We start from the raw sequence: 72,089 nt of genomic DNA, 5'->3' as shown, positions 1-72,089 counted from the left end.
ATCACTGTAATAGAAACAGTGGTTTATTTATGAAGAAGATTAAAGAAGAAAATCTGGAACCGTTTACAAAAAGCAGTCGTGCACTTAGACAACACCATAAGACAATTCCGAGAAGGTAAGTGTGTTAGGATACTACATTATCCTTTGAATACATCTATTTGATTCTGCAGGCAATGTGCATTCATTTACAAGAAAATGCAAATGCCACAACTGTGTTATGTGAGAGAGCATTTAAAAGCTACCAAAATTCGAAATTAATCCTCAACTTCACATTAAATTTTATACAAAGGCAGTTAGCAAAATGACTGATAGAAGATGTAGTACCATACCTATTTCTCACTAATCTTAAACAATTATTTTAATCTATTTTCTATAATCGTGTGATTTTAAATTTTTCAGCTTTTCCTTTGGTAAAACCAAAACTTTTTTCTTATTAACTTTCTAAATAGTGTGGCACTCTTTCGTCAGTTCGTGCTTTTCTACAGCTTTTCTTTTGAACAATAAGGGGAAACATTTTGATGTACACCATGGTTTTTCTTTTGCTCCTTTTGTCTTACCCAATCTTTCTGCTATTGCTTCGATCATATCTTCCTTAAGATGTTTCTTTACGTGTCTACTGAAACTACATTACATCACTTACCTTAATTCTCTTTTACATTTTCTACATCAACGACACTAAAATGTCTTATTGATAAATGGGCATTGAGAAGATGCAAGAATGTCACACTACTTTCCTTGCCACAATTTTTTCTTCGGATATGTGTGAGTCTGCACTTTATAGGATAATGTGAAAACCCAATGGTAGCATTTAGCTTGCTCCTATTTGACAGCGACATGGATCTGCACTTAAATGTCCATCCAACGGTCCATTTATCACTACAGCTGACATATTCATCACGAGACATTTCAGCAACTATGCTGACATTAAATTTTTTATATATAGATTATTTTTCCATCTCTGTTGCACATTTTTAGAGGGTATGACTAGTTTTGATCACATTCGATTATCTTCAGATATATGTAGATTCATAAGCAAGCTGTTGTGTCTACATAGGAGCTATATATCAGTATTCTCATGTGTAGTTCTTGTATAGACACCATGAGTAACTCACACATCTACGTAAATCTCAAGATGATCGAGAGTAATCGAAACTGATTGGAGCATTTGGGTTTTTGGTGAAAGTAGCTATAGCAGATTAGCAATGGTGCTCTAACTGACAATGTTTCCTGCCACACTATTCACCTGAGGATCTTCGGTCCCTGGTGACGGACTTCGTCTCCTCTGCAGGTGTTTCATGGTCTAATAAATAATTGGTTTACAAATGAAAATTGGAGTAATCTGGCGAAATAAATATATAGAAATGAATATACAGAAATGAACACATAAATTTTGAGGTAGCCCTGTCACAAGTATTCATATATTGTTACACAAGGAATATAGGCACTGAGCGAACATACTTGCTGTAGGACAAACCCATCATGAGTATGAAGAGCAGCCCCCCAGAGAGAGCACAGAAATGAAATAGCAGGAATCACTATAGCCAGAGGAGGTAACCATGAGTCATGCTAACAGCAACAGGGGTCGGCCAAAGCAGCTAACTGCGCTACATGCTGGTCTGCAGAGTTAGTATCTTGCTGTACAGACGTAGCACTAACGCAGTCGCAACCATCATAGTTGCGGAGTGCTTCAGGAACATCTCGAGTAGTTCCCGGATGACTAAACCAATGCAGTTCCCAGGGCAATTGAAAGCACTAGCCGTTAAAAGGCGGTAACTGCCGTACACAGAACTTCGCGATGTTGCCTCCTCTAGAAATTGCAACGGAATGGGGCTGAAGAGCTGCTCTCCAGTTTATTCAAAGGCTCTGTCAATGCGGTAAAGTGCATCTCCGCGGTAGGCGAAAAGGTCCTCGTAGCCAATCTAACAGGGGTGAGAGGAGGAACCGTCCCTGCTGTTCTGGCCGCCTGGAGCTGTAGAGTTCCACCCCTCAGTTTGGGTACCCTGAACTGGCGAGAATTCTCAGAAGGCGGGAGAACGATCTGGAATAATGGCCAGAGCAGGAAGCTACAATTCGCCACGTTGGGCGTTTTCTATATTAATTAAATGGGGAATGCTAAAATTACCCTGTCCTCTATGTAGACAATACGTCGATACTGTCTATGGACTTGGGAAAATTAATTTAGTGGTATTATTTCAACGATCAAGTCTGATGAATTGTTAATTAATTATTCAACTGGTCTTAATAAGGTATCAGTTTATTCGGAATTTTATATGCAGTTAGAATCTGTGATCATAATTAAAGGAATAATTTTATTTCCCTCTCTTTCTTTGTCGTGAGGACTGGTCTGGACAGAAGCTGTGCCCTTGTAACATGCTTGACATAATCATACCGAACAAAATTTGCAACTTAGACGGAAAAATAACGATGTATATAAAAATTATAATAACCAGTTATCATTGACATGTCGAATGGCTTCTGAGAGATGGGCATTGTGAAGGAAGTCTGTAACTCATTCCAGGACACTGTCGCACAATCTGGTATCTGCACTTCCTCGCTTCCTCCCATCGCAGGGTAGATTACAGCACTGAAAACTTTTTACACTGCCATGATTCGAGCTGTATATCTTTGGGTCGTGTGGTACACCCGTCGCATTCATATAGCAGGTTATCAATCCCACCTACTGAAACAAACGTTTTAAATTCCTGTTGAATTCTGTTTCTTGCAGTGCTGAAAGTAGCAGAATTTGTATTCTGAAATATTTAGACCTGTTATCATTTTCATGTCACCCTATAATTCAGAAAATATGCGCTGTTTATCGTGTAGTTCTCATATCTTATCAGAAACTACATTCACAATACACAGTCTCACTGTAAATCATGGGTAAAAACTGGAGATATTTAATGTGACTGACGTAATAAAATTTCAACCCTTTTTTCAGATGTAGAGAAAGGAGGAAGAATGGCATGCTCCTCTGTTAATAGCTATCTGCTTTCTGCAGAATGATAAAAGACCAAAGTTAGGTTTAAGCATTAAAGCAGAACTCATTACTGGATCATATATGTGTCTCTCGGTAACACTATAGCAATTCATACAAAAAATGTAAAAAGAAGTGTTGCATTGCATCACAACATGGGGTAGTAGTATGCTGACAATTAATTATTTTCTGACCTACATATCATACATTGAAATCATACCTTAAATGTAATTCAGAAATTATCAAATTCAAAAAATCCATATCAACGATACAAAGGCATATTTATTTCGAACTTACGGTTTTATAAAATATTATTTCAGAAATGAGATGTAATGCTAATTAAAATCCTGAATAAATCCTGTTAAGCTTAATTATTAATAAAGTAACAGTCATTTTTTAAGTTTGTTGCAGAAATGGCTGTACTGCAGTCTGCATGAATCCACCCAGAACACAGGGTGCATCGATACCACAGTTCATCACAACGAAATTCTCACATGTCCAGTGTGATGTGTCTGCTGACTGGTTCATGAGAGTCAGCATCATCCAATTCATCACCATGACACAGATCAGCTTCGTTATCAGTTTCATCTGATAAACTGCTGTCTATGTTTCTTCTTATTTTGATGTTTTCATTTTAAAAGTTCCTTTTCTGCTGCTAGTTTAGTAGAATATTCCTTATTGTCCTTCCTTACTTTCGCTTCTTCCAAGTCCTTTTCCTTGGTTTCGACGTTAGAATTTTTGAATGTTGTTTAGGCCTTGATTTGCTTAACTCTAATCGGTTCGTTGACATGCCAGGTAATAGAGAAATGTCTAGAGTAGACATCACTGCTCCGCTGCAACAAGGTTCATTACCTGCGTATCTTCTTTCAACCGTCTAAATCTCCGTAGGTGATTCATTAATTAAAATAAAGACCTCTTCTGGAGACACATACGGATTGATCCTCTTTTTAAAGCCAGAAATAGGTTTATTAATGCCAGCGATCTTGATGTACGCTGCATCAGACAAAACATGGACGTCTGCTTTGCAGATCTTTTGATATGTATGACTTCTCATAAGCAGAGAAAATTCCATGTTTTAAACAGCCTTTAGTTGTCTGTAGAAAGCAACATCTAACGGCTGCAATCGATGGGGAGGGTGCGATGGGAAGGAGACCACCATAATGCCATTTCCTTTGCAGAAATTGTAGCGCATAAGGGACCTGTGGCAGAAATGACAATTCATAGTCAGACGGGTCGGATTTGCAAGTGAAGGTTGTGTCTGTTCTGCGAAATCTCAGCAATCTTAGAAACGATTCATCAGAGATCCGCCCTAACTCTGAACAGCAATAAATGCTTCCGACAGGTCCTCCACGTGTTAATGCGGTCGTCATTCCCACGTCGGGAAAAATAGCCGTGGGGGTATAAACATGCATATAGCAATTAGACAGTTATATTTCGGCCACGTTCCAAACTTGTAGCAGTTTACAATTGTTTCTGTCCTTTCGGATCGATGACTGGTGGAGGTTTCTGTACTGTCGACATTGTAGATCTCTAATGGTGGAGATCTGTACTTCCCAGTATTTGTCATAACGTTATCATAAAACAGTTGTATCTCTTGTTTATTAAATGCAATAATTCTGATCTAATTTGTTGGCTGTGGTTTTCGCACGTTAGCTTTGAACACCGACTAACAAATCCTTGTGCGCCCTTTCCCAGTCAATTTAGTTTCAGAGTTGAAACCACGTTTCAAATAGTTTCCTTCAATAAACTTGTAAGCAAATCGTCCTAGTTAAACTCACATCATAAAACAGTTTCGTCACTATGAGCAAATAAGCAACAAGTTCTTTTTCCTATTGTTCACTAAACACTGTTTTTGTACCCATTTTTGGACTAGCTGCAACACGCACCTTCAACCGTTTGCGAAGTTTAGCTACATGAATAGCAAGCTGTTGTCCAGCTTCCCTAATTTTGTTTGTGTTCGTAACGGCATCCATGGCTGCAGAAAATTATTTTTCTGTCCACTAAACTCCACAAGTTTTTCGGGCGTAATTCTGAACCTTCAGAAAATAAATTGATTCTCTTACCAAAAGGATCGTAAATTTCGAATATTTACTATTAAAAACAGTCTTGATCACGATTTATTTAACAAGGTGACCGGTTTCGACCACTACTGTGGTCATCTTCAGACCTATAAGTTGTATACAAAGCTCTAATTAGAGGGCTACATACATTAAACAAAATACATAAAGTTATAAAGCTATAAAACGTTGAATTACCATTGAGTAGGAACCTCTTTCTGTTGGAGAATCACTACTGGAGAAACCAGTGCACGTCTTACTATATATAATGGAGGCTCCACCCACTTCTGACTGCATGATGTCATTATTAACCAATGAGTTATAAGTCGAATTATAATTTAAAATTTGTTACTTAATTCTTGACAATGTTCTTTTAACTAAGAAATTTTAAATTGTAATTCGACTTATAACTCATTGGTTAATAATGACATCATGCAGTCAGAAGTGGGTGGAGCCTCCATTATATATAGTAAGACGTGCACTGGTTTCTCCAGTAGTGATTCTCCAACAGAAAGAGGTTCCTACTCAATGGTAATTCAACGTTTTATAGCTTTATAACTTTATGTATTTTGTTTAATGTATGTAGCCCTCTAATTAGAGCTTTGTATACAACTTATAGGTCTGAAGATGACCACAGTAGTGGTCGAAACCGGTCACCTTGTTAAATATATCGTGAACAAGACTGTTTTTAATAGTAATTATTTATAAGACATTGATCACTGCTGTTCCCGTAATGCATTCAAAAGTAATTTCGAATATTGGTTATCTTAAAAACTACCGTTAAAATCAAACAGTTGCCAGTTAAATGAGGGATAATGGTAAACCGCACGAAGCACCATGTCGCGAATTACGTGCCATTACCCCACGTTGTGTCATTTTCTTTTATTCTCACTGAATCGAAACGTGCAGCCAGAACATTATGACCACTGACCTACTATTGATATAAATGAGTCCAGGTGATAGCAGGGTCATCTGGCGAGGAATGACTGCTAGACAGATACACGCACGCTGCACGTAGTATCAGCGAGCGTGCTGTCTGTGTAGAATGGGGAAGACTTGCGGTCCATTAGAGTTTGACCGAGGGCAGACTAAGATGGTCAAGAGGTTCGGCGTGAGCATTTCGGAAACTTCACGACTTGTCTGGTGTTCGAGGAGTAATGTGGTGAGTGCCTTCAAGACATAGCGAAACCACTTCCAGATATGGTATTGTGTGGCCACCTCTCAGTACGGATGTCGGATGTCGTTGGCTGGGTAGACTGTTAAAACAGGACATGAGGCGAACTGTGGCGGAACTAATATCAGACTTTAATGCTGGACAGAGAACAGGTGTGTCTGAACACACAGTGCACCGAACAACCCTAACGATGAGCCTCCGCAGCCGACGACCCATACGTGTGCCAATGTTAACACCACGACATCGGCAACTACGGCTGAAATGGGCAGGAGACCATCGGCACTGGACGTCGACGCAATGTTACTGGGTTGCATGGTTTGATGAATCACGGTACCTACTTCATCCTTCTGATAGGAGGGTACGAATCTGATGTCTGGATACCTCTACTGCGGGACGAAGACAAGCTGGCTGCGGTTCCATTATGCTCTGGGGAACATTAACACGTGGGCATCCTTGGGGCCAGTGGAGCTGGTGCAAGACAACAGGACGACCGAGGAGTATCATACACTGGTTGCAGATCATGTACACCCCTTCATAAGGATCCTGTTTCCCCACAGTTTTCAACTTGATAATGCGCCATGTCACAAGGCCAAGAGTGTGATGGAGTGGTTCGAGGAACACAGCAGCGAGTTTCAGTTGACGTGCTCTCCCCCAGACTCGCCAGATCTGAACCAGATCGAAGGCGTCTGGGATGTGATTGAACGTGGCGTCAGAGCTCATGCCCCCCACCCCCCTTCCTCTCCGGAATTGGGTGACTTGTGTGTGCAGATGTGGTGTCAGCTCCCTCCAGCGACCTACAGAGGCCTCTTTGGTTCCATCCCTCATGCCACGACGCGTCGCCGCTGTTTTCCGTGCCAAAGTTGGACATACCGGCTATTAGGAAGGTGATTCAAAAATGGTTCAAATGGCTCTGAGCACTATGGGACTTTACATCTGAGGTCATCAGTCCCCTAGGACTTAGAACTAGTTAAACCTAACTAACCTAAGGACATCAAACACATCCATGCCCGAGGCAGGATTCGAACCTGCGACCCTAGCGGTCGCGCGGTTCTAGACTGAAGCGCCTAGAACCGCTCGAGGAAGGTGATCATACTGTTCTGGCTTATCAGTGTATAACCAAGCAAAGCAAGAATTTTGTAGCCCACAGTTCATAGAATATTATTAGGAGGCTGCGCAAGAGTAATACGTATTAAGAAAGGACCATGCTTCAAGATTTATTTTTCGTATTTACTTTAGTTCTTTGATAGACAAATTATAAAATAATGATGACAGAAAGTATAATTATCCTCCAAAGAAAAATGTGCGAGGTGAGTGACTGAACAGTTTCATCCTCTTGAGCTTCCAAAATTTCTTGATCATTCAACAAACGTGACATATTTGTAGCAGTATTATAGAAAATTGCGAAACCTAATGAATACACACAGGAAATTATGGCTATACTATCGTATTGGCTGAGCCATTCGCGACAGCAACTGTTGTGTTCGCTGACTTCTTTTTTTTTTTCGAAATAATTCTATAAATTTACAGCAGAAGACAGCACCAGTTAAGAGACAGGTAGCGAGACGTTCGTACATTGTTTCATGCGAAATGAGTCCATTTTTCGAGTGACAGTGGCTCTCATGTCGAGAAATTCGTAGCCCGACCTATACTCGGGAGCAATTTTTTTTTAACACTTAGTTATGGCCCGAGCTTTGCTCGGGCTTGGTCTCCAAAGCGTTAACGCCTGTATCCAGTGTTACACTTCGCTGTTCTTGTAGGGTGGGTTATCCTCGTCCAGACGACTGCGATCCATCAGACGTCTACGCAACGCCTGCTCGCATTACAAAGTGCTCTCAGCTTACCTGTTAGCGGTCAAGGCGCCGCTTCTTTCGGCCGTATCCGGTGTCTGCCCCAGGGTCCATCACACCATACTGCCGTGTTCCGTCACACTCACAAGGGATCGCTAACAAAGGCAGAGCGGCCGTCTTCTTCTCCTGTTTCCTTCTACTGGAGGAAGCCGACACGTAAGAGGCATTGGTCGCGTTAATAAGACGAAAGATACGTCAGAAAAGCGAAGTCAGCCTGTAAGCCTCGGATTACACATAAATATGTGCACTGAAACATGCTCTGTACAATTGCCCTCTTCTGCAGAAAGTTTAGTCCCCAGGAATGATTTGTAACGCTATCTGACCGTAATTTTAAAAGGATAGGAACATAATGAAGGATATGTATAACTTATTTTGTGCAACGAAAGAGTAGAGGACATAACTGAACGTCTGAATTAATTCTGTGACCCTACTTGTAAAAAATTCATAATCTGACTTCAAGGATGTGTAGGTAACCCACCTCATGTGTAGGTAACCCACCTCGTAAGCAAACTACGTGCAATGGGCGTGCGTGGCTCACTTTGTTAAACCTTTTTAAAATCTGAAATCTTAAGGCACAGTAGTCACACCGTACATAAGGTGGGAGGGGGGGAACTGGCAGCACTGAATCTCATGACTTAACTCTAACCTTAAAAACAAACAAAGAAATGTCAGAAGCGTTCCGCCGACTGCAGTTTTGAGAAATATGTATACAAATTACACTCCTGGAAATTGAAATAAGAACACTGTGAATTCATTGTCCCAGGAAGGGGAAACTTTATTGACACATTGCTGGGGTCAGATACATCACATGGTCACACTGACAGAACCACAGGCACATAGACACAGGCAACAGAGCATGCACAATGTCGGCACTAGTACAGTGTATATCCACCTTTCGCAGCAATGCAGGCTGCTATTCTCCCATGCAGACGATCGTAGAGATGCTGGATGTAGTCCTGTGGAACGGCTTGCCATGCCATTTCCACCTGGCGCCTCAGTTGGACCAGCGTTCGTGCTGGACGTGCAGACCGCGTGAGACGACGCTTCATCCAGTCCCAAACATGCTCAATGGGGGACAGATCCGGAGATCTTGCTGGCCAGGGTAGTTGACTTACACCTTCTAGAGCACGTTGGGTGGCACGGGATACATGCGGACGTGCATTGTCCTGTTGGAACAGCAAGTTCCCTTGCCGGTCTAGGAATGGTAGAACGATGGGTTCGATGACGGTTTTGATGTACCGTGCACTATTCAGTGTCCCCTCGACGATCACCAGTGGTGTACGGCCAGTGTAGGAGATCGCTCCCCACACCATGATGCCGGGTGTTGGCCCTGTGTGCCTCGGTCGTATGCAGTCCTGATTGTGGCGCTCACCTGCACGGCGCCAAACACGCATACGACCATCATTGGCACCAAGGCAGAAGCGACTCTCATCGCTGAAGACGACACGTCTCCATTCGTCCCTCCATTCACGCCTGTCGCGACACCACTGGAGGCGGGCTGCACGATGTTGGGGCGTGAGCGGAAGACGGCCTAACGGTGTGCGGGACCGTAGCCCAGCTTCATGGAGACGGTTGCGAATGGTCCTCGCCGATACCCCAGGAGCAACAGTGTCCCTAATTTGCTGGGAAGTGGCGGTGCGGTCCCCTACGGCACTGCGTAAGATCCTACGGTCTTGGCGTGCATCCGTGCGTCGCTGCGGTCCGGTCCCAGGTCGACGGGCACGTGCACCTTCCGCCGACCACTGGCGACAACATCGATGTACTGTGGAGACCTCACGCCCCACGTGTTGAGCAATTCGGCGGTACGTCCACCCGGCCTCCCGCATGCCCACTATACGCCCTCGCTCAAAGTCCGTCAACTGCACATACGGTTCACGTCCACGCTGTCGCGGCATGCTACCAGTGTTAAAGACTGCGATGGAGCTCCGTATGCCACGGCAAACTGGCTGACACTGACGGCGGCGGTGCACAAATGCTGCGCAGCTAGCGCCATTCGACGGCCAACACCGCGGTTCCTGGTTTGTCCGCTGTGCCGTGCGTGTGATCATTGCTTGTACAGCCCTCTCGCAGTGTCCGGAGCAAGTATGGTGGGTCTGACACACCGGTGTCAATGTGTTCTTTTTTCCATTTCCAGGAGTGTATAATAGTGGTTCACTTTGACTGACATTCCTGCTGAAGGCAGTGTACAAAGTGTTGCAGTTCGATGCAGGTTTCAAAGTGCGCATATAATCGTGAAAATACGAGAGGCGTTCAATAAGTAATACGACACTTTTTTTTTCTCTGCCAGTTTCGGTTGAAAATAGGCGGAAAATTGTTTTTGGACATCGTGGAATATTCGTGCTTCAGCTCCTATGGTTTCCTGAAGTTCCGACAGGTGGCGGTGCTATACGTGGCCTTCAAAATGACATCTGTAACGAAGGTACGCACCAAGCAGAGAGCTGTCGTAGAGTTTGTTTTGGTGGAAAAGCAGAACCTCACCGATATTCACAGGCACTTATAGAGTGTCTACGGAGACGTAGCAGTGAAAAAAAGCATGGCGATTCGTCGGGTGAGGCATCTGTCATCATCGCGCGAGGTCGCACAGACCTGTTCGACCTCCCGTGTTCCGGCCAACCGCTCACAGCTGTGACTCCTGCAATGCTGGAACATGCGGACACTCTCGGCGGACCACAATCAAACACCTCGCTGTACAACTGAACGTTTCTGTTGGTAGTGCTTACACACTCGTCCATCGGCTGGTGTAGGCCCTACTCAAACGTGTGAGCCCGCTGGCTTCCTCGCCGCCTAACAGAAGACTGTAAAGGCCATCGAACGACCATCTCTGCGGAATTGCTTGCGCGTTAAGAGGCTGATCGTGGCAATTTTTTGCCAAACATTGACACAGGCAAGGAGTCATGAGTTCATCGACTTCGAACCGGAGACAAAACGGCAATCCACGGAGTGGCGCAGTACGACCCCTCCTCCGAAGGAAGAGTTCAAAGCCGCACCCTCAGCCGGTAAAATGTCGACGTTCGTCTGGGAGTCTGAAAAAGCTATTTTGTTTTATTTACTCCCTCATGGTGAATCGATCAACTCGGAAGTGTATTGTTCTATCGTCAGGAAACTGAAGAAAAACGACCATCTCTGCGGAATTGCTTGCGCGTTAAGAGGCTGATCGTGGCAATTTTTTGCCAAACATTGACACAGGCAAGGGGTCATGGGTTCATCGACTTCGAACCGGAGACAAAACGGCAATCCACGGAGTGGCGCAGTACGACCCCTCCTCCGAAGGAAGAGTTCAAAGCCGCACCCTCAGCCGGTAAAATGACGACGTTCGTCTGGGAGTCTGAAAAAGCTATTTTGTTTTATTTACTCCCTCATGGTGAATCGATCAACTCGGAAGTGTATTGTTCTATCGTCAGGAAACTGAAGAAAAACGACCATCTCTGCGGAATTGCTTGCGCGTTAAGAGGCTGATCGTGGCAATTTTTTGCCAAACATTGACACAGGCAAGGAGTCATGGGTTCATCGACTTCGAACCGGAGACAAAACGGCAATCCACGGAGTGGCGCAGTACGACCCCTCCTCCGAAGGAAGAGTTCAAAGCCGCACCCTCAGCCGGTAAAATGACGACGTTCGTCTGGGAGTCTGAAAAAGCTATTTTGTTTTATTTACTCCCTCATGGTGAATCGATCAACTCGGAAGTGTATTGTTCTATCGTCAGGAAACTGAAGAAAAACGACCATCTCTGCGGAATTGCTTGCGCGTTAAGAGGCTGATCGTGGCAATTTTTTGCCAAACATTGACACAGGCAAGGGGTCATGGGTTCATCGACTTCGAACCGGAGACAAAACGGCAATCCACGGAGTGGCGCAGTACGACCCCTCCTCCGAAGGAAGAGTTCAAAGCCGCACCCTCAGCCGGTAAAATGACGACGTTCGTCTGGGAGTCTGAAAAAGCTATTTTGTTTTATTTACTCCCTCATGGTGAATCGATCAACTCGGAAGTGTATTGTTCTATCGTCAGGAAACTGAAGAAAAAAAAAATCACCTCCTTCGTCGCCATAAAAATGCAAACGAGCGTCTCTTTCTTCATCATAACGTAAGGCTACACACAAGTGCGCGCTACAGAGAAAGCTCAGAAAACTCCATTGGACTGTTCTTCCTTATCCATCCTACAGCCCGGATCTCGCGCCTTCCGACTTCCATCTACACTACTGGCCACTGAAATTGCTACACCACGAAGAAATGCAGATTGTAAGGTGTGTGCTTCGCCGGCGATGGGCGAAGCATGACAGAATCTCTGACCAGAGTGTAGTTTATTGTTAGTTGTTGCTTGTCGCGAGTCTGCGCTTGACTGCGCGAGTGGACAGTGCTAGTCTGCGCGAGTCGACAGTAGTAGTCAGTCGGATACGGTAGTAGTCGGTCGGCTTTAGTAGCGAGTGGACAGTAGTAGTCTGCGGGAGTCAGCATGCGTCGGCTGTGTGCTCTGCTCGCGACTCTGGTCAGGACTCTGGAGGATGAGTATTGTTGTAGAAGGTAAAGAAGCAGCCTTGCGCATATTTAATAATGTATGTTAATTGTAATTTAATTTGTTCAGAAAAAATGCCCCAATAATATTTTTTTATAAAGTAACTCTTTTAAAGAAAAGTATTCATTTCAATTTAAAGAATTTTTCCAATGCATTATCATTGCTTCCAAGAATAAAAAAAAAAAAAAAAAAAAAATATACGCCAGCATTGCACGAAGCTGTGTCGATAAATAAGAGCAGAAATAGTTGCAGTTTTTATTGAGGTAAGAATGTTTGCTTTTGTTATTCAGAATACAGGGCCGAAGGTCAGCGCTGCTGTCCTTATAAAATTTACCAGATATTATTATTTCTGTTGAGAGGTTACATTTGGTTCACGGTTCATTATTTAATTAATATTATTGTGTGGTTCACGGTCAATTATCATTCCTTAATTTTTGTGGGGAGGTTACGCTTGGCCCCATTTCCATTTTCATTTAACAAAATTACGTGTGGAGAGGTTACACTTGGCGACATCCGGCCAGGATCGTATTTCTTTTGGAATCTTCTGATAAGTAGTCATATATCTGCTCTTATTTACTTAAATGTAATTAGCATTTGGCGTAACGCATTTACTAATTTGTCACTCTTTCTTCCACAGATCATCGGCAATTTGTTGCTCTTTGTTGTAATAGCGTTTGTTGCATTTTGCATTGTCCTTGTTTTATTTGTGCTTAATTCTGATTTGTGTAAAAATGCCGCGAAAAACTGTTAATAGTACATCGCGATGTACAATGAGTGAAATAGGCAACTCAAATAATTTGACCAATAGTACTTGCGACATGCAGTATAATTATGACAATCCTCCATTTACAGACAATCAGTGCGTACCGACCACTAGTAATGATTTTAATGCTAATGATGAGCAAACAAATTCATTTGTGTCCTTTGTTAATTTAACGACAATTGATGACGCGGGGATGTCTGTTACAATGAACGCTGCCCAGCTTGACACACCCGGTTTGCAAAATTTACGTAATGAACAGACAAATTTTTCTAACGAAAATGAACAGTGTAATCAGAGTACGACAGATTTATTTGATTCCGGTGTAGTGACTAACAGTGCACATCCGATTGGCAAACATTTTCAAGAATCACAAAATGACCGAATGGTTACACAAAACGTGACAATTGCAGGTATTCCATCAACCAGCACAGAGAATAGAGTAGGTAAGGTTACTTTGGATCAAATTATGGCAGTATTCCTACAACATAGTGCATATTTCGAACAACTTAAGGAATCGTACAAACAACGTAATGAAAATTTCAAACAACAAATTAATGAAAGTTTCAAACAGCGGAATGAAATGCTAGACAACCATTTCAAACAACTTAATGAAAGTTTCGACAACCATTTCAAACAACTTAATGAAAGTTTCGACAACCATTTCAAACAACTTAATGAAAGTTTCGACAACCATTTCAAACGGTCGAACGAAAAACACGACAACCTTAACGAACAGAACAAACAACTTAGTGAACAGATTACAGCCGTTACCGTGCAACGTGATGATACTAAAGAACAATTACGTGACGAAATTAAGACTTGTGCTACGAACAATAGTGAAGAAACTTGATCTGTTGCTCAAGAATTAGGTAATAGACATGCAGGCACAACAGAATCATTTGGAGACGAAATTAGTGCGGTCACTGAACAATGTTCTGAAAATGCAACACAGATACGCGATGAGTTTAATTTAAAGTCACCAGAACTTTCACACACTCTGGATACGGAAGTCAATAAGAAATGTGAACAACAGAACAACCAAATTGAGGAACATATTAAAGTAACAGAAATGCAAAATGTTATAGCCTCTAATAAGGCACAGCATACGCCACATTCCGAACATTTCTCACACTCGTACAGCCAGTATAACTTAGGTAACTTACAGAGACTACGGGAGTTAAAATCCGAAAAGATACAAACAGATTCTTATGTAATCGTGAACATGTTCACACATTCAGTGACGATAACGTTGATTACGAGCAATTTTCATCCGTAAAAAAGTCTAAGGTATTTGAAAATGACAGAGCACAGGTACACGCTTTGAACCGTATATGACAATTTATTTTTGTACTTTCAATAGCATTGCCTGTAATGCAGAAACTACAATTAGCATGGATGCAGCAATTTGTTTTTGAATTTTCACCAGCATTGCCTGAAACGCAAAAGCCAAAGTTTATTTGCAGCGCGTAATTGACCTCAGGGGATTCATTACGCTTTAATGAGTATGTGCCGTAGCGTGCACAGGGCCCCGAGGCGTAGCAGTGCTGTTTCATCTTTAGTTTTCTGCACTGCTGCCTTCTCTTCTACTATCCTTTATATCTATCAAAACGGCTCTTCAACTATTGCTCTACCTAGTATTAAGAAACGTGTAAAGAAAACCCTATAAGACAAGTTTTACCGAAAGTGACAATTTTTCATTAGACACTCCAGAAATGACAACCACGATAATTTTAATAACAGACAAAATTTTAATCATGAGTATGTGTAAAATTATTAGCAACAGGAACCATATTTTGGTAACAGTAGAGGTTTTCCCCAACAACAGCAACGAAACCAACCGGTTAGCATACCTAACCAACAATGCAGTCTACAAGGTCAACCAAGCTTTAATGTTTCGCCGCGTGCACGTATAGTCTCAGCTCCAACAAATAGTAACGCACAGCAACAAGGGAATCAGTACGTACAGAAAACACACCATTTCAATTCCTATCGCAATGCACCGTATAGCAATGACTATCATGACAGACGTAAAAGTAATGAGCACAATTTTCAGCGTACATTTAATAACAGTAGGTCTTACCAACAGCAAAATCATCCGCAACAACATATTATCATGAATGAACCAGACAGTAGGTATCATCCAGAACGTAAGACGTCAGGAAGAAATAACAGAACAGTAGAAATAGTGGAAATGCCACAGCATCCTCCCGAAAATAATGACACGTCAGATGGAATTTGATTGACACGCAGAATCTTGTTCATGAAAACGATATTTGAAACATGCTTTGTTGAATGCACCACTTTTATCGCACCCAGATCTTACCAGAAATTTTTCCATTGCCACCGACAGTTCTAACACCGCTTTAGGCGTACATATTTTTCAGGAAATTGAAGAAAATGGTTGCACAGTGATTAAAAACATCGCTTTTGAAAGTAGAATTCTGTCACCTGCTGAACGAAATTATTCTGTTACAGAACTTGAAACATTTTGTGTTGTATGGGCTTTTACCAGATTTCGGCATTTCCTTTATGGAAGACATACCACCGTTTACACAGATAATAGAGCGATACAATTTTTACTTTCCGCTAAATATACACACGACAGATTAAGCAGATGGAAACTTTATCTACAGGAATTTAATTTTACAATTGTTCACATTCCCGGCACACAAATGCAGATGCATGTGTTGAAAGTAATTTCCTGCAATGGACCACAGTTTCGATCTGCTATATGGACACGTATGTTACGAGCTAGAAACATTTCTCCGATATATATATCCAGGTACCATGCTTCTTCGAACCCTTGTGAACGATTAATGAAAGAAATTGGTAAACTGTGTAGAATTTACTGCCATAAAAAAACATATTGATTGGGACACGCACATACTCTCATTCCTAGATGTAATTAATTCCATACCGAATGAATCTACTATGCTATCTCCGTCTGTTATACTGAAAAATGTTGAACCACCTAGCAAAATTAAAGAATTAGTAACATTTCCTACATCTCGTCGACTACGACACCATGAAATAATTGACATTGCGCTGAACAACATCAAACGTGCCGCAGAGCGCCGGAGAAGACAGCAAAAACAGGTTTGTATACGCCGTGACTTTCACATTGGACAGAAGATATTAGTACGTACACACTATTTATCCAACAAAGGAAAGAGCAGATGCAGTAAATTTGAGCTTCTATACGCAGGTCCATATCGAATTCGCAGCATTCCTCACCCCAATGTAGTACACGTCGAAACTTTGAACCATAAAAACCAAAGGGAACCACCACGTGTCGAACGTCACACCTTTTATTGAATGAACATAGTTTATGATTTATCACACTGTAATGCCATTTCCTAATTTTTTTTATGACCACTTATGCAATTATATTCACATGAACACCTGCTGATGATTGTCGTATTTTTTCTTGGCAAGTGCCCGGCAAGGTAAGGTTAGCAGGTCGCTCTTCTTGTCGTTACACACCAGACCGTGCATATTTTTCCAGATGAACTTACACATTTTATGACCACTTATGGAATTATATTTATATGACTACTTACTGATGATTGTCGTATTTTTTCTTGGCAAGTGCCCGGCAAGGTAAGGTTAGCAGGTCGCTTTTGCTGTCGTTACACATCAGACAGTGCATATTTTCCATTTTTTTATGTATGTCTGATTGTTTTTTCCTGTTTTGTTTGTATGCACTATGAAATAGTTAAGATATAACAAACACCAGTTGACTTTAACATTTTGCCTTATGATAGCTAAACATCATGACTATTTTACATTTTTTTTGCTGGTACATTGTGATACACTGTGTACATTTTTGCTTCTGAACACTGTTAATGTTTTTGACATATTACGTTTTCTGTCATGCTATGCCGTATGCTCAATTATGCTACTATAAACCAGTTTTTATCTAATGGGTATATGAATTAAATGCAACACAATAATCTTTGTTCATCATTTTCAGAAAGAAATAACGTGCAAACGAAATAAATTAAACAGAAATGGGAATTTCACCTTCGGAATGAACGAAAGAGGGTGCAATACCTCGTGATGAAGAGTAAATGGATCAGAATTAACAAGCATTAACAAGAATATACTATACACATCGTAGAATAGCAGTCTTAACTAATTTTTTCTTTCAGAATACGAGGCGATTGATGCAGGCTGTCAGACAGAACTACACATCTTAGTTTTAGTGATGAAATATGATAGAAATAAGGAATAGTTGTATAATGAATAATGAAGTGATTTTTTTTGCAGATGATAATGAATGGTGATGAATAATGATGAAGAATATGCTACTATGGATAATGAAGTTTATCTTTACAGGTGATGATAGTAATGGAGTTATGGTGATATGGATAATGAAGTTTTTCTTTGCAGATGAAAATAATGATGAAGTTTATATATTTGCTGTCAGTTAAGAGATGCTATGTAGTTATTTAAGTATTTGTTGCAGTTCGTTTTGACAGTATGTCTTATATCGCATGGTATGATGACTGAAGGTTTTGGAAAGGACAGCTAGAGAACATATATATTTTTATACACATTTCACTACCTGTTAATTCGAAGTTCACTACTTTTCAGCATAATATGCGTTTCTTCTTTCAGTTTCATAATCCGTTTTGTATATTTTGCAGGAGAAATTATTCATGAAATTAATGTGGTATAAATAGTTGTTTATTAAACCTATGTCGTTTATGAATGTGATCACATATACTCTACTTGTTTCATAACCTTGCTACAGCTGACTCATGACGAATGACGTTACACATCTTCATTTGCAGCAATAACTCAAAAGCAAACAAAGTAATTACCAGTCCCAAATAATGCTACTAGTTTAAGAGAGTTCTGAATAATACTGATCAGCTCTGAATAGTATGTCACTTCAATAATGACTTCTGAATAATACAAAAAAAATGCTTTGTAACTGGCCAATGAATGCCACTGTTTATTGTAATAAGATTACCTATGATGCCAATGATTACTATAATTAAGTGAATTATGTTAATACTATGCTATTCATTAGCTTCTGTTTTGAATGATAACTTCTGATGGTTTGTAACTGGGCAATGAGTGCCAATAATTACTATATTCAGATAATTTCATGAACATTATTCTGTAATACTACATACATGGTACAGAAATGTTCAATACCGGGGCGATGAGTGCCACCAATTACTCAAATCAGTTGTTAGACTAGTGTAATTCTCAATGAAGACTACTATGTGACTTAATGTCCTTCACGTTCTGACCTAATTACCAGAAATTACTGCAATATCCATTTGTCCTGTCTATCCTCATGATCATGGAGCACTATATTTGGTTTTTGCACTAATTCTACGTTGGTCTACTTTACAAGAACATGGTGTTGACACGACATGCTGTCCACCACCTTGAGCGATGGAGATGTTATTATGGTCCCACTGTTTGGTGTACCTAGTGTACTACCAAAATGATAACATGGAATATTATTACGACATTTCAGTGTCTTGGCTACACTGATTAATACTTCAAGGAAAAGAGCTTCAGATTGTCTCACTTGGTGTTGTGCTTCTGTATAAAGATATGGACTTTCAGTGCAGCTGCGTGCAACCTAAAGTGCTACAACCATGACGCAATCCTTCCCATTCCTTTCCTAATTCTTGTAAAATGATAAAGACATATACTGTGCTTGTGCACTTCCTTTCATTTGTTAATAAGATCAGTTGTCCTGAAAATACTAAAGACTTCTATAGTGCATGTGCACTTTATTTCACTCCTTGATATGTTTATTTGTTGTAAAAAAATGCTAGAGAGTTTTACAGTGCGTGTGCACTCTATGCCATTTGTTAATATGTTTTGTCTAGATGATAAACGGGTAATCATTGGACAGATATATTATACATGCGATTACATTTTCACGCAATTTGGGTGCATAGATCCTGAGAAATCAGTACCCAGAATAACCACCTCTGGTCGTAATAACGGCCTTGATACACCTGGGCATTGAGTCAATCAGAGCTTGGATGGCGCGTACAGCTGCCCATGCAGCTTCAACACGATACCACAGTTCATCAAGAGTAGTGACTGGCGTATTGTGACGAGCCAGTTGCTCGGCCACCATTCACCAGACGTTTTCAATTGGTGAGAGATCTGGAGAATGTGCTGGCCAGGGCAGCAGTCGAACATTTTTTGTATACAGAAAGGCCCGTACATGACATGCATCATGCGGTCGTGCATTATCCTGCTGAAATGTAGGGTTTCGCAGGGATCGAATGAAGGGTAGAGCCACGGGTCGTAACACATCTGAAATGTAACATGCACTGTTCAAAGTGCCGTCAATGCGAACAAGAGGTGACCGAGACGTGTATCCGATGGCACCCCATACCATCACGTCGGGTGATATGCGAGTATGGCGATGACGAATATACGCTTGCAATGTGCGTTCACCGCGATGTCGCCAAACACGGATGCGACCATCATGATGCTGTAAACAGAACCTGTATTCATCCGAAAAAATGACGTTTTGCCATTCGTGCGCCCAAGTTCGTCATTGAGTACAACATCGCAGGCGCTCCTGTCTGTGATGCAGCGTCAAGGGTAACCGCAGCCTGCTGGCCGTGGTGGCCGAGCGGTTCTAGGCGCTACAGTCTGGAACCGCGCGATCGCTACTGACGCAGGTTCGAATCCTGCTTCGGGCATGGATGTGTTTGATGTCCTTAGGTTAGTTAGGTTTAAGTAGTTCTAAGTTCTAAGGGACTGATGACCGCAGAAGTTAAGTCCGATAGTGCTCAGAGCCATTTGAACCATTTTAACCGCAGCCATGGTCTCCGAGCTGATAGTCCATGCTGCTGCAAACGTCGCCGAACTGTTCGTGCAGATGGTTGTTGTCTTGCGAACGTCTCCATCTGTTGACTCAGGGATCGAGACGTGACTGCACGATCCGTTACAGCCATGCGGATAAGACGCCTGCCATCTCGACTGCTAGTGATACGAGGCCGTTGGGATCCAGCACGGCGTTCCGTATTACCCTCCTGAACCCCAAAGATTCCATATTCTGCTAACAGTCATTGGATCTCGACCAACGCGAGCAGCAATATCGCGATACGATAAACCGCAATCACGATAGGCTACAGTCCGACCTTTATCAAAGTCGGAAACGTGATGGTACGCATTTCTTCTCCTTACACGAGGCATCACAACAACGTTTCACCAGGCAGCGCCGGTCAACTGCTGTTTGTGTATGAGAAATCAGGTGGAAACTTTCTTCATGTCAGCACGTTGTAGGTGTCGCCACCGGCCCCAACCTTGTGTGAATGTTCTGAAAAGCTGATCATTTGCATATCACAGCATCTTCTTCCCGTCGGTTAAATTTCGCGTCTGTAGCACGTCATCTTCGTGGTGTAGCAATTTTAATGGCCAATAGTGTATTTGGCCCAATGAAGGATGCACTCCGCGGGAAGCAGTACATGTATGGTGCGGAGGTTGTTGGTATGGCAAGACTTCGGCTCCTTCATCGGCCAGTAGAGTGATGCTGTGCGCGCATACAAGCCGTCCCAGTAAGGTGGTGTAACGCCCTCGCATTGAACGGAGATTATGTTGAAAAATAGTGGTTTGTAGCCAAAAGAGTGAGGAGTAACCTGGTGTATTGGAGTTCTGAATAAAACCAACCTGATTTCAGAAAAAAATTTGTTGCATTAGTAATTGAACGCCCCTCGTAAGAGAATCATTAAGCCTGATAGCTGTGGCACAGGGTTAGGAATAAGCCTCATAAACTTTGATTCAAGGGATAATTATTTCATATAAAACACAGTTATAGCTACAATAAAGTAACAATCGTCCGTGTGTGAAACATGTGGTATAATGGATCGCCACAGAAGAAAGAATTCAGCAAACAAGAATTCCACATACATTAGAAACTGCCGGAGACGTATTACTAGATGATGAGGTCCCATACTCCGAGGAGCATAGCCGTACTAGGCAAGGTCCTGGTGGAGGTGGTTTGCCATTGCCTTCCTCCAGCCGGAATGGATGATGATGATGATGATGCAGACAACACAACAACACCCAGTCATCTCGAGGCAGGAAAAACACCTGGCCCGCCGGGAATCGAACCCGGGACCCCGTGCACGGGAAGCGAGAACGCTACCGCAAGACCACGATCTGCGGACGTATTACTAGACGATATGTGTTTAACTTAACTGCCCTAGTATTCGGATGGACTAATAGAATCTCAATTCTGCACCAGATGCCTCGAAAACTGACCCCTTACCGAACAACGAACGTCAATTTAGAACATAGGTAAATCCTCATTAAAAACCCAGAACTGCTGCAGATAATGTTACGCAGAGTTGAGCGATGTGAGCCAGAATCTCACCGTAGACTTGTAACATTAGTCTGAGAATGATCAACAGAAAACTACTTCAAAGCAACTTACATTATTACTCATCCGCAGCAGTGCCGCTACACCAGGAAGGCGCCGACGCGAGAACCCACTCAAGATCAGGCTGCTTTTGTGCCGTTTAAAGGGCCAGTTGATCGCTAAACACTAAGTCGCGCACCTTCTCGTTGGCTAACACTACAGCTCGTTAAAATGTTTCAGTTGAGATATCTTTTCAAAGTTCGTCAAAGGCTTATACTTACAGCCGTCTATTGCTTGGTACAGAAACATCTTTGCAATATGTCTGCGATTTAGAACATGTGGAAGAAAGAACAGATCTCAAACTTGCCATTGTGGCAGACAGCATTCACGTGGTATTAGTGTATATAGGAACATAACCTGCACATTCAACACGAGCTTCTGACAAAAGGGAAACGCATGTATGGATAACATTTCATTGATTTTGCACTTCATAGTTGCATGAGCACGATATCACGAAAATAAATAAAAAATCAAATTACAAAATTAAATAACAAAATGCAATGGTGACGAGAAATGAAAGGACTACGAGGAACAGGAGTGAAATATAGGAGAAAAAGACTGAAGATATATACTTTTACGTTCGCAGACAAGATCTCGGAATCATCAAAGGAGGCGACCAATAAAACCACTCAGCTCCAGACAGACAGGCTAAAGCAGTATTGAAAATCACAGAGAACACACAGCATGAAGGACAACAGTACACCTCCTAGAACGAGACATCAGAAGGAGAAGAAATTCAGAAGAAAGAGAGCTTTAAACGCCTAGGACAATGGAAAGAAACTGGTTTCTCAGCAAAAGAATCTATGGGAGCACTAAACAGCAAGATGAAATTAGCATAAAAAGAGTCTTTCGATCAATGACAGATCAAAACATTAATAATGATCCCAACTAAAGCCTTCTTGTCATAAGAAAGTCGGAATGTATAAGAACGGGTTTACTAAGAGGCTAGAATCCGCGGAATGAAAGAGTGTCAGGAAGATATTGCGAACTCAGAAAAATAGGAGATGATTCATATAGATTTATAGATATGATCTCTGACATCAGGAAAAGGAGAACTATATTTTCTTCTAAGCATTCATCGAAAAGACCAGGGGAGATTAACACATCAGATACTGCAGTTTATTATGAGCAAGAGAATCAAACGTTGGTGAAACAAACAGATACATAAGAAATGTGGATTCACTATGAAAACAACTTTTCTCATTTGGTGAAATGAAACAATAATCTGAATAAGTTTTTGAATGTGAGAAATTAGGCTATAGATTTTTAAAGAACATAATACCTACGAACGACTGGCACATAACAAAGAAAGTATTTCATTGCTTTTAATGTTGGAATAAACTACTTCATAACTAAATATTTGCGGCAGTATAAAAGTTTGTGCTAACGCTGACAGAAAATCTGTTGTGTTTTTTTAACATAAGAGGAAGTTTTATTGAATCAGGACGTTCTGGGAGAGAAACGAAAGAATAAATATCTTTTCTCTAATTGGTGACATTTCGATCCAAATACTGTCAAAATGAGTTGTTTTGGATCTAATGTATACAAAAACTAGCACAAAAAAATGGTTCAAATGGCTCTGAACACTATGGGACTTAACATCTGTGGTCATCAGTCCCCTAGAACTTAGAACTACTTAAACCTAACTAACCTAAGGACATCACACACATCCATGCCCGAGGCAGGATTCGAACCTGCGACCGTAGCAGTCGCGCGGTTCCGGACTGAGCGCCTGAACCGCTAGACCACAGCGGCCGGCAAAAAAAAAACTAGCACATGAAGCAGATCTGTTGCCCCCCTACAGTCTCTCTTAAAGTTACAGTGCTCAAAATAACTCTGAAATCAGTTATTTACTGCAAACAGATATTGAATTCATGGCGTAAAATCACACAAAACCAAAACAGAGAGGGCGATGCAATTGGTGTTCCCATCGACCAAAGAGATTTTTTTTTCCTAACATTTCGTCTGTAAATAGTTCGTGAGCTAACATCATTTACTTTTTAGAACGATAAGGCTTGCCAGCATCTGATTTGATATGAGTATCGTACTGAATTCAAAGAACCACCTCACAGTACTAACTACAATGTGATATCCTGCAAACTGTATCCCCGCCTGGTTCTCAATCTTATCATACAACAGTTTCCTGCTCCCTAGATTCACGTTGAGCACTACCACACTATCATAGCATTTCCAGGACAGCTATCAAAGAAATTAACCCAAAGTTTCTTCAACAGAACTAACGAAAGAATATATGCTTCATCAGCATAAATACTAATAAAAGCATGAGGCACGTCAGCGACGTCTTCTTATGTCTCTTATTTAGAAACCACGAGAAGCTATACTATCTATGAGTAAATTTTCCAGCAAATGACATGCTATAAACTGAGCGAAAACAAGCGCCGTGACGTACTCATTAAGAAATTGTTGTATCATGTTGCTTGTATTGACGAATCCAGTGTTAAATACCGCTTTTACGTAAATTCCTCCTGATTATGCCTCCAATAACTTTTAAAAATATGGTTGTTTCGGCTGTTACGTGGACAATGTTTACACTACTTTTACGTAAGGCACTGTCTGACCAAAAAGGTGAAGCATTCGGAAGGAGAGAAGAAAAGGAAATGAAACTTTACGGATTTAGGGTGTATGTGATGTTATTTCAGTGATTACAAAATTTAGTCAGGTTTATAAAGAACTTTATACTGCCCTGTATGAATGCACTGACTTGATTAGGAAGAGTATCAGAAGATCAGCGAATCCTATCATTGATATCCTTTCATCTTGAATTTTAAACCCACTACTGAAACTTTCTTTTATTTCCGTCACTGCTTCTTCGATGTATAGATTGAACAGTAGGGGCGAAAGACTACATCCCTCTCTTACACACTTTTTAGTCCGAGCGCTTTGTTCTTGGTCTTCCAGTCTTATTGTTCCATCTTGGTACTTTTACATATTGTATATTAACCACCTTCCTCTAAACCTTACCCCTATTTTTCTCAGAATTCCGAACATCTTGAACCATTTGACATTATCGAACGCTTTTTCCAGGTCCACAAATACTATGAACAAGGATCATCCATGTCAACTCACCTAGGCCTCCCTGATCAGCCATCACGGATTTCGACAACATTTTATTTGAACATTCGCACACGTCCCCCATGAACACTGGTAAAGTTTGACGTTCGTCGAAGCAACACTGGCCGAGACATAGTCACTTGTTTGACTATATACGCGACTTTGCGCAGAGCGAGCGTGAATTTCTGTCGACTTTGAGCTGTTATATCTAGGGCAATATTTTGTTGAAATAAATGAAATTCGGCCATATTGTACAATTGTATGCGTTCTCCTAACAATAATAATGGATAGAACTTTACGAGCCGTACTCAGCAAGAAAAATTTAGACAGCGTTCGGCACCACTCCATAAGCAGTCGTTGGTGCTATGGTGCTAACGGCTACCTGTGCGTGGGAGGGTAATTCCCTAGTCCAGTACCTGCCATTCCCCGACAAGTGGTACGGAAACAGAGTGTTGCAGGAAGTCCATCACGCGATTTTCCCTTGTGGCTGTCAGACGTTGTCGACTGCAATCTTGAAGAGAGTGGGCCTATCCTCACGTTCCCATGCAGCCCACCATCAAACCAAGTGACATTCGAATGCCCCACATATCTGGGTGTTGCATGATTCGATCAGACAGCCAAAAGAACACCCACAATTACGCCCCTTTCAAACTCTGTCAAGTTCTGATAACGCTGTCTCACGCGGTATCTGTGTGTTCTTCACAGTGATCTCTCAACATCTGACGCTTTTGACGACCCTTATATGCCCTCTCAGATACGGTAACAATAATAAACACGAACAACCTTACTGCAACCTGGTCGCCGCTCTACCTGTCACATATAATTGCAACTCCAACCATTTACACACCCACCTAAATGGTTCAAATGGCTCTGAGCACTATGGGACTTAACATCTGTGGTCATCAGTCCCCTAGAACTTAGAACTACATAGCACTCATCCATGCCCGAGGCAGGACTCGAACCTGTGACCGTAGCGGTCACGCGGTTCCAGACTGATGCGCCTAGAACCGCACGGCCACACCGGCCGGCACACTCACCTACGTGATATACATTTACAACATTGTATTGCCATCGCACCATGTCTTCTCAGTGATTCATTTTTTTGTCAGGCAAATTATAAAAGCAAGCCTTTGACTTCGGAACCAAAGATAACACACTCATAGATTAAACAAAATGAAAGCAAAAGCAGTACCGTCGAGGACTTAAGCACTTTTTAATAATTTTGACTGTGGCCCGTTGCATTGCTCGGATTTTTCCTGCCAAATTCCTGCGATCTGGGAGTGGAATAGAAGGGCTTCAAACTGTGAATATTTGGAAAGGGGTTATCGTTTCCTGCATTTGCCTTACCAAGTGAAGTCTCCAGAAACCTTTGTCCGAACGTGGGGTCTGGAGTTATTTAATTTATTTTTGGGACAATATGTCTCAGACAAAATATTAAGCTTTGGTACATGTTCCAGAGTGTCCGTTTGAAGAATAAAGTCAGTGAGTTGCTCGACTAGTACGAGAAGGAGACATAGTTTTACATACCACCTCTAAAAAGTCAAGGTGTGACAATGAAACTTCTGAATGATATTAGTCCTTCTCTACAGGTTAACCCTTGAATGCACCTTGTTCGGTGATCACGAATCTACTTGTTTCAACTGCTTACTTTGGTTCTTCATCTCAGTGTCTGTTGGCACCATGACAGCTGTTTAATGTCTCCCCCCACAGTTATGGCGTCTTCTAGCTGGACAGCTGTCCATGTCACAAAGACAGAATAGCGCTACAGTGATTTGAAGAGTTTGATAATGGCCAACAAATTCTCTTGATCTGAACCTAATAGAACACATTTGGCTGCTACAGGTGACAGATTCGCCTTCCCCCCCCCCTCTCCCCCGCAAACTTTATGGGAACTGCGTGATGTGTGCGTAGACATGTGATGCCACATACCTTCAGAAACCTACCAAGAATTTGTCGAATCTCTACCAAGCAGAATCGCTGTTGTACTGGTTTCTAAAGATGGACCAATACGTTGTTAATCAGCTGGTCATAATATTTTGGCTAATCAGTGTAGGACACACTTTATAGTCTTCCAACCTGGAGTTCCCATTGTTTGATTAAGTAAGTTCAAATTTCAGAAGAAAATAAGAGCGTATTTAGGTTGCAATGCGAATTCCTGATAAAATTTGGCCGTGAACTTCCCTCCCTTTTCCCTCCTACACCCTGCCCTTCCCACACCTCTTCTACACCCTCCTCTCCCTTCCTCCTCACTCCCCCTCCTTCCCTGCGCTATCTCTTCCTCCTGTCTTTCCACCATTCCTAATCTGTGTTCCTTCCCCTCCCCTCCTCCCTTTCCCCATCATGCCCCTGTCCTTGGAAATAGGCAAGTCAGAGTTCTAAGCTGATCCTGTTACTCATATTTAGCTCTGACAATAAGAGCACAGTGTTCTACTGCCATAAAAATAAAACAGTCAAGCAGGCAGCATCGCACAGTAAGAGTGGGCGGGCGGGGGGCGGGGGTTACATCATTCTCGTCCACTGCTGTAGCCAGTGTCGCAATGTCTGTATGTGTTTGAATGATTTTCCTGTAATAGTCCGCTATGAAGGCTGGAAAACGCATATTCTTTATTGTCTGCACAGACCCATGCCTTCACACATGCACACTCACACGAAGTAAGCCGTTTCACAGAAGCTATCACATGATATAAACTAGGCTAATGTGCTCATGCATGAAGAAGGTGAAACATTCTGCGTCCTATACAGATTCAAACGGGCATAATATACATAGATAAAACGAAAAACGATGATATATGAAGGTCAATATATTATGGAAGCTAAAACTGTAGAATTATCACAAGACGCATGTAACTTTTTCTTTATTTAACATTTTTACATTTTATATATTTACAATTTTAACTCCTTAACGTCACTGTTCCCCTGCAGGCAAATGACTGTGCTTGTTATATTATAGAAATTTTCCTTTCATTTTCATAACCCATTTTCTACATCTGCAACCAGTATGTAGCAGTTACATTTTCATAATCATAATATGTTTATAACATCTAGGTTGCAATTTGGGTTACTGCTACCATAGCATCTTTTCTATATCCACAACATAAAGGTTACAATTTCAGTACATAATACTGTATTATCATCACATGTATTCTTTACAGACGAATGAAAAAACTGGTAGAAGCCGACCTCAGGGAAGATCAGTTTGGATTCAGTAGAAATGTTGGAACAAGTGAGGCAATACTGACCCTACGACTTATCTTAGAAAATAGATTAAGGAAAGACAAACCTAAGTTTTTAGCATTTGTAGACTTAGAGAAAGCTTTTGACAATGTTGACTGGAATACTCTCTTTCAAATTCTGAAGGTGGCAGGCGTAAAATACAGGGAGTGAAAGGCTATTTACAATTTGTACAGAAACCAGGTGGCAGTTATAAGAGTCGAGGGACATGAAAGGGAAGCAGTGGTTGGGAAGGGAATGAGACAGGGTTGTAGCCTCTCCCCAATGTTATTCAATCTGTATATTGAACAAGCAGTGAAGGAAACAAAAAAAAAATCGAAGAAAGTGTTAAAATCCATGGAGAAGAAATAAAAACTTTGAGGTTCGCCGATGACATTGTAATTCTGTCAGAGACAGCAAAGGACCTGCAGGAGCAGTTGAACGGAATGGACAGTATCTTGAAAGGAGGATATGAGATTAACATCAACAAAAGCAAAACGAGGATAATGGGATGTAGTCGAATTAAATCGGGCAATGCTGAGGGAACTAGATTAGGAAATGAGACACTTTAAGTAGTTAAGGAGTTTTGCTATTTGGGGAGCAAAATAACTGATGATGGTCGAAGTATAGAGGATATCAAATGTAGACTGGCAATGGCAAGGAAAGTGTTTCTGAAGAAGAGAAATTTGTTAACATCGAGTATAGATTTAAGTGTCAGGAAGTCTTTTCTGGAAGTATTTGTATGGAGTGTAGCCTTCTATGGAAGTGAAACGTGGACGATAAATAGTTTAGACAAAAAGAGAATAGATGCTTTCGAAATGTGGTGCTACAGAAGAATGCTGAAGATTAGATGGGTAGATCACATAACTAATGAGGAGGTATTGAATAGAATTGGGGAGAAGAGTAGTTTGTGGTACAACTTGACTAGAAGAAGGGATCGGTTGGTAGCACATATTCTGAGGCATCAAGGGATCACAATTTAGTACTGAAGGGCAGGGTGGAGGGTAAAAATCGTAGAGGGAGACCAAAAGACGAATACACTAAGCAGATTCAGAAGGATGTAGGTTCAGTAGGTACTGGGAGATGAAGAAGCTTGTTCAGGATAGAGTAGCATGGAGAGCTGCATCAAACCAGTCTCAGGACTGAAGACCACACTACAACATCATCACATGTAGGTAATAATTTTAGTTTACATCTCTTCCACATGTACAGTCTGTAGGTTAGAATTTCAGTACATTACATTCACAACCAGTATGTTGTAATTTCATTTTCATCCATAACCGCATCTACAACCAGTATATTAATACTAAATCAAGTTTAAATCGCCTCCTGTTGCGCATACTGTTGCCAACTAACCATGTCTTACCAAAAACAAGTTTACTCTATAGTGCTCACGTTATCGTCGAATATGAATTACTAGTAACAACGGGTCTATATTATCGTCTACTAATTCATGAAATATTTAAGTTTCCGCAAATTCACGGAAATATTACCAAACAGAAAAAGTATAGACAAACACACACTCTGAGGTAATACTGAGGGTTATGTGACACTTAGAGCACTTACAAATAAGAGAAAATCTCGGAAATCAATGAAAAAAATTAAATGGTTCAGTAAGTTCATTATCTGAAACAACATTGATAAAGACACGGATTTTCAATGTCTTCTATGACAGATACGATTAAATCGAATAGAAAAGTGAATAAATACAATAGTATCAGCTGTATCAGACAGTGATCGCTGTTATAGATGGCACTGTTTCCGTAATACACCAGTGAGAACAGTAGGTTTTAATACCGACATCATCGGAGGTGGTACTCACGAACAGCAAGAGTTTCGTTTAATGGAATGCAGTCGTCCGCGCACCGCAGAAGTCTGCCTGGGCTCTTCAACAAACTACTGCTCCCCCTCCTCTGCGCTCCTCTTGTAGCCGGCTGGACAGCAAATTGCTGCATCAAACAGAGGAAAGCCGATGATCAGCTTTAATACATGAAACAGTCTCGATGTTGTGATTAGTTTTGAATATGAACAATGGAACACAGCAATGTTTCTTTTACTTTTACACGTTTTCAGTGGAGGCCATTGCGTTCTTTTTTCCCCAAAATGTATCAAACACTTAACTAAAAACACACTTACGAGAAAAAAATGATCTATACGTTGATGTTATTATTTTGTATTTCTGCCTTTAAAAGTTCATGTAGGATCATACATCAGATTTTTCACTGATGTAGTGTTCAACTTATTTTCTGAAATGGTATACTATTCCACATATGACGGGTGTCTGCTCATCGTGTGAGGTATCACATGCAATTATGTGCCAGGATGAGGTGGGGTAGTTGAGTCAAATAACAGTCTACTCATTTGGCCATAGTGCCACCTTCTTGTTGTCCAGTGCCTCCAATTGCTGTTTTTTTTGTGTCTGCATGCTCTTCCCATAGGGGTGACCCCAGATTTCCTCTGTCTCGCACAAACTCCTTGAGCAGATATAACGCTCATGAATTTATTATCTGCATAGGGGTAAGAGATTGCACTAATAAAAATTAACCCTTTGTATTAAAGATCAGCAGGTTCATAGTCTGAGTGTCCTCCCAGAGTAATTTTTCTCCTCTCTGACGTTTTTACCATTAGCAGCAAGTCTACTGACTCAGTAAGTAACCTATCGACAATGACACATAACCCAAGGCGTCGGACTTCTGCAGATGTCGCAGCACTCGTGTGTGGTCTAGCATTGTCATGCTGAAGAAGAGGGTTGTCCATGTGTGGAAGAACTGTTCGAATCCGTTCTTTCGATTACAGCACGCTGTTTCTCGCGCACCAAAATAGTTACGTTACAAATTGCAATGTTACACACTACAATCAGGAGCCGTCTACCGGCAGACAGTTGCAACTTGCGTCAGTGAAACAGGGAAGTCGACCAAGTATTATGCAAGACGTGAAATATATCAACCAATATTTAGAACAGAATAAAAAATTAATTCGGAGGCATTTCTTTTCAGCATGCCCACGAAGTTCTGCTGTTTTGCATTCCTTGAACACAGGCAACAACTTGGGTGAAATTCAGTGTCCTGTTGTATAGGTAGCTGAAAGTTGTTATCTTCTGACATTCTCTCACACAGGCCTCAGATCTTTGATTAGTTGTACATAAACACTATTCATTGGAGACATATAATTCCAACGTGTTGATATAGTGATTCTAACAGGCACTGTAGTGTAGCTGTAAATTAATTTACTTGGTATGGACAAAAGATCGACTGTAATGGAGCAAAGAACTATACAACAGGTAAAGTTAGTGCAATGGACAAAAATTTTAGTATATCTAATAAACGTGTTTACATTGTTCTCCAGAGTTGTCACCCCATGTTGCTGCTATTTCTTGTCCCCACTTCGCTAACTGGAGTTTCATGGTATTTTGTGTTGAGAGACCACAAAAAAGAGTCATCTCTGTTACATCGAAAAGTACCTGCCCAAACTGTAGTCCATATAGTGACCAAACCTTTTGTTTCGAAGAACGGGATCTTCTTTGATGTAATAAAGCATTTCATTACGTCGATAATGCTACACTTCTGCATGATTTGTAATGTCAGGAATCATGGGGGAAAACTGGACGTGATTCATTTTATACCTAGAAAACTGGGAAAGAAGTTTGTTCTTCCATGTCAACAAATCCGACTGGGATGGTGGAAAGTGCATGGAATGCCACAGCGTCCCGCTCTGGACTCATTGCTTTTGTGAAAGATTTAGGAAATAGTTTAGTCAACAACTTTTGCATGTGGCTTACAAAAATAAGCTTGGCGCTTAACTATAACAAAGCATAGTGCATACAATTTTTGGCATGAGGCTCTTCCAGAAGCAGATATTAACTGTCACATGTTATGAAATAATCAAAGATGTCAACCATATGGAATTGTTAAGAGTGGTAATAGATGAAAATCTCACTTGGAAGTATCAGATTCAGGATCATGTGCAAAAACAATAAGCTATTGTCTTTACTACAAAAAACCCTGTTATCTGTTGTACTGAAAAGCGAAAGCTGGTTTACTTTGCTCTTCCTTCTAACAATTTCAATCGATGTCTACGTAATTACCTTCAGTTTTTCATGATAGCTTATCAGTATTTTAAGAGTAAAATTGTAGTAAAACTTCATATTGGTTTTGAAATTTGAACAAAGAAATTATGAAATCAACGTCTACTTATGAACCCTACTTCCTACCACTTCTCCCATGACTAGGTGACCCTTCTTTAACAATTTCCTCACGAATACACAAAGTAGTTGTTGTTGGTATCATTGTGTGTAGTGTACTAACTGTGAGGGAAATGATACGTAGTATGCAAATGTGTTGGTTGTGGCGTTGAGTAGGTAGTACTCACATGTTTATTTCAGAACTCAAATTAGTTACAAATGCACATTAGTTTCATGTTGGTTTGAAATCTGAATAGAAGTTTGGTAATTGTCAAATCAACTCCCATTCATGGATCCTGTTTCCTACAACTTTTCCCATGAATATAATCACGAATACCCTGAGTTATTCCTTCACTGTGCTGGTGTTTCCGTTTGCGCTGTGGCCAAATTATGAGTAGAATGGTACATAGTATGCAAATGTGGTAATTATGATGTCGAGTGGGTAGGATTAACACGTTGATTTCAATGCTCACATCAGTTACTAATAAAGATTAATTTCAGTTATAAAGGTTTTAATGTCTCGTAGGCGAAAAGGTCATCATAGGTGCAAAGCTAACTCAAGTGAATATGAATGTTAATGTGATTACAGTCTCGATAACGTAACAATCAGAGCATTTGTCCATAGATTTAGGAAGCCATGTAAAACTTAAATTGGTAAGATTGAGTTGGGATTTGCTGTTTTTAAATACCAGTCTAGAGTTTAAATCATTGTATTGCCTACCTTGTGGTCCCGTGGATTTCTCTACTTCTCTATACCCTAAAATCACTATCTACAACAGCAAAATAAATAACACGACACAGGACTTCAATTTTGCTGAAGAAACTTTCTGACAAGACACTAACGGAAGTATCTATCCCTTACTAGTGTAACAAATTTATAGGAGATGAATTTTCTAGGAAGCACAGTTTCTTCTCACAACTCTAGAAGTTATGTTTCCCTTCGAGCTATTGACCAATATCAAGTAAAGCTCAAGCCAGGCTGAGAACAATGGACTGTTAGACAATAAAGTCTGAATGGCACGATTGAATGGAGGGGATGAGGTCCTGTGGCACTCCTTCAAAGAAAAGTTCGAGCCCCCGTAGGAATCTGAACATCCTCAAAGATATCGAGGCCAGATGGAAATCCCAGTGTTCAATGATCTGGCTGTCTGGTAACAACGAGGACAGCAGCTTAGACCACAGAAATAGTGAATATTTGTATTTTACGTATATAATGTCCTTTTTGTCTATGAGACATTAAAGCCTTTTCAATTTAATCTGCATTTGCAACTGATTTGAGCTCTGGAAAACAGGTGCTCGCTATCCACTCGATATCACAATTTGCATACTGTGCAGATATCATTTCACTTATAAACACCGACAACGCTTACTATGTTGTGTGGGATGGCATACTGGCGGTTTCCAAGAAGGAATCCATATCCGGAAACACACGGCTGTGGGCGCTGGAGAGCGTCGAAGTCTGAGATGGGTGCGCGATCCACATTACGTCAGTAAACGCAACATGAGTAACACATCTTGCTGCTTACATTACAGAAATGCTTTGAACTGTGTACATTCTACGCCAATGCAGAGCCTACATCAGCGGTGCTGAGCCACATGCACATGAGCCAGTATGTGCAGTTATCTTTGAATCACTCCGTGGACTCGAGCATTAAGGTCTTCTGCTGAATGTTACATTTGTGCCATACACCATACCCTTCAAACTGCCTCACAGAAAATAGTCGAGAGGAATCAGATCTGGCGACCGTGCTAGTCATATGCGATGTTGAGGTGATGCCGTACATCGACATCAAAGTACGCTGGAGCTCAGTAGTGTTGCAACCACATGTCCATCTGAAAAATACCTCTACGAAACGTGAGGTAGATTGGTCCTGTTAGTCTGAAAGTACATATAGCCCAATGATATGGTTATCAATTATCCCAACCCAGATGTCAATACTCACCCTGTGTTGTTGATTTTGAATTACCTGCGTCACGGGATTTGGTCCGCCCAAACATGCATGTTGTGCCTCTAGTAAACGTACAGTCATCCATGTATAGCACCAAGCTCCGTAATTGTGAATGGAGAATGCATTGTCATAAATACCAATGTGAAGACTGTACCTACGGTGGAGTCCGGAGCTCGTGCTCAAGTGGCTAGCGTTGCTGCCTCTGGATCACGGAGTCCCCCCGGCTGGGTCGGGGATTTTCTCCGCCCGGAGACTGGGTGTTCGTGTTGTCCTCATCATCTCATCAGCATTTGGAAAGTGCCGGGACTGGAAATGGAAAGATTTGGAACGTGTACGAGCGCTGATGACCACGATGTTAAGCGCCCTACAACCCAACATCATCATCGGCACCACCACCACCCATCGTGGGTAGCCTTCCTCCAGCAATGCCTGTACTTTCTGCAGATGATATGGATGGAGCCGGTGTTCATGGACAACACGCCGCACGGCACTTCTAATCGTGGGCAGTGCCTGTGCCACGTGTCGAGTGTTGGTGGCTGGGTCCTCTTCAGAATTGTCAGCACGACCTCTGTAACTTGTTGCAGAGGACTCCACCACGAGAATTAAAAGGTGGAGCGATTGATTGAGCCTGGGTCACACATTTTACATAAAACATTACTGAAACTTTCATTAAATTTAATATCAACATGTTAAAGCTGACTTACACGCACTCAACTCATAGAAATATGATTTAAAAACAAGCCAAAATTACTTAAGTCCTCACCGATATGAATCACATAAGAAACAGTTCAGCAAATGACCTCTCATCAAGACAGCCTCTGCCAAAATTTCTTTAAATTGTTTAAACAGGTTTACCAGTAACAGTGAATTCCGAAACCACAATATTAGAGAAACTAAAGGCTGACACGTACCGTAGCACTCCGTCTACAGGCCACGAGTGGCCTACCGGGACCATCCGACCGCCGTGTCATCCTCTGTGGAGGATGCGGATAGGAGGGCGGGGGATCAGCACACCGCTCTCCCGGTCGTTATGAAGGTATTCTTGATCGAAGCCGCTACTATTCGGTAGAGTAGCTTAGCTCCTCAATTGGCATCACGAGGCTGAGTGCACCCCGAAAAATGACAACAGCGCATGGCGGCCTGGATGGTCACGTGTAAAAATTTTTTATCTGAACAAAGAATTTACGTCCTTGAGGAAAATATACTTTAGTTAGGGCAGGCCGGCAAATGTGGCTTACTTGTAAAAGATTAAACCAGGCAATACACACATACTACGATAACTACCAAAGGAAATTCTTGATCATATGGTTCTCTTCGGCACGTAATTACGCAAACATAGCGAATAAAACCGCCTAGAAACTGTTTCAGGGGTCATAAAGGAAACTATCTTTCAACAAGTACAACTAACGTTAGAAAATGCTATTATAATAGATACAGTACTTTCATAATAATATACGGCACAGAAGTCGTTAACTTCCCTTGTCCACTGCGTGCGGCACGGGAGTCACTCTCCTTCCCACATGTGGCCAGTATTTAACACATCGATTCTTTCAAACGACACATGTAAAGGGAATCGAACCCGCAACCGACTGTAATTAATAGCTGGAATCGCTGTTCTTAACATCACGGCAATTCACACTTCTTACTTTCACTACAACTGCTGGCCAATGTAAATGTACACCACGGATTCAGAAAACAACAAGTAGCAAAGTCAGCGTCCAAATAAATACTCTTTGTGCTTTAATACTGGAAGACAGACTGTCGGTGGACTCAGTAAAGCTCACTGCATCCAACGGAACTCAGAAAATATGACATTATCTTTTAGCACGAAGAGCAAGTGGAGTACAGGCTCGCTACGCACACCAAAAATGCACACTCTTCCATCGCACAGGCGACCCATATAGAGTCTTACAAAGCATAAATTTAACGGCGCACGCCACTCCTGCTGCGGACGTCTGATTACGAGGAAAGCCGTCAAAACTGTCCGTTTCCTCGTCCCGTTCCGTACCGTCCCTACCCACTTCCTCCTTGCTGGCCCATAGGTAAACGCACTTTCTGACAGCGATCTCGTAAATCGCAGACTCGGACAGTATTGCCACCTTAGGTCGTACGTTGGAACAGTGCCAACATTGGCACTTACTCCCCGCCCTTATGTCGGCGATCAGCCGAAGCAACCCACTTAAGCTTTAACACCCAGCTTAATCCGAGTCACGTGAGCACCTAGCTCCTTACTCGTTTGTAAGTCACTTAACAGCACTCAAAAGGAAATAAGGAACTTCCTTATTTGAAAGGGACCTTTACATCTGAGTAACAATTTTCTACTAACCCGCTCAGAGGCTTTACTGACGCCTTGAAAGTTCTTAATGTAGACTTCGTTCCCATGTCGGTAGGAACTTACCTGGCGTTCTTCATTACATACCTCCTGTGAACCTCTCGAATGTTGCTCGTGGTTAATCTCCAATGAGCAATCACCTGACGCGTTGTCATCCACTTAAATGTTGATCTTGGCTAATCTACACTAAGCAGTCACCTGATGTGTATCCTTGCCTTCAGGCAAAATATCCTCTATTGACCATAAATTGCAGAGTGGAGTGGCCAGCTGATACCCGAGAACTGACTCGGCCGGTGTCTATCTATGAATCTCATGCCGAGCAGTGTTATAAGTCATGGTCAACCAGAGAAGCGAACGGTCCCAGCCACCCTGGTCCTTATTGTGATAAGTGATATGGGCTGACTTTAGATTCTGATAAATGCGTTTGGCACAGGCGGGATTGGCATAATACGGTGTTATATGTTGCATTCTCATTCCTATGCAAAATTGCTTGTTATTTGCAGTGAATGCGCTTGCATTATCAGCCACTACCGACCGCGGTGGTCCACAGGTTCTAAAAATTCTACTCAAGTTCTGGATTACTACTTGCTCTATTGCTCGCCTTGTGCGCGGCAACCATACGAACACAACCATCGACACAAACTAAAATATATTTCTAGCCTGCTTTTGATCTTCGAAATTGGCCCACAGAATCTACATACATACGAAGGCAGGGCCTGTCGACAGGTTTGGAAGCTGAGTACCCTGTCTTGCTGCTCTGACGAGATTTGCTAATCGCACAAACTTCACAATTTGCTACCCTCCTGCGAATTTTGCTATCCATTTTGGGCTACATAAAAAGTTGTCGGGTTTTTTTCCCGTCTCTTGTAAACACCAAAATGGCCTCCCAGAGCTGACTCGTGGAAATACCGAATGTAAAGTTCTCTGGCAGCACTCATCCAAAGTGAAAGTTAAAAGAACATTTCGATGTATAATGCTCACTGTAACAAATAATTTATATGTATTTCTGTTAATTGAATTTCAAGAGGACACTTAATTTCGTGAGGAAAAAGGTAATTATGAATTTTGCTGTTATAAATGTTTATTCAAGGAGTGTGAAATACCATCTGTGGCGGAGGATGTGAAAACCGCTACAGAAGAAAAGCTATGTAATTAAAAATGACAAAGACTGTACAAGAATTAGTTAAGATATAAATAGGCAATATATTGTAATAGAATCGCTTGTCTTCTGCACGGAATGAATGGGAGAGGAACCCGTGACGTTGCATTAAGCTCTTAAGTAGTCTTCATTTGTCATACGTCGATGATCGACGCCGTTTGTAGCTGGGATTGTAAAAAGTGTGTAAAGATTTTAATTGTTTCTGTTAAAATATATTTATCTAGTAAAATATGTTTGCCACAATTACTGCAAAGTTCGCACCGGACATTACCCATTTTATTTAAGAAATTTCAGCATTTTATTGGATATCGCTGGCGGTGCGGAGCTGCGCCGCGCGCGAGCAGTCTGCAGCAGCGGCAGATTTAAATATGCGATCGCAATAACGACCACATCCTAAAAAGGGTACAGGTAGAAGTGAACGAAAATAATAAAATATTTCTTTTCACAGCATTCCAGACGCAGAATAAAAAGAGATAGTAGATTTTATCTTGTGCATTCACAGGGGGATACAAGCTGCAGCTTTTGTAAATTTTCATTCAAAAAAGTGATAAATTCTCAACACATCGTAAAGGAAAATATTTTCATATAGTAAAGATAGTCTTATGCCTCAAAACTAGTCGGGGTATATCCAGTTAAACAAAAAATCCACTGCAACGTGAAAATGTTTGCTAAGTTCGATGGACAATAATATTTTCGTTCTTGCACAAACAGCTTTAGTACTTGAATAAAAGAAAAACTTGAATCATTAATTTGGAATATTCAAGGAAATTCATTTTTATTAATCTGCAACAGAATATTTAATACGTAAAGTTATAATCACAGATGAAAAATTTATTGCAACCATTCATTTCTCATGTCCATCCATGTATATGTTAAGTTCAATCTCAACGATTTCCCAATCAAATTAAATGAAAAAAGCAAAGAAAGTTTAAAACCAGACGGTCAACTCCAGAATAATTAAAACAGACAGAATCGTATTAAACGAAATAACTATGGGATATGTCCATCGGGCACGACTATCTTACGCTCTCCATGCCCATATGCTTCTCCAACTCTCCAGCTGATCTTTTAAATATATATAGCTGTATCACATGACCTTTCTGAAGCGTTTGCTTAATGTCGTAAATGCATTGACCACGGACTTGAAACTCCCTAAGATCCAAAAAAAAAAAAAAAAAAAGCAGGCACCTGGGTAATGATGGAAGCAACACACATCCTGTGATCATCTCCTCCCGTTAGTGGGTTCTCAGTTTGAGTACCGTCATTCTGCTCGAATATGTGGCTGAACCCACCCGCTATCCCCTAATATTATGTATGTGAAACTTCAGTATCAGGTTCCTTGTTGTCCATCCAGCAATGCTCCCTGTTTTGAAGGGTCTGGGCAACATCCAGTTGAGGGCTTAATTATCAGTTTCTGAAATAAACTTTCTATGTTCAAGATAATATCTGAACTTTTCCAATCCAAACAATACAGCAACAGCTTCTAATTCATAAGTGGAATATTTCTTCTCCAACTCACGTAATCCTCTAGAGGCATAGGTAACTGCGACCTATCGCCTCCTTTCACTTGCAATAGAACCGCTCCTTTCTCTTAGGCTGACATGTCGGTTTGTAGAATAAACTCATCATTGAAATCTGAAATCAGGCATGGCTAGCACTTGAACTGACTCCAGTACTTGTTTTAGTAACTAAAATTCAGCTTCCTGAGAAGGTTCCCAGCTGAATTTACATTCTTTATGGTGTAACTGGGTGAACAGTGCCGCCTTTTTAACAAACCGTTCGATAAACTTTCTATAAAAAATCACCATGAAAACGAATTTGGCAATTTGTTCAAATTTATGTGGTCTTTGGAACTAGTTAATAACGTCTATTCTATCAGGATAGAAGCAGGTTCCTTCCCCATAGACTATATGTCCTAAAAATTTCATCAACGTGCAGACAAAGACAACTTACTCGGCGTTTACTGTGAGATCTGCAACTGTTCAGATCTTTCATTCAGGTTCAACAGATGTTCCTGAATAGAATCACTGTACATTATTAAGACACCTGAATCATGCTAAACAAATCTAAACTTTATATTGGGAAATATTGCATCCACTTACTGGGACAAAGCTGGAGCAGCTTTTGGTAGCCCGAAAGGAACTCAGTTAAATTCAAATAAATTCCAATCCGAAGCAAAAATGGTGACAGGCTTCGAACACTCCTCTAAAGGTATTTGGTTATGAGCCTGACTAAAGTCTAAGGTAGTAAACACACACCCTCTTTTACACGAACTGAAACGTGTGTGTAAGTCCGGCATTGGCACTGATCTTAATACAACTCTCTTATTCAGCTCACAATAGTTCACTATTGCGCGAAACTCGCCATTGAAATAGAGTACCAGGAATATAGGAGCCGCATGTGGTGATTTAGATGGTCGAACAACCCTTAACATTCTCTTTAGCTTTTCCCATACCTTCAATCTGAGGGGGGATAACCTCTATGGGGCCTTCTTAACCGGAACTTGATCTGTCAATTCAGTACCATATTTAAACATAAGCGTAACCCCCACTTTCGTAGAGAGAAAATCAGGAAATTTAGCGAAAAGGGACTCAATCTTACTTCTCATAAATGTATCAAAGTGGGCTAATTGATTATCTAATATATCTGATACCCCTTCACTGTCTACCCTTTAGTGAGGTTTCACTATACCCACCGTCATCAAGTTTCCTTGCCAGTGATGAGAAAGCCTGAACAACGATTGTAGCTTGCTTTTGAAATAAAAGCTCTGTCCCGCCCAAACGGGAATAAAACACATCTTGCCGATGAAATCCGCTCCCAGAATACAAGTAGTGGCCAAATTCCCCACAACCTTGATATTAATCTTCCAAGAAAAGTCGCACAGCATCAGCTTAACTCACATACTCCCTAGGTTTGTCTGCAGTCATATACTGCACCTTTTCCATCAACAACCTTTCCCATTTACAAATTCCCTGATGTTTCAAAATGCAGTTAGATCAACAATCGAAATGGTACTATCTAAATCCAATAACGCTCAAACAGGTTCGCTATTCGATGCAGCGCAGACAAAAGGTAATTGCATATTTCATCCACCCTTAATAGCGCTAATCGGTCTGTCCTGTCCTCCTTGTAATAACTGTTATAGCATAGATTCCTTCTTTATGTGACCCGTCTTTTGGTATATCAACACCTGAGTTTCGAGGCGTCCTTTTCCGGCTGACCTCGCTTTCCACTACTTCCTGGTTGTACCCCTCCGTGAAACCTTCTCCCTTCCTTCTGTTTATTATTTTCCCCGGCTAAATTACTTATCGCGCGGATCTCTTTGCGATAATCTAAAACTCCCTCGACTGAAATAGTCTTATTAATTCATCCAACTGCGCGAATGGCCTTGGTACCAGACAAAATATTGCTCTTTGCCTACTTTCAGAATTCATTCCTTCCAGTATGTGGGTTAATACTTGTTCTTCCGTATAATTCAATACCAACGCCACTACACTGATTTTAATTCGTCCAACATATTCCACTGACGGTTCCCTGCGGCCTTGCTCCCTTTCATATTGATAATGAACTATTTCCCGTAATGCTCGAGCTGGAATGAGCCCAAATATCCTGACCCAACATAACTGCCACATATCCTTTTGCTGAATAGCTTGCAAAATTACATCCCGGAGCTTGTGTTTCAACCTTGTCACAGTTAACTTCAACCCTTTAAATCAGACATTTTCATAGTGCTCTATCTTGAAATTCTAAAGTAAAACACAAAAAGTCCACTATAAGATCCACTGAATCTAATGACATGTTAGCAGGCTGACTCAAAGTTTCTTATACGGGTTCAGTAACTTAGTAAACATGGTACTCAGAATCTTTCGCCTCTTATCATCATTGTGGGCCATCATATTACTTTCAGTGTCCGACGCCATTAATCTATTATCGGTGTTTTGAAACCACTACCGAATGGTATTATTATAAGCCATTAACTTCTCAGCCAGTTGGTTATCCACACCGACTATGTCATTCGTTCTATCAAGATAATGATCACAGCGCGCCTGTAATCTACGTATATGACTAGGCGTACAAATACCAACGTCCTGGCTAATTTCTAGGATCTCTAAGAACGAATCACAAATAGTAGCTGACGCCAAGCTTACCTCAGTGGGGTCGGTCAGTTTACGTAACACCAGCAGGTGACTATGCTGACGTTCTTGTTCAGTCAGTTGTCAATTGCTGTATAGTGCCCTTGAGTCAGCGGCGTAGATAATTCTATTCTCTGGGAGGGGGGCGGGGGGAGGGCGCAGTTTTGTTCAAGTACAAGACGTTAATTCAGGTCAGCATTGCAAAAGTATTGGTAGATGAACTGTCAAATTGTTTCAAAGCTCAGAATTGGAACACAAGTTATATCTTCTGAACATTCTGATTCAAATTAATGGAAACGAAGGCACTGCAGTAGGAAAATTGCGACGCTTACAGAAGTTTATGTAAACCGCTAGTAAGAAAACCTGTAGACTGCAAGTTATGCGAGAGTCAATTTCAAATGCTTTATTTCTCAGCACAATTACCTATATATTGTCTAATATTTCAAATCGGTCAGCATCACTTAAGATCCTTCTGTCAACAAACGAAGAATGTCACATTTTACAGGTGGAGTCGGAGAAACAATATAATCGTACCAGTCTTCTGAACTGACTACATCAGACTGAGAACAAGATGTGAAACTAGAACTATTTTCCTGTATTTTTAACATACTCACCACGTCCTTTAAGGTCCTTATTGGCAAGAATGTCACATTTTACAGGTGGAGTCGGAAATGGAGAGACAATATAATCGTACCAGTCTTCTGAACTGACTACATCAGACTGAGAACAAGATGTGAAACTAGAACTATTTTCCTGTATTTTTAACATATTCACCACGTCCTTTAAGGTCCTTATTGGGCGATTCCAGTTTTGTTACTTTACTTTGAAAAAATGATTTAATTTCTGCCTGAGAATTTTCTTTTTGAGCTGTTGGCTCAATGATAGTTCCTAAAAAGAAGTAATGAACATATGAGATGTTCGATGTTGAAAAGTAGTGGCATTGCAAAGCTAAAGTAATCATAAATGCTGTGTATTAAGGAAAAAGAATGAAAGTAGCCTAAGTAAGGTGACTTTATAGAATGTGTTTTCTAATGCATAGCCTGAAAAGTGAGAAATTACATAGAATGAAATGTTTAAAAATTCCACAAATTGACTTTGTTAATCCTCGAGAACAGCGGAGTCTAGACTTTTTGCCAGTGCGTACCATATGACATTTCTAGAAATTTCGGTATACCGCTAAAGTCCGCTATAGGTTGTTCACTTTGTGGGAGGGTGGATGCGAAAGTTTGCGTGACAATGGCCGCAGAGATGAAGACAGCTACTGAAGTAACAAGTTTTTGCCATCTTGCTCCGTGCGGACAACACCTGCGGTTTTTGCACCGTCTCGATCAACTTCTATGTGTAGTAGAAATGTAACAAACACAAGGAATAAAGTTTCGTGGAACCACTTTTTTACAGAGTCGTTCATGCTCTTATGCGGTACTTACTTGCGGCAAATAATATAAATATTTAATGAATAAGAGAGGAATAACATTTAAAATATATATTACACTTTTAATTCAGAAATAATATAAAGCAGTTGTGCAAAGCGTAATAAACTGAACTTCGAGTGTAGTAAATTAGAGTCCAAAAATCAAAAAAATTTCATGACAAATCAAACTCCAACACTAAATCAGGCTTCAGAATCAGCAATTAGACAGGTTTCCGATTTAGATTCTGTTGAAAGAGCATCTACATGTTTCAGGGGAAGCGTTTTGCTGTTTATCTTTAATAAGAGCTTGAAAGTATGGCTCAATGAGATCAACTTCACTCCCAAGTCTTCTTCAGCACTGTTTCTGGATTTATTTTTAATTTACAACAACTCAGAAAACCCGCTTTCACACCTATAACTAGTAACATACGGTACCAAAAATCGGATAATTTGTTTCATAAGAAAGGAGTGTTTTCTTTTTGAAAGCACCTTCCACTGAATTATTGCAAGTCACGTAGATGAAAGTTTCTTTCGTGATTACTTCTTCTGGCACTTTTTCCTGGAAATCGATTTACATCCACTCATATTTTGTCTAATATCCTGGAAGATACTTTCCGTAACTTTTTTTAAGGACCGCTGTATGTATAATAATGTCTCGAACTTAAACTTCCATGGGAACTAGTTCTTTGTCTTCCAAAAATGATGTAAGAGTAGGTCATGCGAAAAAGTTATTATTCAGTACTTGTGAACTAAAAATAGTCAACTTTCTTTTGAAAGACCATATTTTGCTATCTGCTAAGTAAGCTGTTGTGCCTCCTCCTTGTAGAACCATTTTCAAAATATGAAGCCTGTCAAAGGTACCGAGAAACATAAAAACCTCGGACTTCAGTTCAAATATTCCGTTTAAAATCTTTCCGCGAGAGAGAGCCGTCTTACTTCAGTATGTAAAACTTAAATTTACCTCCCACATCTTCACACAATAGCGTGAATAGCCATGAGTTTTTAAGAGCCCTTGCCTTATGAAGTTTATAGCCTTTCAGCATCTGTCAAAACAGTTTCGGGTAAATACCTCGTAGCCAATGCTTCTCGGCGTATTACACAGTGAATCAGATGCAACGGTCTTCACTTTTGCAGGAAGTCCTGTTACGTGACCATACATTGCTTTCGCCCCGTCTGTACAAATACCAACACATTTTTGCCAAGGAATACCTACTTTAAACAAATAAAGGTCCATCATAATGAAAACGTTTTCTGATGCAGCATTTTTAGCAAGTGGTTTGAAAATAATAACTCTTCTTTTATATCTTCATGATAATCAAAACGTACAAAGACGAGTAATTACACCATATTTTGGTCGTCTGCACTATAGTATATTTGAAGGGCAAAATAAGTGCACTCCTGCAGTTGTTACAACAACGTTTCTTCAGTATTGGAGGATATGTCTTCAGTTTACCTTATTGTTGGATAATGGAAATAATGGAACTTTTTGTATCTTTTTGGCAGCTTTTTTTCACCAAAACTGTTTGGACCACGTCTCTAGCCACTGGCAGTAAGAGAGACTCACCATTTGTGTGAGGCTTTCCTTCCTTCGCAATTCTAAAACTAGCCAGGTATGAGGTTGTTATCAACTTACTTATTACTATCAGTGTTTATGAAATTTGACATGCATTTGGAGTTCTTTTTTTAAAAAAAGAACCTAGATTTCCTTTTAAAAAAGTCAATAGGTTTACCAACTAACTCAGAGTGCCTAAGGCTTTGATAACGTTTTAACAAAGAAGGCTTCACGCTTTGATTTGAAAGCATCTCTTAGCATATAACGTACTGGGGAATTCGGTTATCACTGGTTTCTGTTCCAGGGTTTATTGTAATGTCAAATCGTAAGTAGCTTTCGTCGTACTTGCGATTAGGTGTTTTAAGATTTTTAACTGCATCCTTGGAAGTAGAAGGAGCTTCCTGGCTTAAAAATCGCCTCATGCTTGACTTAAACACAATGACGTATAAGACACACAATCAAGTTAATATTCACATCACAGTTATAATAGTCAAGAATCTTATCGATGAAAAGTGGCACGAAAACTTTCGTACAACCACCGGCAAAATTTTATCAAAATATCGCCGACGTCAGAGCAAGATGAATCATTCCAGCCCAGTCAATGATGAGGGAGGTGTGGGAAGGGTAAATCCGAACTTCTTTTATTCTGCGCACAGCCTGAAACAAACATTCTGCGGTAACTCCATTTTTTAACATTAAACAGATGCTACTTTAATCAGTCAGTTTCCTACTATCAAATAAAGCAACGTAAGTGAGTTACTTTACTTATAGCAGCAAGTGTTTTGTTTACTTGTACTCGAACCACTTGAAATGTCCTCGGGCATCACCAGTGGCCACACTTTACCACCATCTGGGAACTCCTGCTCCAGAAGATACACCCGTTGAAAGAAACCACGTCAGTGCAATATCTTATTCATTACAACAAGATAACTACCAACGTTGAAGGTATTAGTACGGCAGTCAGATTATTTTTTTCACTGGCTGATTAGCTCCGTCTGGTAAATTGAAGCGTGTGGTTGGGGGTGGCGAGTTATGTTTCTATGATTGACACTTCTATTTTGAAATTTTTTGGCTTTAAATTAAAAAGTCTGTTTGCCGTACCACTGCTCACAAGTAACTCGCCGTTTTTATCAAAAGCTTCGCTGTCTAAGGCAAAGCAGTGGATATATTGTAACCTCCCCAGAGAATTTTGTGAATGACAATAATATAATGTTAATGGGAATAGAGCCAAGTGTAACCTCCCGCAAAAATGAAAGATAATTTTTTAAATGTGAATATTCATTCTGCTAAGTGTAGCCTCCCCGTAATTATTTTTAAATAATATGAATTGAATAAAAATGCAATTAGAGCCAAATGTTAGCTTCCAACAGTAATAAAACTCAATGATAACAAAAATATGCAAAAATGCTGTCCCCACAAAATTAACGTTATGATCAACCTGATAAATTTTATAAGGTCATCTGCGCTGACCTTAGGCCCTGTGCAAATGTGATAAATTGGTTCTGGCAGGAAAAGCGTAGGAAGTATTGTTTCAATTGTAATGATTATTTTCTTAAAAAAATTGCTTTCAGAACAAAATTATTATTGGGCGATTCTTGAACAAATTAATTACTGTTAAGATACATTACATTATCAGGTGAGCGCAATGCTGCTTCATTACCTTATTTAAAAATACACCTCGTCCTGAACCTTGACCAGAGCCCCATGTCGACGCCCGCCGACTCCTCACACATAACTGCGACTGTCTCTCGCGCGCTACTACATGCTCTCGCGACTCGCTACGTACAACAACTGCCTCGCAACTGCACTCTCGCGCTACAGCTCTCCAACAGCACTGCTTGCTCTCGCGCGGTCAAGCGCAGACTAGCAACGGTAAATAACTCTCTGGTCAGAGATTCTGTCATGCCTCGCCATCGCTGCTACCGAGTACATACGCGTTTCATAACCCTCCACTGGGGGGGGGGGGCAAAAATTTGGCAGCGATGGTAAGTCATTTGGACTTGCCATGAGCAACAAATTTTTTGTAACTAATTAACTTTTACAATTCACAGAATATTCAGATGTAGAACATGAATTAAATGTGGTGCACATGCACCGAGTACAAAACATTTCAGAGAATGACAAAAAATACACTCCTGGAAATTGAAATAAGAACACCGTGAATTCATTGTCCCAGGAAGGGGAAACTTTATTGACACATTCCTGGGGTCAGATACATCACATGATCACACTGACAGAACCACAGGCACATAGACACAGGCAACAGAGCATGCACAATGTCGGCACTAGTACAGTGTATATCCACCTTTCGCAGCAATGCAGGCTGCTATTCTCCCATGGAGACGATCGTAGAGATGCTGGATGTAGTCCTGTGGAACGGCTTGCCATGCCATTTCCACCTGGCGCCTCAGTTGGACCAGCGTTCGTGCTGGACGTGCAGACCGCGTGAGACGACGCTTCATCCAGTCCCAAACATGCTCAATGGGGGACAGATCCGGAGATCTTGCTGGCCAGGGTAGTTGACTTACACCTTCTAGAGCACGTTGGGTGGCACGGGATACATGCGGACGTGCATTGTCCTGTTGGAACAGCAAGTTCCCTTGCAGGTCTAGGAATGGTAGAACGATGGGTTCGATGACGGTTTGGATGTACCGTGCACTATTCAGTGTCCCCTCGACGATCACCAGTGGTGTACGGCCAGTGTAGGAGATCGCTCCCCACACCATGATGCCGGGTGTTGGCCCTGTGTGCCTCAGTCGTATGCAGTCCTGATTGTGGCGCTCACCTGCACGGTGCCAAACACGCATACGACCATCATTGGCACCAAGGCAGAAGCGACTCTCATCGCTGAAGACGACACGTCTCCATTCGTCCCTCCATTCACGCCTGTCGCGACACCACTGGAGGCGGGCTGCACGATGTTGGGGCGTGAGCGGAAGACGGCCTAACGGTGTGCGGGACCGTAGCCCAGCTTCATGAAGACGGTTGCGAATGGTCCTCGCCGATACCCCAGGAGCAACAGTGTCCCTAATTTGCTGGGAAGTGGCGGTGCGGTCCCCTACGGCACTGCGTAGGATCCTACGGTCTTGGCGTGCATCCGTGCGTCGCTGCGGTCCGGTCCCAGGTCGACGGGCACGTGCACCTTCCGCCGACCACTGGCGACAACATCGATGTACTGTGGAGACCTCACGCCCCACGTGTTGAGCAATTCGGCGGTACGTCCACCCGGCCTCCCGCATGCCCACTATACGCCCTCGCTCAAAGTCCGTCAACTGCACATACGGTTCACGTCCACGCTGTCGCGGCATGCTACCAGTGTTAAAGACTGCGATGGAGCTCCGTATGCCACGGCAAACTGGCTGACACTGACGGCGGCGGTGCACAAATGCTGCGCAGCTAGCGCCATTCGACGGCCAACACCGCGGTTCCTGGTGTGTCCGCTGTGCCGTGCGTGTGATCATTGCTTGTACAGCCCTCTCGCAGTGTCCGGAGCAAGTATGGTGGGTCTGACACACCGGTGTCAATGTGTTCTTTTTTCCATTTCCAGGAGTGTATACACAATGAGTACAGAACATATGACATAAGTGCACACGCACTGAAAATCTCTTTAGCATTTTCACACAAATAAACATAATGGCAAAAAATCATGTAGATAAGTGACATAAGTGCACATGTACTGCAGTTCAGCAAATCGAAAAACAAATGTATAGGCCATGAACATAAATGATATTATCAAAAAAAAAAAATGATTTTCATTACGTTACAAGAATTAGGATAGGAAACGGAAGGATTGCATCCTGGTTGTAGCACTTTAGGTTGCACGCAGCTGCACTGAAAGTCCATATTTTCCACAGAAGTACAACACCAAGTGAGACAATTTGAAGTTCTTTTCCCAGAAGTATTTATCAGCGTATCCAAGACACTGAAATGTCGTAGTAATATTCCATGTTTTCATTTTGGCAGTACATTAGGTACACCAACAGTGGGACCATAATAACGTCTCCATCGCTCACGGTGGTGGACAGCATGTCGTGTCAACACCACGCTCTTACAAGGCACACCAACGTAGAATTAGTGCAAAAACCAAATATAGTGCTCCATGATCAAGAGGATATGCAGGACAAATGGATATTGCAGTAATTCAGGGTAGTGAGGTCAGTAGGTGAAGGACATTAAGTCACATACTAGTCTTCATTGAGAATTACATTAGTAGTTTGCGGCATTCATAGCCCAGTTATTGAACATTTCTGTACCATGTATGTAGTATTACAGAATAATGTTCATTGATTGGCGTTTTACTGTTAACATTGGCACTCATTGCCTAATTATAAATCATAGAAATCATTCGTTTTACAGATAACATTGAAATTCGTTGCTTAATTACAAATCATCAGAAGTCATTCGTTTTACAGATAACATTGAAATTGATTGCTTAATTACAAATCATCAGAAGTCATTCGTTTTACATTGAAATTCGTTGCCTAATTACAAATCATCAGAAGTCATTCGTTTTACAGATAACATTGAAATTCGTTGCTTAATTACAAATCATCAGAAGTCATTCGTTTTACAGATAACATTGAAATTGATTGCTTAATTACAAATCATCAGAGGTCATTCGTTTTACAGACAACATTGAAATTGATTGCTTAATTACAAATCATCAGAAGTCATTCGTTTTACAGATAACATTGAAATTGATTGCTTAATTACAAATCATCAGAAGTCATTCGTTTTACAGGTAACACTGAAATTCGTTGCTTAATTACAAATCATCAGAAGTTATTCGTTTTACAGATAACATTGAAATTGATTGCTTAATTACAAATCATCAGAAGTCATTCATTTTACATTGAAATTCGTTGCCTAATTACAAATCATCAGAAGTCATTCGTTTTACAGATAACATTGAAATTCGTTGCTTAATTACAAATCATCAGAAGTCATTCGTTTTACAGATAACATTTTACAGAGAACAGTAGAATAAAAGTATTATTCACTGAAATTATGCACATAGTATTTATGTATTCCATTGACATACTATTCAGAGCTGATCAGTATTATTAAGAACTCTCTTAAACGGGTAGTATTATTTGGGACTGGTAATACATTTTTTTTGTTCGGATTACATTGCTTTGGGTAATTATAGGGGAAAGCAAGAAAAAGAAAAAAAATGCTTCTGGGTTGTTCCCGTAAATGTAAATGTGTAACGTCATTTGTCATGAGTCAGCTGTAGCAACGTTATGAAACAAGTAGAGTATATGTAATCACATTAATAAATGACATAGATTTAATGAACCACTGCTTATAGCACATTAATTTCATAAATAATTTCTCCCGCAAAAATATATAAGAAAAATGGATTATTAAGCTGAAAGAAGAAATGCATTTTATGCTGAAAAGTAGTGAACTTCGAATTAACAGGTAGTGAAATGTGTATAAAAATATTTGTTCTCTAGCTGTCCTTTCCAAAACCTTCAGTCATCATACCATACGATATAAAACATTCTGTCAAAACAGACTACAACACAAAACCAAATAACTACATAGCATAAATACATAAACTTCAACATCATCCTCATCTGTAAAGAAAAAAAAACTTCATTATCCATCACTTCATTATCCATATTATCATAACTCCATTATTATCATCACCTGTAAAGAAAAACTTCATTATTCATAGCTGCATGTTCTTCATCATTATTCATCATCATTCATTATCATCTGCAAAAAAGTCACTTCATTACTCATTACACAACTATTCCCTATCTCTAGCATATTCCATCACTAAAACTAAGGTGTGTAGTTCTGTCTGACAGCTTGCATCAATCGCTTCGTATTCTGAAAGAAAAAATTAGTGAAGACTGCTATTCTACGATGTGTATAGTATATTCTTGTTAATGCTTGTTAATTCTGATCCATTTACTCTTCCTCATAAGGTTTTTGTATCTTCTTTCGTCTATTCCGTAGGTGAAATTCCCATTTCTGTTTAATTTATTTTCTTTACACGTTATTTCTTTCTGAAAATGATGAACAAAGATTAATGTCTTGCATTTACATCATATACTCACTAAATAATGACTGGTTTATGGTAACATAATTAAGCATACAGCATAACATGACAGAAAACGTAATATGTCAAAAGCATAGACAGTGTTCAAAGGCAAAAATGTACATAGAATATCACAATGCAGCAGCAAAAAAAAAAAAAAAAAAAATGTAAAACAGACACGATGTTGAGATATCATAGGGCAAAATATGTCAAAGTCAACTGGTGTTTGCTATATCTTAACCATTTCATAGTGCATACAAACAAACATGAAACAATCGTACATACATAAAAAAAATGATGACAAAAAATGTGACTTTCTTTGTGTTCAGCTTGTATGTTGTGTAGTTAATAGAGGCGAGAATTAAAGACTTTAGTGGAGAGAGAATTTAATAAAATTAATATGTCACTAGGCAAAATTGCATAATTATTCATAAGGTACATAAGTTTATCTGAAAAAAATATGCACTGTCTGATGTGTAACGACAAGAAGAGCGACCTGCTAACCTTACCTTGCCGGGCACTTGCCAAGAAAAAATACGATAATCATCAGTAAGTAGTCATATAAATATAATTGCATAAGTGGTCATAAAATGTGTAAGTGCATCTGGAAAAATATGCACGGTCTGATGTGTAACGACAAGAAGAGCGACCTGCTAACCTTACCTTGCCGGACACTTGCCAAGAAAAAATACGATAATCATCAGTAGGTAGTCATGTGAATATAATTGCAGAAATAGTCATAAAATGTGTAAATGGCATCATAGCATGTTAAATCATAAAGTGTCTTCACTCAATAAAGGGTTTAATGTTAGAGACATGGTGGTTGCCTTTACTTTTTTTTGCTTCTCAGAGTTTCGACGTGTACAACATTGGGGTGAGGAATGCTGCGAATCCGATATGGACCTGCGTATAGAAGTTCAAATTTACTGCACTTACCTTTTATTCTGCTGGATAAATAGTGTGTACGTACTAATATCTTCTGTCCAATGTGAAAGTCTCGGCGTGTACAAACCTGTTTTTGCTGTCTTCTCCGGCGCTCTGCGGCACGTTTGATGTTGTTCAGTGCAATGTCAATTATTTCATGGTGTCGTAGTCGACGAGATTTAGGAAAGTTTACTCATTCTGTAATTTTGTTAGGTGGTTCAACGTTTTTCAATATAACAGACGGAGATAACATAGTGGATTCATTTGGTATGGAATTAATTACATCTCGGAATGAGAATATGTGTGTGTCCTAATCAATATGTCTTTTGTGGCAGTATATTCTACACAGTTTACCAATTTCTTTCATTAATCGTTCACAGGGGTTCGAAGAAGCATGGTAGTTGGATACATAGATCGAAGAAATGTTTCTAACTCGTAACATGCGTGTCCATATACACTCCTGGAAATTGAAATAAGAACACCGTGAATTCATTGTCCCAGGAAGGGGAAACTTTATTGACATATTCCTGGGGTCAGATACATCACATGATCACACTGACAGAACCACAGGCACATACACACAGGCAACAGAGCATGCACAATGTCGGCACTAGTACAGTGTATATCCACCTTTCGCAGCAATGCAGGCTGCTATTCTCCCATGGAGACGATCGTAGAGATGCTGGATGTAGTCCTGTGGAACGGCTTGCCATGCCATTTCCACCTGGCGCCTCAGTTGGACCAGCGTTCGTGCTGGACGTGCAGACCGCGTGAGACGACGCTTCATCCAGTCCCAAACATGCTCAATGGGGGACAGATCCGGAGATCTTGCTGGCCAGGGTAGTTGACTTACACCTTCTAGAGCACGTTGGGTGGCACGGGATACATGCGGACGTGCATTGTCCTGTTGGAACAGCAAGTTCCCTTGCCGGTCTAGGAATGGTAGAACGATGGGTTCGATGACGGTTTGGATGTACCGTGCACTATTCAGTGTCCCCTCGACGATCACCAGTGGTGTACGGCCAGTGTAGGAGATCGCTCCCCACACCATGATGCCGGGTGTTGGCCCTGTGTGCCTCGGTCGTATGCAGTCCTGATTGTGGCGCTCACCTGCACGGCGCCAAACACGCATACGACCATCATTGGCACCAAGGCAGAAGCGACTCTCATCGCTGAAGACGACACGTCTCCATTCGTCCCTCCATTCACGCCTGTCGCGACACCACTGGAGGCGGGCTGCACGATGTTGGGGCGTGAGCGGAAGACGGCCTAACGGTGTGCGGGACCGTAGCCCAGCTTCATGGAGACGGTTGCGAATGGTCCTCGCCGATACCCCAGGAGCAACAGTGTCCGTAATTTGCTGAGAAGTGGCGGTGAGGTCCCCTACGGCACTGCGTAGGATCCTACGGTCTTGGCGTGCATCCGTGCGTCGCTGCGGTCCGGTCCCAGGTCGACGGGCACGTGCACCTTCCGCCGACCACTGGCGACAACATCGATGTACTGTGGAGACCTCACGCCCCACGTGTTGAGCAATTCGGCGGTACGTCCACCCGGCCTCCCGCATGCCCACTATACGCCCTCGCTCAAAGTCCGTCAACTGCACATACGGTTCACGTCCACGCTGTCGCGGCATGCTACCAGTGTTAAAGCCTGCGATGGAGCTCCGTATGCCACGGCAAACTGGCTGACACTGACGGCGGCGGTGCACAAATGCTGCGCAGCTAGCGCCATTCGACGGCCAACACCGCGGTTCCTGGTGTGTCCGCTGTGCCGTGCGTGTGATCATTGCTTGTACAGCCCTCTCGCAGTGTCCGGAGCAAGTATGGTGGGTCTGACACACCGGTGTCAATGTGTTCTTTTTTCCATTTCCAGGAGTGTAGCAGAACGAAATTGTGATCCATTATCGGAAATTACTCTCATCACATGCCCTACCTGAAATAGAAAATGTTTTACAAATGCTTTCGAAACAGTTTTAGCAGTAGCTTTGCGTAACGGAGTGAAAGTAACAAATTTTGAAGTGAGTTCAACAGCGACAAAGATGTAGCAAAAACCTCTGTTAGTTCTCGGAATCGAACCAAAAATGTCTACAGCGGCCATATGTCTTAATTTAACAGGTACCATGGGATATAATGGAGGAATATGTGAAGTGGTGTCTGACTTAGCTTTCTGGCAAACTTTACATGACGCTAAAACTCGTCGTATTCGTTTCTCCATGCTGGTAAAATAACAGTTCTGTCTCAATATAAGAAAACATTTTCTAGCTCCGTAATGTGCGTAACTTAAATGAGTGTACCACATTAATTTGTTAACCAGTTCGTCAGGAATGCATAATAACCAATTATTGCCGTCAGGATGAGAGCGGCGAAATAGAATGTCATTGCGTACAGTGTAATGGTTTCTAATCGTAACATTATTCTTATTTTGCCAAAGGTGTTTAATTTCTATCCTCACATTGTCTTTACTTTGCTCTTTTGCTATGTCCTGTAATGACGACGAAATAAAATTTTCAAATGCAACTTGCTGAATGTACATGACGCTGAAATTTGCTTTGCAGAAGTTGGTTGCGACGTCTTGCTGATTGTTGCTGAGAGAACGAGATAGTGCGTCTGCTATAACATTTTGTGTGCTGGGAATGTGAACAATTGTAAAATTAAATTCGTGTAAATAAAGCTTCCATCTGCTTAATCTGTCGTGAGTGAATTTAGCCGAAAGTAAAAATTGTATAGCTCTATGGTCTGTGTAAACGGTGGTGTGTCTTCCATATAGAAAATGCCTAAATCTCGAGAAAGCCCATACAACACATAATGTTTCCAGTTCTGTAACGGAATAATTTCATTCAGCAGGCGACAGAATGCGCCTTGCAAATGCGATGTTTTTAATTACTGTAGAGCCATCTTCTTCAATTTCCTGAAAAATATGTACCCCTAAAGCGGTGTTGGAACTGTCGGTGGCAATGGAAAAATTTCTAGTATAATCTGTGTGCGATAAAAGTGGTGCATTCAACAGAGCATGTTTCAAATAACATTCTCGTGAACAAAATTCTGCGCGTCAAAAGTAGTGTTTACGTTACTGGAATATGCAATCTGTGCTGTATCCGGTTAAATTCTATCGTACGTGTTATTATTTTCGGGAGGATGCTGTGGCATTTCGACTATTTGAACAGTTCTGTTATTTCTTCCTGACGTATTACGCTATGGATGACACCTATTGTCTGGTTCATTCATGTTGCTGAAGTTCTTGCTGCTGAAAAGATCGACTGTTATTAAATGTACGCTGAAAATTGTGCTCATTAATTTTACGTCTGTCATGATAGTCACTTCTATACGGCGCATTTGCGATAGGAATTGAAATACTGTGTTTTCTGTACGTAGTTGTTCCTTTGCTGCGGTGCGTTATTATTTGTTGTACCAGGGACTATACGTGCACGCGGCGAAACATTAAAGTTTGGTTGACCTTGTAGACTGCATTGTTGGTTACGTATGCTAAGCGGCTGACTTTCATGCTGTTGTGGTGAAAAACATTCATTGTTACCAAAAATGTGGTTCCTGTTACTAATAATTTTGACGATTGCTAAAAATGTTGTACATACTGATGATTACGATTTTATCTGTTATTGGAATTACGGCGGTACTTGTGGAGTGCCTAATGAAAATTGTCACTTTCGGTAAAAATTTGTCACATCGGGTTTTCTTTAGTCATGTTTCTTAATTCTAGATAGGGAAATAGTTAAAGAGCTGTTTTGATAGATATAAAGGATAGTAGAAGAGAAGGCAGCAGTGCAGAAAACTAAATATGAAACAGCACTACTACAGCTCGGGACCCTATGCACGCTACGGCACATATTCATTAAAGCGTAATGAATCCCCTGAGGTCCATTAAGCGCTGCAAATAAATTTTAGCTTTTGTGTTATAGGCAATGGCGGTAAAAATTCAGAAATAAATTGCTGTATCCAATCTAGTGGGAGGATCTGTGTCCTGTCATTTTTAAATACTTTAAATTTTCTCACTGATAGAAAATGTTTGTAATCGAAATTATCGTCTCTATATGATGGAACAGGTTCTGTATTGTAAGAGAATCTATTTGTCTCTGTCTGTTCTGAATCTAAGTCCCGTACTCTCTGTAGATTACTCAAATTATACGCGCTGCGTGAGTCTGACAAATGTTCGCCAAATGGCGTCTGCTGTGATGTGTTAAACCCAGAAACATTTTTTATCTCTGTCACCTCTTGCTGTAAACATGACAATTTTCTACGCAACGTGTTATTAGACGAATCGATCTCATTAATTGTCTGCTGTAAATTTTGGAATTCAGGTGTTTGGTTAAATGAAATCGGTGCAGTATCGTCTGATTTATTGTCATTAGTACTTTCGATAACGTCAATACGACTGGCCAATTCATCCTATTTTTCAGTCAGTATTTTTACCTGATCATCGCTTTTAGTGTCAGAGGCATTAACCTGTTTTTGCAATTTACGTGTAGTTTCGTTCAGTTTTTTAACGTCAGCTTTGAAGACATCGGAATCCTGTGTTAATTCTAATTGTTCGAGTCTGTCGGTCACTGTTTGAAAATCTGTTGTGTATGTGTCTGTTTTCGATTTAAGATCGGAAATTTCGTCACGTAATTCTGTGTTCGACTGTTTGATGGTATTAATTTCGTCGGACACTGTAGCAATATTGTTGTCTACGTATGTTTTTGCCTTCGCAAACAATTTACGTTTGTCTTCTTGTCTCTGTGCTGTGATTGTTTCCATGACTTGACGTTTTACTTTATTTTGACCCTGAATAAATTTGCGGAAACGCGTATCACTGTTTTGTATGTGAAGATTAAAACGTTCGTCAATTTGAGTGTTCTGTTGGTCGAATTTCGCGTCAATCTTTTCATCCATTGTGCGCGAAAGTTCTGCTGTCATTGCTTTAAACTCGTCGCGTAATTGTGTAGCCTTTTCGGAGCATTGTTTAGCGACTCCGCTAATTTCGTTTCTAAGTGTTTCTGTTGTAGCTGTTTGCATTTCCCTTAATTCTTGCGCAACAGATCTAATTTCTTCGCTACTTTTTCTTGAACAAGCCTCAATTTCCTCGCGTAACTGTTCCTTAGTATCATGACACTGCGCGGCAACGGCTGTAATCTGCTCGCTAAGCTGTCTGGAATTGTTGTCTAATTTTTCATTGAGGCTGTCATGTTTTTCATTAAGCTGTTTGACCTGTTCACAAAGCTGTCTGGAATTGTTGTCTAATTTTTCATTAAACCGTTTGTTCTGCTCACTCTGTTGTCTGTTCTGTTCTCTAAGTTGTTTGAAATCTTCACTCTGTTGTCTGAAATTCTCTTTAAATTGTTTGTTATCTTCTTTAAGTTGTTTGAAATTTTCACTAAATTGTTGTTGTAGCAACCTTGCCATAATTTGTTCAAAGTCAATATTAGCATTTCTATTCTCCGTGCTGTTTAGTGGTGTACCTGCAATTGTCACATTTTGTGTGACCATTTGGTCATTCTGTGACTCACAAAAATGTTTGCTTATCGGATGTGCACTGTGCGTCGCTATTTCGGAATTAAATGTATCCGTCGTACTTTCAGTACACTGTCCATTTTCATTAAAAAAATTTGTCTGTACTTTACTTAAATTTTCCAAACCGGGTATGTTAAGCTGGGCGGCGCTCATTGCAATAGAGCTCCCCGCGTCATCAATTGTCGTCAAATTAACAGAGGAGACAATTGAGTTCGTTTGCTCATTAGTAGGATGATTTTCAGTAAACGGTGGATTGTCATCATTACACTGCGCGTCACAAGCACTATCAGTGAAGTTTCTTAAGTCGGTAATTTCATTCATTATACCTCGCGATACACTATTCATAGTCTTTTGCGGCATTTTTACTATAGTCACAATTATTCACAAAAGAAATAAGCACAAATGCAAAAAGCAACAAACACAAGTACAACAGAGCAACGAATTGCCGATGATCTGAGGAAAGAAAGTCATAAAATTAATAAAAGCGTTGCGCCAAATACTAATTATATTAAGTAAATAAGACCAAATATCTCACTACTTTTCAGAAGACTCTCAACGAAATACGATCCTGGACCGGGTGTCGCCAAGTGTAACCTCCCCAGAGAATTTTGTGAATGACACTAATATAATGTTAATGGGAATAGAGCCAAGTGTAACCTCCCGCAAAAATGAAAGATAATTTTTTAAATGTGAATATTCATTCTGCTAAGTGTAGCCTCCCCGTAATTATTTTTAAATAATATGAATTGAATAAAAATGCAATTAGAGCCAAATGTTAGCTTCCAACAGTAATAAAACTCAATGATAACAAAAATATGCAAAAATGCTAAGTCCCCACAAAATTAACGTTATGATCAACCTGATAAATTTTATAAGGTCATCTGCGCTGACCTTAGGCCCTGTGCAAATGTGATAAATTGGTTCTGGCAGGAAAAGCATAGGAAGTATTGTTTCAATTGTAATGATTATTTTCTTAAAAAAAATTGCTTTCAGAACAAAATTATTATTGGGGCGATTCTTGAACAAATTAATTACTGTTAAGATACATTACATTATCAGGTGAGCGCAATGCTGCTTCATTACCTTATTTAAAAATACACCTCGTCCTGAATCTTGACCAGAGCCCCATGTCGACGCCCGCCGACTCCTCACACATAACTGCGACTGTCTCTCGCGCGCTACTACATGCTCTCGCGACTCGCTACGTACAACTGCCTCGCAACTGCACTCTCGCGCTACAGCTCTCCAACAGCACTGCTTGCTCTCGCGCGGTCAAGCGCAGACTAGCAACGATAAATAACTCTCTGGTCAGAGATTCTGTCATGCCTCGCCATCGCTTCTACCAAGTACATACGCGTTTCAATATAAATGCCATCCCCATTTCTTTTCACTCATGCAGCAGTAATATAAGCAACTGAACCGGTCATATGTAAATACTTGCGTCAAGAAACCTTTCAGTTCTTACTTTGTACACTAAGGGCAACTGCATTCGCGTAATGTGACCATATCATACAGCTTCTCCAAAAACTTTTAAGGCAAAGCCCCTAGTACAGGTAAGAATTCGTCTATAGAATTCTGAAGTTTTCGTGTCGCTTGGCTCGTGCTTTCCAATATACACAAGCTGATACTAAATGGCACTGCACTAGCCATTACGCATCAACTGCTTGACCTTGAGCTGTTTGATTAATTCAGTTTCACTTCATATTCATAGCTACAATTAAGTACCAGACGAGAACACGAACATTTGCAGAAAAACAAGTCCGCCACGCTGGATTTACGTGATTTTGCCGTATTCAACAGTTTTCAGTTCCCTTCACAGTGTTGTAAATTGTTGCTGTTTTCCGGATGAACATAGTTTGAAAATTCTCTCAAAATTGCATATTTTAAAGCATAAATTGTAGGTGTGGAATATCAGGGAAGGATCAGCGGCCCTGCAGGACTATTACCGAAATGAAATATGAATCAAAAGCAAAATTATATGAGTATACCAGACTACAGGTTGTCTTCTCTCTAGCTTCCACCTTCTCCCATAGAGCACATCTTGTGGGCATGGTAATTACATCCTTATAATTGAGTAATGACACGTTTTCCGTTAGTTGCAGTATATATAACGTCGCGCTTGCAATCTTAAAGTGTTGTACCCCATTGAGTCTTCTGGAGCATTATACTTATTTTTAATTCCTTTAAAAGGCCACTTGAAACTTAAGTAGTAACCCCTTAACCTTAAAACTGAATGGATAGTAAAAAAGTTACATTTATTGTCAGGTCAGGTCAGCATGATTAAGTTAACACAATTATTTAATAACTTTTCACTCTTACACATAAAAAACTTACCGTGAAATATCACCACCGATGAACGGGCCAAACAACATAATCTGTCACGTTAAGTACTGCAACTTCCTTTTTGCTATCATTGTGACAAAATGTGTTATTTGTCGTCTAACCCTCAAGTAAGCGAACTCACGCTCGGTGATTGGTCAGTGACACTAGGACACAGCCACCCTGTATTCTCATGTCATTCGATACAGATGCAACTTAAGTATTAGAAATAACCATGTGCGTTCACAGAAATTTTTCCAGAACGGGGAAGGGGGGGGGGGGGGGGGCAATACCTTAGACTTTCCATTTTTGTTATGTAAAAGTGTTGGACGGTTTCTCTGTACCCAGTTTCCAGTGATGGGAGAGGAGCGTAGATGCCTCCTATTGCGTCCCCTTGCCGACGTCTGTGGGTATACTGTTGTCTACAGTATCAAAGGTGTTCAAGTTTTTGGTAATCACTGTTATATTTTAACCATGTTTTCTTTATTTCAAATTTTAGTGATTTCCGACGCCATAGTTCTGCTCTGTAGATATCGATAGAATTCAATATAAGGTGTCACAGTTAACCTTCGACCTCAGTGGACAGTCAGGTACGGAGGAAGCAGGAAGGAGAATTTTGTCCCCACGGTCACAAGGGACGTTAGAGGGGAATGTTATCTGTCTGCCATAGAATCGTGCCGCTTTTGGGTGCATGTACGCAGATAATCAGCGGCCATGGTATAAATTATCGTCTTCAAACAAGTTCATTGATCGCTGGAGTTGACATCGGTCAAAACACACACACACACACACACACAGAGAGAGAGAGCGAGAGAGAGAGAGAGAGAGAGAGACAGAGACAGAGTTGCCAGTAATAACAAGTAGAGAACCGAAGCTCAGCTTAGTGTTGCAATTAACAGGCATCGTGGCACTTCTCACTGTTGCCAAACTTTGCAATCTAACACTCACTGCAGTCATTGTAAATGTTCAACAGGCAAAATTTATTCTCATATTCATTACAACTACTAACTGCCATATTTTAAAGTGAGTGATTTTAAACATACATACAAAGCTTCATGACTCTGGCAGGGGGATTTGAAACACCTCCCCACCCCCCACCCCCACCCCGCCCCCCTGTCGTATCCACGCACCTGCAGTTCGTTCTAATGCTCGTCTCTGCGACTCAGAAACTAACTCACTGCTTCTCAGACGAGCTGATCCTTTACATCCCACACATTCTGAAAAATGTTAGTAACATAGTAATATAAATATGGTAAGTATAGTAATCAGAACTTGTGTTTCTACCACAGTAATGTACACCCCCATTAAATCAATCGAGCTTGCTGTGCTGCCAAAGTGGTTCAGAATACTGGGCGATCAGGGATAAAAAGGTGGAGCGATTTATTGAGCTTTGGTCACATTTTACATCAACATTTATTGAAACTTTCATGAAATGTAACACTAACCCAGTTCAACATACCGAGGCCAACTTACATGGACTCACAGATCAAGGAAATATGAATTTAAGAAGAAACCAAATTTACTTAAATCTTAAGCCTTCACTTATACTAATCATTTAAGAACACAGTTTAGCAAATATCCTCTCATCGCGATAGCTTTAGCGAAAATACCTTTTAATTATTTAAATAGGTTTGACAGTAATTCAGAAAAAGGAATATTAGAAAAAAGGGTGGAACGTAACAACAGTCAAAAATTCTTATCTGAAGAAAGTATTTATGTTTTAATTCCTAACAAACTGACAACTAATACCCAATTGCGCTGTATAAACCACAAAGTTTTTGAAGAAAATATACTTTTGTTAAGACAGGCCGGCAACTGCAGCTTGTATGTAGAAGATTTAACTGAAAACCAGACAATAAAAACATGCAGCCATAACCACCAAAGGAAACACTGGATCATGTGATTGTATTCGGCACGCTACTACGCAAACATAGGTAATGAAGCTGAGTAGAGACTTTACAGCACTTATAAGAAAGAGTATCTTTCAACACGTCCAACTAACATTAGAAAATGCTATTGTAATAGACACTATACCTGTATGATAATATAAGACATAAAGAATTTAACTAAATCGTCGGAATATGAATGGAATTGATTGATTTTTCGTTAAAGAATAATAATAAATTTTATCTTTTGCCTTTAAGTTAATTTTCTTTCGTGCGAACTTTGTTGTAGAACCACTCTCTTATTTTCGTGTGGTAATAAAAAATTTTACTTTCTTAAGAATTACGTACATTTAAAGAAAAAATATTTACGTGAACTCATATGAACTGGTTAAGAATATTTAGTTGAGAATTGAGTCCTTTAAATCATTCGGCCTTGGCATACACTTTCCAGATGCAGTGGGTTTTTTTTGTTAAATATTTTTACTGAATTTTATCCCGGCACTAGCCATAGAACACAAGATTATCTCTATCAGCAGAAAATGTTTTAATTATTGCCAAGCCGATCTTTATCACTGATCAAACCTACTTTACTATGCATTTGAGTTATTTTAAAGAACCGAACTGTTTAAATTTCAATGTTAACTAACATTAACTATCCGCCTACGAATGCACAAACGTATAATTAATTCAAATTTTATCAGCCACGGGATCACTGAAAAGGAAAACAATTTCTTAATTCACTATGGATTTTTATGCATCTGTTCCCGATTTACGGGTTTGATAATTTTTTAAATGTGCCGCCTCTTCAGATCTGCGATTGTTGGTCGCGGCACAGCCCAGCAACACCGCTAAAAAATGCTGAAAAATTCTTAAAGAAATTTTATAGATGACGTGGGCAAGCTAATTTACATAAATAATTCACACTTCTGATAAATACTGATATATTTAGCTCAAACAACAATTCAACTCACATTAATTCGTAACGCATCGTCTAATGGCGGCTAAGTCCAGACAGAGACAAAAGAAATCTACACATTCGTTAAAACCTTCTTCACACTGTCCTACCTCGATAACTTCTCAACAGAGAAGACCAAAGAATACATAATGTTTATTCCTTATATAGCAGTACTGATTATTAACATTTCTTTGTAAATTAACGATATTATTCTCTTCTGGCAAATTTTCATATCTCTGATACCGCAAATATTGACACATTTTACAATCACATAATAGATACAGAAAAATTCCTATTCTAAATACAGAGAAATATTACAACAAAAAATATAACGAGAATAACTAATGTATTTTATACCACATTCAGTAATATTTTTGTTCAATAATTACGATATATACAACTTGCCCAGAGCGGCGTATATGGTACAAATACACTCTTGTTGTTTAATAACGTGAAAATGCCAGGGAACGTTACATTGCCCCCTGGCAGCATTTGGCAAAGAGTTTTTACACTTTGACACAATGGTGCCAGTAACGTTCTTTACACTTCTGTATGTTTTACGGAATGGCTCTTCTATTTAGTCCCAGGGTTATATAAGTTCATGGCTCCCCCATTTGGGCGTAGGCAAACAGGAAACCTGGGCAAAACTGTGCCGGAGCCCAGCCATCCCAGTTGGTTTATAGTCACTATTGTCTTTTTAACAATTATTCATTTGAATTAAATTAGCAGTTTGTCACAAACGGGGTTATACAATTACACAATATCACAGTCACATACAGTTCAACGGAAGGTTTTTTGTGTGTGATACTATTATTCTTGTGATACACTACAAGGTCACTTGTCCTAGGATATATCACTCACGGACATACATAGTAAATGTTCAATGTTTATCGAAATGAAGTCATTGACATGTTATTCAGTTTATGTGAACATTTCAAAAAAATCAATAATGTTGTATTTGGTGAGCGGTGCGGAGTGATTGTTGGGCGGCGCTCGGCGCGGCGCGCTGACTCCGTGTAGGTCACCGCCCCGGCGTTGACAGCTACGGCGCGGAGGGGCGTGGCTGCTGGTCTGCTACGGGCTGCTGCGGTCGCTGCATAGCTGATGTAGCCGGATGCGCGTTGGATATCAGCTCGCCCGTGCGACGTCTTCTTGCAGTGCTCCAGGAAACATGCAACAAGTTCACAAACAGTGTACTATCCTTATAGGCATTTTTCCTGCTGTGGGAAAGAACGTACACAGTTAGTGGCAGTTATTACTCAGTAGGCCTTCACTAGTCTGGTTTGCACAATGTATCGTTGTCACAGTAACACGTTTTATGGGCACACAATATTCTTCACCATGTCATGACATGTCATTAGTCACACGCAAGTTTTCACCTTAGGACAAAATCAAAATGTATTTCTGTAGTCAATGCGCTTTCCTAGCGTCCCTTGACACACAAAGAGTTAAAGTTTGACACTAAGTTGATCCACCGTCCGTTTTCGGCTCACTGTTCGTGTCGTGCTAGTTCCTTGTCCACTTGCACACACGGCGATGATACAGTTTTTTATTACTTATACACAACTACTCCGTGACGTATTGCTGCAGGTTTAACAGTCACTGTCTGTCTCTGCCGCACAATACTGCACTTTTGTTAAAGTTCCTTTATTTTTATTTACAATGTCCGCTGCTCAATTTTGTTTGTAACAGCACATTTGTAACTCTTTACCAAGGTGTGAGATTTGCGTACATGGTAACAAATATTCAAAATTCGGTATTAGTTTGCCCAAAGTCATCTATATTCGTGTTCGATTAGATTTTATTTGTGCATTCCAGCCGGATTCAGGCATATTGTTCAATAACTCCTTTGTACTCATGTCACACTTTACTATCAACGTCCTACGTAACTACAGTGTAGTCTCTGTAGGCAAAAATTGACTTGGACTGTATCTGGCTAGCTCCTTTTAACTGATTGAATATGCACATGCTTCAATTGAAGCATCTTTGTGCGTAACTTTGCGTTACATAAATTTGCAACAAGTTTGCCTCCCGTGGTGCCCTCGGGTCACTATTGGGTGCATTATTTTCTCTGATAATATTGGTGAGATAATAAAGTTCTCAGGGCCTCATATTACTGATATTATTCTGGGTTCGAGTCTGTCAATCTGACAGCTACACATATATACATACATACACATAATAGAAAAGATTGTGCCAAGAAATATTTCAAATTTGACACACATATAGAAAATTATGTAATACGCTAACTAATCATTACTAAAATGTTCTTCTTGACTGAACTTTGTCACAGCTTAACACTACAAATAATTGCACTAATCAGATTATCTGTGCAAACATTTAGAGCATGGTTTAGATAACACAAATTAAAAGAGTACATAACATAAATATCCATACACATGAGAAAATCAATCATATACTTATAACTAAACACTTCTACACTAGTACACACACTATTAATGTTCATTATTTACAAAAGAGTGGTGTCCACATAGGACTATTAGTCTTTTACTGTAGGAATGCTTTTACATCCTTACGCGGATACAGTCCCCGTACTCTCCCTGAGTGGGGATCTGCTACGAGATAGCTACTATTCTCTTTCTTCGACTAAGGAATGGAGTATGAGGCTCGACAGTAGGTTTTTTTGTGAGGTTTCACCTCGATATTGTACTGATATCCCTTAACAATTCCTGGTCGTTCAGAAAATACATCTGCATAATTAGATAATAACTGTACCAAATCCTGCTGTTACATAGAATTCAAATTTTCGGACTGTGATACTTTGTTTACTAATGCGTCCATATTTGCTTTTGATTGATCACATTGTACGTCAGGATAATAGAGATTCTGTCCTAGACAATGATTGTCTAAATGTAGTATCGACTGATTCCTACATTTTATGTTAATAGCGTTACAATTAGGTACAGGTACCTCTTCAGATCTGAGCATGGACAATTCTATTCTCCTACCAGTATTCATCAAACTTAATTTTCCCCGAGAAAGGTCGATTATTGCGTCCCTTTCTCTCAAAAAATCTACCCCCAAAATGCAGGCTACCTTTAAACCCTTTACTACCAGGAATGAGCTCGCTATGGCTTCTTCCCCTAAATACATCTCTACCCGCACTTGGAGTATAATTATTTGTCGCTGTGCACTTATGGCTCCAGTGACTCTACAATTATTCACGGGAAAAGTCAGCATACGCCTTTCCTTCCCCAGTACTTTGAATAAGTCCATACTCATAACACTGACAGTAGCACCTGTATCTATGACCGCTTGCACATCAATATTGTTAATTTTGATCTCTATTATCGCTTGTACCTTGTCTTTGTGCTCCTTTATGCACGTGGATGGTTCAGTTATTAATTCATCTCCCATCTGTACCCCGTCATTATACCTAAGGATACAGATTTTGTTTGGTGTCTTGTTCTGTGTCGGGCTGCTCTCACTCCAAACCTCAGCCGACGATGGAGAGCGTATCTCGGCTGCATCTAGTTTGTTGAATTAGTGCTAGTGGATGGGTGTGGCTGCTCTGTGTCACTGACCTCCACTATGTGCACGTTGTGTTGCGTCGGCCGCCACGGTTGCGCAATTGGCGCATTTTGTGGTGGCGGTCGGTTATTGTCGTATCTTTCACTGTTTTGCCGGTCCGGACTGGGCCTCTGGTTCTGTGGCCAAGTTCGGTTTGCATCATTATAAGTATTAGTGTTGTACGGCCCCCTGGCATTTTTCCATCTATGATTGCTTGGTGGGCCTGTTTCATACCGGTCACCAAACCTCCTCTTCCGGTCATTATTCACCGGCGGACTATTGCCGTTCCGGCCTCTACCTCTATTTCCGTTTTGTGCATACTCTTGTCTCCTATTATTACCTCCGCCGTTTCCATTACTTGGTGGAGGCGTGTTATTTCTACCATTTCTATAACCATTTCCGTTACTTCTAGCCTGTTCAGAGGCTGCCTTAACGTCCTCCTGAATCAGGTCAATTGAGTCCAGAACAGACAAGAAATGTTCCATATCATTTTCAGGCACGTGTATAAGCTTTTCCTTTACATGTATCGGCAAGTGTGATTTCAAAAGTCTGATCAAATCCCGAGATGAAATCTGTTCGTCCCAGTAACGGGTCTTATTAATGTACTTCTCAAAATATTTACGCAAATTGCCTAGTCGTGGAGAATACGGCTCTGGATTATATACCTCCTTCCGTAATCTCTCTTGAATACATGTTGAACAATATTTGGCCAAGAATGCCTTTTCGAATTGCTCATATGTATCACAACTGTCAGCTGCTTCGGTTGCCCATAATGCAGCATCTCCTTGTATGTAAGACATAACGAACTGTATTTTCTGGGTATGACTCCAAACGCTAGGCAAAATGTTTCTAAATCCCTTGATAAACACTACAGGGTGAACAGATTTCTTCTCCGTTGTAAAGATCTGAAACTGTCGGTTCCTAATCAGGCTTTCTTCAATCACTACTTTGGAATGACATTTATTTGTTTCGCTTACAGTGGTTGCCTGTTCTGTCTCGCAGTCGCAATTTTTTACTACTATATTTATATGCCTATCATTGTTATTTCTTTTATAACTTCATTTTCTACTTTGTGCACTTGTTCGATCACTTTGTTCTCAATTACTTGAGTTGTGTCAATTTCTAATTGTTCGACTCTGTTAGTCAGGACACTGATTTCCTCTACGATACTGGCGTTAGCCACTTGAACACTATCTACTCTTTCGCTTAATTCTTGCAACGTTTTGGGTATGGTTTCATATTTTTGTTTGAAACTGACAATCTCACTTTGCATAACTTCTAAAGTTTGCATCAACTGCAAGTCCCTCTCATGCAGGCATCGGTCACGCTCTGCTTGTTTAGCATCACGTTCTCTATCGCGCTCTGCTTGTTTGGCATCAAATTCAGCTACCAATCTCTGGTCACGCTCTCCTTGCATCTGTACAAATTCAGCTTGGAAATTGAGCATGCGCTCGAACATAACTCTTAATGATTGCACTTCTGACATCACACCACTCTCTGGTCCGTGTCCAGTGCTTGCGGATGGCACAGTATTTCCGCTATCAACTGAATCACTGGGTGGCAGTGGCAACATTTCTTGCCCTTCTGCCCCCAGATTCTCACATTGTACTTCCTGAACTGCGTCACTAACATTACTTTGTGTCCCACTTTCTAACTCGGTATCACTACTTACTGACTGTTGCTCATTATCCATGTTGATATCTTTCTGACTACGCAATCTAACCATAGTAAACAAAGGAAATAAAATCTGAACTAAATATCCTAACACTCAGGTTTCACTGACATAATCACACAAGAAATGGACATTAACTAATACACACTTACTATATACTACAATGACTAACTACCTAAATGTCCTGTTATTTTAAAACAAAGTACTAACAACAAGCACACCACTAATGATCCGAGAACACTGCACTGAGGCTACTTTACTACCCACAGGACAACTACACTGTAGCTTTACCTTTTGGTGATCTATCTTGGGTGCAGCTGCCCCCTGATATTGTGGTAGGTAATTAATTTTTCGAAATATTGAGCTCTCTTCTTCAGCTTGCCTCTGGGTACATAGTGTTCTCATGCAAAAAATCATACACAGGTATTACCACACAATATTGGTTATGAAATACATACAATACATAGAAAAATTATTAAATGTTCTGCAACAAAGTTCGACTATATTAATTCCCTAGCTATCTCACGGGTATTTAGTGGCCACTGCATATTCGGGCCCCACGTTGGGCGCCAATTTAACGAAATCGTCGGAATATGAATGGAATTGATTGATTTTTCGTTAAAGAATAATAATAAATTTTATCTTTTGCCTTTAAGTTAATTTTCTTTCGTGCGAACTTTGTTGTAGAACCACTCTCTTATTTTCGTGTGGTAATAAAAAATTTTACTTTCTTAAGAATTACGTACATTTAAAGAAAAAATATTTACGTGAACTCATATGAACTGGTTAAGAATATTTAGTTGAGAACTGAGTCCTTTAAATCATTCGGCCTTGGCATACACTTTCCAGATGCAGTGGGTTTTTTTTGTTAAATATTTTTACTGAATTTTATCCCGGCACTAGCCATAGAACACAAGATTATCTCTATCAGCAGAAAATGTTTTAATTATTGCCAAGCCGATCTGTATCACTGATCAAACCTACTTTACTATGCATTTGAGTTATTTTAAAGAACCGAACTGTTTAAATTTCAATGTTAACTAACATTAACTATCCGCCTACGAATGCACAAACGTATAATTAATTCAAATTTTATCAGCCACGGGATCACTGAAAAGGAAAACAATTTCTTAATTCACTATGGATTTTTATGCATCTGTTCCCGATTTACGGGTTTGATAATTTTTTAAATGTGCCGCCTCTTCAGATCTGCGATTGTTGGTCGCGGCACAGCCCAGCAACACCGCTAAAAAATGCTGAAAAATTCTTAAAGAAATTTTATAGATGACGTGGGCAAGCTAATTTACATAAATAATTCACACTTCTGATAAATACTGATATATTTAGCTCAAACAACAATTCAACTCACATTAATTCGTAACGCATCGTCTAATGGCGGCTAAGTCCAGACAGAGACAAAAGAAATCTACACATTCGTTAAAACCTTCTTCACACTGTCCTACCTCGATAACTTCTCAACAGAGAAGACCAAAGAATACATAATGTTTATTCCTTATATAGCAGTACTGATTATTAACATTTCTTTGTAAATTAACGATATTATTCTCTTCTGGCAAATTTTCATATCTCTGATACCGCAAATATTGACACATTTTACAATCACATAATAGATACAGAAAAATTCCTATTCTAAATACAGAGAAATATTACAACAAAAAATATAACGAGAATAACTAATGTATTTTATACCACATTCAGTAATATTTTTGTTCAATAATTACGATATATACAACTTGCCCAGAGCGGCGTATACGGTACAAATACACTCTTGTTGTTTAATAACGTGAAAATGCCAGGGAACGTTACAAGAACATTAGCTTCCCTTGTTCACTGCGTGCTGCACGGACGTCGCTCTCCTTCCCACATGTGACAGGCACTTAGCACATCGATTCTTTCAGATAATAAAAGTAAAGGGAATCGATCCTGCAACAGACTAATTAATAGTCAGCAGTCATTGATCTTATCATCAGGGCATTTCAACACTTCTTCCTTTCACTACAGCTGCTGGCCAACATAAATATCAATACACGTCCCAGTAAATGATAATCACGTGAGTGCAACTAGGATTCAGAAAATAACAAGCAGAAATTTCAGAGTCCGAAGAAACACTATGTGCGCTTTAACACAGGAACACAGACTGTCGATGGACTCAATGTAGCTCACTGCCATCCAAGACGGAACTGACCAAATACGACAGTACCTTTTAGCACGGAGATCAAGCACAGCCCAGGCTTAATTATTTATGTATTGTTTATTTAGCCTGACCAAATTAGGACCTTAAGGCCCTCTCTTACATCCAACCAGGCGGTGGTCTCTAGTGTGCGTTCCTTCCTGTGATTCTAAAGTTGGTCACTAGATGGAAACACTGAACAGGAAATACAATGTGTTCCCAGTTACATTATCCTCCAAGTGCAACACTCTCTCTTACTATATGCACAACTCAATTTGACACCGCTATAAGTCAAAACTGGTAAAATACGCTGCTTACAAACGTTCCATTTCAGAAATGTCAGAAGATTAGCTTGGAAACATATTTTATAGTTCACCAAAACACTTCAGTTCACAATTACCCTTCTGCGTCTTTCACACACAAAAACTATTCAACTGGTTATAAGACTTCAACGGAGATTTTGTTTTAAATCTTTTGATTACACATTATTTCATTCCCACTACGATTAATTTTGAGGCTTTCTTTCAAACTTGCACTGTTCAAGTTACTGAAGTTTATGTACACTAGAGGCAAATTGTATGAAAATGAATATTTCCCAGATATGCTCTATAAAAACGTATTCCTTTTCACACTTTCTTTATTACAGCGCCGGCCGGAGTGGCCGAGCGGTTCTAGGCGCTACAGTCTGGAACTGCGCGACCCCTACGGTCGCAGCTTCGAATCCTACCTCGGGCATGGATGTGTGTGATGTCCTTAGGTTAGCTAGGTTTAAGTAGTTTTAAGTTCTAGGGGACTGATGACCTCAGAAGTTATGTCCCATAGTGCTCAGAGCCATTTGAACCATTTTTTATTTCAGCTGAAAACAGCTTTTACCAACCTCCTCTTTCACCATTACATTTTTCTCACTATCCTGATGAAGTCAAACAGAAGCTGCAACGTTACACCACTACCTTTCAAGTTTTTGGCTGTAGCCTGTGGCCAAGTAAACAGAACGGCACAAAGTTGTCACCACGTTCTGAGGCAGAGAAATGCTGACAGGCCACGCTGACATAACGGAAGTCTCTGTCCCGGCCAAAGAGCGTGACTAGTTACCCACGTGTCCAGCTCCGTTAATGCTGGCAGAACTGAAACACTGTTCACACACTAAATAGAACAGGGGCCAGGCTGTTGCAGTGCTGACCTGGACTATATCACGTCCTAGCCTGGCACTGCACCACTTCTGGGGCCCAGCTATGAAGTATTTTGGTATCGTCTGCAGACAGCTCCGAGAGATACTGCACGACAGTCGTCCAGTCTACAGCTAGCTGCAAGACTGCGATATGTACCAGTCCTGATGCTGACAGGAGCTAAACTGCTGCCTTCCAGCTGGAGACCATCTGCAGGCCGACATCGACTGACTTCAGGGCACACAGCAGCTGCCCTCAGTTCGTATGCTCTCGGTTCGTACCTGCAGTTGAATTGCTCCCGAAAAAAAATCCGCCTGGCCTGTATGCATGCACTCTACTACCGCACACTTGCATCCTCGTGCTGCTGATGCTGTGTCCCAAGTTGGGGTCTTTGGCTCGCCGCCACGCTCTGATGCTGTTTGGAGTGGGAGCGCCTCCAGCTGTTAGCTAGCCATCCATCTGCACCAAAAGGTTTAACCAATGTACTACAAACAGAGCCTGCTGTTGCTACATGCCTGCCACCCGCCTAGACTGACCCAGCCCTATAATCGGTGAGGGGCTCACGTTTCATCGTCCCCGATGTCGCATGCTCGGTTTTAAGACTTCATGAACCAGCCACCTCCTGAAACTGTGTGCTAAGTACACTCCACCGTCCGTGGTCCTAGCCATGAGTGCCGGCCGTGGTGGCCGAGCGGTTCTAGGCGCTAAAGTCTGGAACCGCGCGACCGTTCCGGTCGCAGGATAGAATTCTGCCTCGGGCATGGATGTCTGTGATGTCCTTAGGTTAGTTAGGTTTAAGAAGTTCTAAGTTCTAGGGGACTGATGACCTCAGAGGTTAAGTCCCATAGTGCTCAGAGCCATTTGAACCTAGCCATAAGTAAGTCACCAGTGCATGAGTAGAGCATTTAGAAGGGACAGATTCGGGGTGTTCAAAAAGTCTCTCCGCCGTGCCGTATGATTGTTAGCCGCGCGTACCATATGATTGTTCACCTGCCTGGATTACTTCCCTTCAAGTGGACTCTCCCAACATCCCACTGTTTCGTTTATCTCAGCCAGCGTCAGGAGTATCATTGGTGTGTGTCGTTACGTGTTGACGTGAACGTTTAAGTTTAGTTCCTTTGTTCGTTTGTTTGGTTTTTTTCACTGTTAAAATG

The sequence above is a fragment of the Schistocerca nitens genome, chromosome 2 (assembly GCF_023898315.1).
Source record: "Schistocerca nitens isolate TAMUIC-IGC-003100 chromosome 2, iqSchNite1.1, whole genome shotgun sequence".
In the NCBI taxonomy this organism is placed as follows: domain Eukaryota; kingdom Metazoa; phylum Arthropoda; class Insecta; order Orthoptera; family Acrididae; genus Schistocerca; species Schistocerca nitens.
The sequence above is the reverse complement of the archived record's forward strand: the minus strand, read 5'-3'. Positions refer to the sequence as shown.